We start from the raw sequence: 72,089 nt of genomic DNA, 5'->3' as shown, positions 1-72,089 counted from the left end.
TTTCTTTTTCACCAAAATTAGGGGGCTTGAGTAAGGGCTGCAACTAGGCCTGATCATACCAGCAACCAGCATTTCTTTGACAAACTTTTCAATTTCTTCCTTATGATAATATGGGTAACGGTACGGTCGGATGTTAGGAGTGTTTGCACCTTGTTTCAATAGGATTTTGTGATCACACTCCCTAGATGGTGGCAGTTATGAGGGAGGTTGGAAAACATCTTCATACTGCCGAAGCATTTCTGCAAGCCTAGGGTCTCCTTCCTTAGTCCGGTCTCCTTCCTGAGTCCGTGATAGCTCCATTGTTGAATGGTGGCAGTTGATGAGACTTGGTGAATCCCTAATAAAAGAAAAAGAACCCTTAAAAGAAACAATTATTAAGTGCATGATTGCCTCCCACCGTCGGTACAAATTGAATCCCTTCGACATGGTGGTGCTCTACAACTCAGTTGAGACCCACTATTTCGTTGGGTAAGATGAATGCTTGAAGTGTAGAGACACTTAGGATGGTGGTTTGTGCTTGACCAGGTGCATAAGTTGCAGGCTCAGCCGAGCTTATGTACTTGGGGCAATAGTGCGAGGTTGGTTGCAAGAGATGCACCACTAAGTGACAAGGAGTTGTCAACCTGATGTTAAGAGAAGGTATGAGATACTGTTGATAATGATCAACCCATCGTTTAATTTGATCTTGCGGTCTCAGACGAGGATTATAGGAAACAATCGTTCTCTTAACCCATTACGGAAATTCTTAAGAAGAATAGCCCTAGGTCAATAAGGAAAAGGGTCATTGACTTAGACAAAATAGTGGGAGGGGCCATTTATTTGAAGTCTTTAATAATATGGTCTATTTATAACAATATTAATTATTTTACTTTTACATCCTATTCAGCTTAATATGTCGGGTCATTTGTCTCTGCGTACTATTCTCGAAACGAACAAGTTGACCAGTCCTAATTTCATAGACTGGTATCGGAACGTCAGAATTATTCTGTGGGCCGAAAAATTTGCTTATGTCCTTGACGCTGCTTTACCTATTGCGCCTAAGGAAGGGGAAGATGGGTTCGCGGAATTTGATTTCGCGACCCACAAGCAACACATGGATGATAATGTGTTGGCTTGTTGCATCATGCTGGCATCCATGTCACCCGAGAATATGGATGCCCCCTCCATTATCCTTCATCTCAAGGAGTTGTATGATAAGAAGGATAAGCATGAGAGGTATGAGACCTCTAGGGAATTGTTCCTATGCAAGATGACTAAAGGCATGTCTTTTAACCGCTATGTCCTAAAGATGATAGTGCTCATTGAGAAGCTAGAGGGTCTAGGCTTCACAATGGATGCTGAATTAATTAATGACTTAGTTCTATCATCACTTCCTCTTTCTTTCAGTGGGTTCATTATGAACTATAACATGCATTCGATGAATGTTACACTGCCTGAGTTGTTAAGCATGTTAACTATTGTTGGTGTGTCTATCAAAAAGGATAAGACACAAGCTCTTCTTATTGGTGGGTCTTCCAAGACCAAGGATAAGGGTAAAAGGAAAGAGCTTGCGAAGCCCAATCCCCTCAAGCCCAAAGAAAAGTCCAATAAGAAGACGGGCAAGGCCAAAGGTAAGGGCAAGGATAAAAATGACGTTGAGTGCTTCCATTGTGGCAAGAAAGGCCATTGAAAGAGGAACTGTCCTGACTACATCAAAGGTGTAATGGAAAAGAAGCATGGTGATTCTTCCACCTCTGGTATTTACATGATTGAGGTTAATTTTTCTTGTGCTAACCCGGCTTCATGGGCATTGGATACCTGTTGTGGTTCTCACATCTGCAATATGTTGTAGGTGCTAAGGAATCCGAGGAAGCTTGACAAGAACGAGGTGGATCTTCGAGTTGGGAATGGAGCAAGAGTTGTTGCATTGGCTATTGGAGATGTTGACCTTGTTTCGTGTACGTGCCTTATACTGCATTTGAAGAATTGTCTTTATGTTCCTAACATTTCTAGAAACATTATTTCTATTTCTTGTTTAGAACGAGATGGTTTTATATTTACTATTAAGAGTAGTGAATTTTCTATCATTATGAATGATATTGGTTTTTACTACTGCTTCTTTGGTAAATGGCTTATATGTTCTAGAAATGAAAAATAAAGTCCTCAATGTGAATGTGAAACGACCTAGGATAGATAATCAATCTTACCTTTGGCATTGTGGACTAGGACACATAAACAAAACAAGACTCTCTAGGCTACATGCAAATGGACACCTATATTCCATGGATTTAGAATCCTATGGACCTTGTGAGTCTTGTCTAGCTGGGAAAATGACTCAGACCAAGCCCAAAAAGCTTTAGAGTCATAGGGCTAGTGAGTTATTAGGACTCATTCACTCTGATTTATGTGGTCCAATGTCTATCAAGGCTAGAGGTGGATACTCCTACTTTATTACCTTTACTGATGATAGATCAAGATTTGGGTATGTATACCTGATGATACATAAATCTGAAGCCTTTGTAAAGTTCAAGGAGTATAGGAGTGAAGTAGAGAAACAACGATGCAAGATGATTAAGACATTACGATCAGATCGTGGTGGCAAATATCTGAGCAACGAGTTTCAAGATTATCTAAAGGAGAATGGGATTCTCTCACAGTTTACTGTGCCTTACACGCCACACCCAAATGGTGTATCTGAAAGGAGAAACCGAACCTTATTGGATATGGTTAGGTCCATGATGAGTGAGACAAAACTCCCAAAATCATTTTAGGGTATGCCTTAAGCACTGCAGCATACCTTCTGAATAGGGTACCTTCTAAATCTGTTCAGACCACTCCATATGAGATATGGACTGGTAGGAGACCAAACTTGAGCTACCTCAAGGTTTGGGGATCTCCAGCATATGTCAAAGCGCTGACATCAGAGGATCTTCTTTCTCGAGGAGCTAGTGGGAGTAAAATTGAACTTGAAGAAGTTCAAAGCCCACAAGAACAGATTAAGGAACCCGAGTTTGCTCCGCAGGTGACGTTCTCCAATGGAGAAGTAAACACACAACTTCGTAGGTTTACTAGGTTTAGTCAAACACCTGAGACGTACGGTTATGTGATTGAGAATCAGCAAACCGTTAAGGATGACGAACGTTGTAACTATGAGGAGACAGTCAAGGATGTTGACTCCTCCAAATGGCTTGAAGCCATGAGGTCTGAAATAGACTCGATGCATCAAAACTAGGTATGGACTTTGGTTCCACATCCAGAAGGAATGGCTCCTGATGGGACATAAATTCGTTCCCATCTAAGCCCATTTTGTTGGCAAAATATCATACATTCCCTCATCTGATGAGCAACTTCAGCATGGAAATCACTTGTTTTACACATTTGTGACAAAAACACAGTGGGGGAATGGATGGTAACGTATTCCTTTAAAATATATTAAAAGGGGAACGGACTGAAACATATTTAATGCACCTTCTCCATTCATTTAATGTTTCTGTTCACTTTGCAGGTAACATAGAGTTAAAGACTTCTAAAAAGCAAGGCGGTGCACCAATTGAGCAGCTGGAAACGTGAAAAGCAGAGAATCAAGAGTTCTCATTGGCTGAAAACAGAAGCAAAACATGGGAAGGTCTGCAAACAACGGCTAATCATCACCAAACCCTGTTCCATTCAGCAATTCACGCAAGCTTCCATACTCTGCTGCCACCGTCCCGTCCCCTCATTCAAGCAACTAGCTCCAAGGGAATTACAGTCTTGCCATTCCTCTTGCAGCTATAAATAGGACCTCCCTTACACAAAAATATCATCGGATTCTGGAGGGATTAAAGTCCAGAAGGAAGAAGATCACCTAGTAGTAGTAGTAGTTAGTAACTTAGTTTAATTTTCAGTTGTAATTATAGTTAAGCGACAACCCCTCTTCCCTTCTCTGTAAACAACCATCAAGACTCCTCACGAGCAAATACCCATATTTCTCCATTTTTTGTTTCTTTTTGTAAACTGTCTTTTAAATTAATATAAATGTTTTTCTCTTTGTTCCAATCTTTATCTCTTGAGTCAATCTCGGGTCTATGTGATCTCAGTTGAGAATAATTATGTTTAAACTATCAGCGATGAGCTGAACTATCTGTGGAACAGGTAAACTGTGAAACTCTTAAAGAACTGTTTTCAAAACTCTTGACCGAAGCATTTTGTATTTCTTTGGCTAAACAAGCTATATTCATTGTGCGCCAATGGAAATTGGGTACATACTGAGAAAGGAACTTCCATAAGTAAGGGATTTCAGACAGCTTAGCCATTGGGGAAAGGTAGATGTCATGGCAAAAATGCTACTGGTCACCTTAGGAATAAGGGGCCAACTCGTCCATTTTAAGGTTCTGAACTAAGTACCTGTTGGAGTCAAGGGAGCCATAGGAATATGGAAACTTGTGAGCCATCTAGACCATGAGCTAAGGAATCAGAGTTGGCAGGCAAAGAAACTGGGACAAAGCCAAAAGGTTCTAAGTCTTGAGCAGAGAAAACAACCCCTTAAAGAGTGAAGCAGTGAATCCGTTCCTTCTGTTAAACTGTTTTAACCACCACCCTGTTGTCTCTTGATTATAGTTATTTCTGTTTTAGTAGTTTTATTTTATTTCATTTAGTACTTATAAAAACTCCAATGATTGTTATCTCACCTTCTTCTAAACTGGAAGGATCACATACATAACGCAGCGAGCAACTGTTTGCCATCAGGTTGAACCTACTGTTCCTGAGGAACGTTGTCAAGACAGTAGGGAACATTTGACCAGACAGTTCATTTACTAACTTTTCTTCTCATTTTTACTCTTTATAAACAGTGATAAAACAATAATTAGCACTCTATCCTCGTGGGAACGATAATTTGGGCATTAATACTTCCTTTATTACTTGATGCGTGCACTTGCGCACTTGAGTTGGAACTAAGGGGCGAATTTGTGTTCTGCAAGAACAGAGGAACGTCCCCTATCAGAACTTATATTTTTCCACCATCAGCAAACCACCCAACAAGTTTTTGGCGCCGTTGCCGGGGAGAGAAACACTAACTGTTGTTCTTATCATTGTTTTCTAACACATACTGTATATCTGACTTTACTTTTATATTTTTTTTTCTCTTTATCACTGAATATGTTGTGCGTATATATATACTCTGTGATATTGGTTTATGAGTGAAAAGTTTGAAACACACTCTAACCACTCCATTGAAGTACCCCAGTTTCTCTTTGATCCTGAGCCAGAACGCACACTCCATAGGAGAAGAAGGAACCTCAGGGAAAGATTTCCTGAAAACATGGCTGATCACAATAATAACAATGAAGAGGTTCCCCCTGAACAGAACTTCAGAACATTGGCTGCTTCTTTTAGGAACAGACCAGACAGGGGAGTAATCCTCCCTCCTATAGCACCCAATTTTGAACTAAAACCTATCATGTTTCACATGATTTGGGAAGCAGGGGTCTTCAATGGACTCCCTGCAGAAGATCCTCACACACACCTCACAACATTCCAAGATATTTGTGATAATTTTAAAGCTGAGGGTGTAACAGAAGAGAGCATGAGAATGAGGTTGTTCCCTCACTCCTTGGGCTTAAAAACAAAAACATGGATGAAAACTCTCACCCCTGGGTCAATCCACACATGGGAAGAACTCTCTAACAAGTTCATAGAGAGGTTTCTCCCAATGTGTCGACAAGCAGATGTTAGAGCAGAAATCTCTAACTTCAGAATGTTTTATGGAGAAAATCTCTATGAAGCATGGAAGAGATATAAGGACATCATAAGAAAATGCCCAAACCATGGGGTAGAGAGTTGGGGAGTGTTACAATCTTTCTATAAAGGACTTGACCATTCTTCTCAATCTCACCTAGATTTTGCTGCAGGAGGATATTTTTTTTACAGGAACACTTGAATCAAGATATGAAATCATAGAAGGGACTGCTGAAAGATGTCTCCAATGGCTAATAGATAGAGTGAGCCCAGTAAGGAAGCCATGCATGCTAGAACTGGATAAACAAACAGCCATGGAAGCCCAACTGGCATCACTCATGAATGAAGTGAAGAACCTAAAAGCCGACCAAGAAGCACCAAGGATGGAAGTCTTACAACTCACAGCAACTGAAACAGAACCATGCTCAACCTGTGGTGACCTTCATGACTCAACAGACTGCCCATCCACTGAATTGGTGTGTTATGCAAAAATTTTTGGCAATAGGAACTTCACCAGAGACAATCAGCAAGCAGAACGAAATACACATTCAAGCCCTGGAGGAACTATCATTAAGGATCAGAACCACAACACCCAATGGAGGCCACCCATTAACCAGAGACCATTCAACAATAATCAGCAGCAGTATCAGCAAGGTAGCAGCAGTGGAACGTCTGAACAAAGAAGAAACAACTACGTTCCGTTCCACAGAGATGACCAACACATCAACACCCTAGAAAAATATGTCAAGGAATATGTCACCAGGAATGATGCAGTGTTCAGGAACATTGAGTCCCATCTGGGACAGATTGCTGCCAACCTTCAAACCAGAACACCAGGATCACTACCAGGGGACACTGAGGTCCCCTCAACCATTTCTGAAACACCTTGACAGGTAAGTACCATGTCTAGCTAAAGACATTAAACTAAGCGCTGACTGGGAGGCAACCCAGTAGATACATTTGCTCTCTAACAAAGAGCAAAGTTTTGGGTTGGTTATCCATAACCACAAAGCTCCCAAAAAGGAGGGAACGTCTGATGTTCCTCTCCAAAAAGTCCAAATAAAGTACGTTCCGTTCCAAGAACGTAGTTTTGGGGTTGTCCCTGACCACACAATCCCAATATAAAATATATATATATATATATATATATATATACATACATATAGATATAATTAAATGTTTTGTTACATGTTCATTTAGATTTATTAAATAATAGGTGATAGGTTAGTACATCCCCTTTTCCTTACTTAGTACTCACTATTGCATGTTTTCTTATTATTTATTTCAGTTAGTTATTTATTTATTAGTTAGGAAAAGACAAAGGGAACGTTCCCTGGGTTAGGAGATAAGAGTGACTGGGACACCTGTCCCTGCTGAGTCACTTAAAAAGATACGCAATCATATCCAATTTGCACTCATTGCAATTCTTGGAAACGCGCGCAGAAAAAACAACCGTCTCCTCAACCATTAAGACAACTGCACCCTTTCCTTTTCCCTCTCTCCCACGTCTCGACCTAAACTGTTCCATCTTCTCACACTCATCCCATCAGTAACTGGTCTCCTACTGCTGACCACTCGTTCTGTAACGTCCCCATTCCACTATCTTTTCAACCTCCTCTCCTTAACCTCCACGTCCCAGAAACCTTTCATTTTCTCCCCCACAGTATATTTAAACTCGGTCTCTGATTTCTTCAAGTTCTACTACTTCCATTCAACTCAGAACCCTTTTATCCCTCCTGCATTTGTGCCCTAACTCCCTTTCTGAACAAAATGACTAAGCTTTCATTTAAAGTGACCCATGTAGCCAATCGCGGCGAAGAACCAGAGCTCACTGAACCCATCATCATTCTGTACCCAGAAAGGAACATTTCTCTGCATCAGGACAAAGTGGTTCTGCCTCCATTTGTGAAGAAATCACTGGACAAACTTCGGTGGTTGCTTTTCTCCACTGATGACCGTGAGTTAAACTTGAACTGGGTGGGGGAATTCCTATACCAGACAAGGAGTGTAACACCCTCCCTTGTATGCATCCAAGAGAGTTGTTTGCTAAGCGGATTAGAGTTCTTTAATCATATTTTAGAGACTGAAAATCACTTTTACAATGCCAATTAAAAACTTATAATTGAAATCGGGTTCGTCACAAAAATCAGAGTATACTTTCAAAATTTCTCAACTACTGAAAATATAACTTTCCTGACAGACCTTGCTGTCTTTAAAAATTCTTATAAAATTCACTTCAACGATTCAAAAAAATATTCTTTGTAATCTAGAAACTAGACATCCGGGGCTTCGCGTTCATATAAAATAATAGTAATTTGAAGGTCGTTTGCCCCTCGAAACATAACTCGTAAGGCGAGAGTTAAAATCAGTGAATTTATATCAAACGACCTGACTTGCAAAAATCATAATAAATCGAGATTTCATAATTTCGTTGAAAGGCTTATATATAATGAAACTAGACAGATGGGGCTACGCGTGCATATAAATTATAAGAAAATCAGAGGTCTGTAGCCCCGGGACGCCAACCTACAAAATGCTCGCACAAACAGTTTTAACTTAGCTTTCAAAACGTCATGAATCAGTTTTAAAAAAAAATGGTTCTGAAATCCGTTTCAAAACACTTGCTGTTCTTAAAAGTCTTAAAACAGAATGCAAACATAGTTCACTAATAATTTAAACATCCACAATTAGTACAGTCATCCATGAAAATAATACAATCACAGCAGCATGCCCAATAGAAGAAACCAACAGCAAATATCCAAGTCCTCAAAAGCTTTTACGTCCTCCTGCCATTTTATAAAAATAGCAGCCCCAAAGGGGTGAGAAAAATCCCAGTAGTGTGGAAACAAAACCAATAATGCAACAGTATTAAACTAGGCACAAAATTATAAACATTCGCTTCAAACATGAAATCCTTTTCATCATATAACCTTTTCATCATATACCCTTTTCATCATATATCATATTGCGTATATAACGCCTTCATCACGCTCATAGCACCGTCGTGCGCGTGCATACACAGTGGGAATTCCATACAACGGCACCCTCATTTATTGAATCCCACTGTGACCTATGCGGACGGATGCCAAGTGTCCCATACCCTGGTACCGAGGGATGCCTATATGATGCGTGCTCAATCACATGATCTTGTAGATAACTATTCTAAGAATCAAGACTAACATGAATTTGGTACATGCATGCCATGCTATGCTGTCACACACAAACAGAAAGACAAGTGCGGTATGATGTACGGTGCATGCATATATCATCATTTCATAACATATACTTCATGTACATTGGATGCCATACTGCCAAGCCATTCTTTCTTTTCATAACAGAATTTCCATATTCATAACATTTCCATAGGCAGAATAATTTCATCATTTATGGCAGAATAATCATAAGGCACATGTGAGCAATAATTCACAATTCATACACTAGTCAATAGTCACATCAGGTAATACCGCCTAACACATACCTCGAGTCTTTAACATTTTATTTTATCAAAGCATCACCAATCAGCCCACACTTTTAGAAGTTAGCACACCTAAACATTGGGTACCAACATTCAGAATTCACATCTACTATTCTAATAAAATGCATGTACTTTCCGGGCTTTCAATACAAGACTTCTAACCAATTTACCATGCATACCTATTATTTAATTTTCTGTTTTAACTTTAGTTTTGCCAAAGATTAACAATTAACATTAATATAAATCCCTAAGCATTTAATTCGGTTGTCTTTACCATTAATTAGGTGTCTGATGAACCCTTAGTTCATCAGGTTTTTAAGCATGAATTAATATCAATTTGTGTGATTAAATAGATGGAAAAGAGGTTAATGTCCTGGAAATCTCTCAAATACAAGTTCTGAAGCTTATGTTGAAAATTTACATTGTTTTTGTAGGGAAATGAAGCTCAAGAAGCAAAAGAAAGAAGGAAGAAGATTCTGAAGAATGAGAAAATTCTAAGTGTTGGGCGCTAAAACGCCCAAAACTGAGCGTTTTAGCGCCCTGTTGCACAAAAGATGCTGGTGCTGAACATTAAAACGCCCAAAACTGAGCGTTTTAGCGCCTGAACATTAAAACGCCCAAAACTGAGCGTTTTAGTGCCCAAGACAGTTAAAAGCAGTTGGGCATCCGTCAAGGTTGAGCACTAAAACGTCCAGAAATGAGAGTTTTCGCGCCCATGTCAGTTTTCAGTTGTAATTTGTAAATTATAAAAGGACAAGGGGTCTTCACATTCTGACAGATTCAAAATATCAAATCCAATCCTATAATCCTCTCATTCTGACTTTTCTCATCACACTAGGAGAAGGGAGATCAGATCAGGTCTTTCATAGATCTGATCTGACTCCTCATTTTCTCTGAATTTCCAAATTCTTTGGATTAGTTCTTGTAATAGTTAGTATTTCCTATGTAATTGCACTTGGAGATTGAAGACTCAACTATCATGTCAATGGAGTTTGATCTTTCTTCTCTTGTTTGTATTTCAATTATGTCTTAGGAGAGTCCTTTGTAGTCTGATTCAATGGAACTCAAGTTTGAATTTATGAATGGTTAATTAGATGTTTTGTTTATCTATTATATGATTGTATGAAGTTGTCTTGATTAATTCTTCATGTTGAGGAATAGTGTAGAACAGGCATGTTTACATTATTTCTCTATTTTTGACAACTTCATCATCAGTGTTCTAGTAATCAAGGGATTGATGCTAGGATTCTGATGTGATGTTAAGACCTTAGTAATTAATGCATGTATTAAGAAAGGAATCACCAAGGGATTGGGGTTTCTGATTAATGTGTCTATCAGGGTAGTAAGGGATTACATCTTGAGATGATAAGAAAAAGGTTGATCAACATCACATAGTAGATAATTCATAATGGAAATTGGTTCATCTATAAATTCATGTTTGAGGGAAAATGACATCTGACTACTTGTTTACATTATAATTTACATTTTATTTATTTATCAAGTTTTAATTCAATTCAGTGTAGTTTCTGGTGACAAGAAATCTATGCAATCTATGAACTTTTGTTTGATTCAACTCAAGTACATATGGTTAGTCAGTGCTTGACACAAATCCTCGTGGGAACGATCTTTACTCATCATTTTATTACTTGTACGACTAGTGCACTTGCTAGATTGCAACAGTGTCTTTGGTTTTCCATTCACATAACATCTCTACATAAATTAGGAAGGGTAATACAAGAGCTGTCCAAATAGTTCTAACACATGCAAAGCTTGATTCAACCGGATTTCATGACTTTTATGCTAATTTTATTTATTTATTTTTTTGTAAATACTTTTATGCTAATTTAATTTTTCTAACATGGGGATTGTTCCACCAATAGACAGCGAGGAGAATAATCAAAATCCACAATTCCTAATATACACAAATTCGGTTTTATTCATTACTAGATGCTTCTGAATTTATCGATTAACAAAATATACTATCAATTGCTAGCTAGTGACAACAAAATTCCAAGGCCTATGCATGAAGGTTCGGTTTTTGCCAGCAACTTGGTGGACAATTTAATTTATTTACATAACGTTTCCTACAAGGCTTATGTGTGAGTGAACAAGTCTCTAGCAAGCTGTTTATAAAGAGCAAAAACCAAAAGGATGGAATAAAAATTACAAACAGAATTTCTTGAGCACGAGGCTGCTTTACCATGAAGATCAATTTCTGACTTCCTATTTAATTTAATAATTAGTTAACGACGACGAAATCCAAATCTCCTACAAGTTCGGTTTCTTAGCATAACTAGGTGCTCATGATAAATCCAGCTACATAACCGGTTCTGCTAGGCCATAGGTGCGCTAAGGGTCTTTAATATTCTGTCCAATTAATTATTACCACATGTAATTAGGTTCATGAAGTAGTTCAAGAAAACAGTCCCATAAAATTAGCGAAAGCTATTCCCATGCTCACCAGTCAATTTTTTGTGCTAGCTTGCATTATGTCCAATGTTGTTCGCATGAGCAGAGTCAAGGGAAAATGACAAAACAAAAGAAACTTTCTTCCTAGAATATCTATGCATACCAAAACAGGGACGGTGAAAGGAGGGTTTGAGCAAGAAAACAGAAAATGCATTTTCATTATACACATGCAGTGGCTGAACCGGACAGGGAGGAAAGGGTAAAACCAACATAAAAAATATATATATATCTCTCTCTTACAAGCAGGTGGGGATCGAAACAGAAGGAGAAAGAAGACTTGGAACTCCAATTACCTTCTAGGCTGCATCCAAGGGTTATCTATGCGTGTGGAGGGCAGTACCTCACTCTCCACTTTTCCAAGGAGTTGAAACCAGTTGCATGCAAAGGGCAGCGACTCACTCAAGGGAAAACAATGCTCCAGAAAAAGGGGAAAACTTAATCAAAACCCGTCCAAGTATGAACGAACAAAAGGCAACGAAAAATCATCTCACCTCCTTGATTATAGATACACAACCGAACAGGGAAATAGGAGCAGCATGTGCTTGAAAGCTTTGGTCATCCTTCAAGGGTGCTCACGGTGTTGGGGAAAAATGGACAGAAGAAAATGTACCATCCATCTTGATGTTCCTCTTCTACGAGCTCACGGATTTGGTGCAGATTTTTGGAAGGAATTTAACATGCAGTCCATTATTCTTTCTTGATATGGTTCACGGCTGGACAAGAGGGACAAGAATTTTATTTAAGCTTCATGCTCCTTACTTTCAGCATGCAAGGCCGAACAAGGGTGAAGAGGGTACTCTCCTTCTAGGCTGTCACACGACTTGAAGAGATGGGTGAAGATGTCATCATAGCTCACGCTGGTGAGGAAGAGCTAGCTATGTGTAGTTTTGAGTTAAGAATCACCACTATGATTTCTTTGTGTAATCCTTGTTAGGCACATGGAACACAAAAGAGTAAAGTGGGGTTGAGTTCTGTTTTCTAATGAAAGTCTACATATTCAGCTGATTGGTCCCCATGTTGTGGCGCATGGAGAATGGGATGAAGGAAATTAAGACTGGTGTGGCTAGGAACTCAAGAGCAAGTGATCAGCTTGCTTGGTTTCACCTAATGCGCACGGCAAGGAAGAATAACGGTGGCTAGCGATTGGACATGTGTCTCCACTCGACCAATGAAGCTCACACATGCAGATTTCACTTTGATCTTTAATGGATTAGATAATGCTTGAGGATAAGAGATTTTGGGCTGATGGATGTTTCCACCCAAGGTAATTGGGTCGTAACGCCTAGGGCTAGATGGGTTCCACATTAACTTTCTATTAATTTACTTCTTATGTACCCTACTCATTTATTACTTCACATATCTTCTAGGTGTCATTAGGCCTTCTATAAGTTACCAATAAATTATTCCTATTCTTTTAACAAGAGTTTCAATCGCCTAAATTAAATGCTCACCCATAATTATAGTTCAAATAATTCCCTAATTTAAATCAATTCCACCCTACGAAATATTTATATAATTCGAAGACCAGTACTCTAACGCATTCTTAATTACCATTTTTCATAGACTCCTAATAATTATTATTTCATGTAGGGTTCACTTATCCCATAAAATATATATATTAATTATTAATTCATGTTTCCACTAGGTAGTAATTGAAATTCTTACCTATATTATAATTAATTGTAATCTCCCCTCTTTGCTAGTGTTATGAATCTTTTAAAATATTCATATATGCTCGCTTATGATAAACACAAAATAATTTTCCTACTTCACTTAGTTCCACTCTACACAAATTAAATTCGAAACTTAAATCATGTTCCACACCCCTATTTGCAAGTTATGTAATTTTCCTAATTTTGCGGGATGTTACAAGGAGGCTGCCCGAAGAGGAGGCACCTGATGTGGTCACAGTGAGGGGAAAACAAGTATCATTTTCCCCCGCTGATGTCCAAAAAGTACTCCACCTTCCATCCGTCACCAACTGTCCATACCAGGAGTATTTGGATAGTAGGGAGGTGAACAAATTTCAGAAGGATCTGAAGCAGACAGTAGCCCTGGACAATCCCAACTACTACAAAGGGTCCCTCTGCAAGGGGAGCATGAAGGACATAGCCAGGTTCTGGGCATTGTTTGCCAACTCCAACATCACCCCCACCTCTCATGAAGCCTCTGCTAGCTGGGGACTTCAAGTTCAAATTTACTGTATCATTAAGCACATCCCTTTTGATGCAGTAACCCTCATCTACAACAGCTTGCAGAGGGACATAAGGAAGACTACGGTCTTCCTTCCCTGCCTCATCACCAAACTCTGCAGGAGAGCTGGTGTAGAGGAACACCCAGAGGACACCACGAAGGTGGCATCTATCCTGGATGCTAAGACCTGGAACGGTCTTAAAAGCACCTACATTGACACCACCCAACCTATCCCTTCCAATCTTAGACGTTCCCCTACCAGAGATAGTGAGGAGGAAACACCTGTGGCCTAACTGAAAAAGACCACCAAGACCACTCCTACAAAATCCTCCTCCTCTGGCCACGTTCCAGCCAGAAGAACCATCCCTCCTCCTACCAAGGTGAAGAAGGATGCCCCTGTTGCTACTGATGGCAAACAAGGCAAGAAGAAATCTCCTGCCAAACCTCCCCCAAGAAAGGGGGAACGTTCAAGTCAGAGGATAAAGAGGGTCCTCAACAGCAACAGGACAGAAGGAGCATCGTCTGCAAAGCCTATTACCCTCTCTGACAATGAGGAGGAGAGTGAAGACAATGAGCCTTTGGCAAAAAGGCTGAAAGCTAGCAGAATGTCAGCACCAAAACCAACTGCAAAGGAGACGTCCCCAAGCAGCTCAGACTCTACATTTTCTGACATTCCATCCCCACCACCTGCTCACTCTCCACCACAACAAATCACCCCACAACCCTCTCCTAGGAAACAACAAAGAGAGGGACAGAAATACAAAGAAGCAGCATCTGCTGCAGAGACATCAGTGGCTGAGCAAGAGGCTCAGCCACAGAAGAAAAATGACAAAGGAAAGGGGATTATCATAGAACCCCCTAAAAAGAAGGCAAAGCCATCTGTCCCCAGGAAAATTAGTCTGGGAGGCCCTCTTCTGTACCCTATCAATCGTCCTGACACCACTGGGGATGAAGCTCTAGCTAGAGCTCTGGTAGAGGAATAAGGGATGGCAGTTCCTCCACTGATGGGGAACATATTGAAGCAATACCCTCATCATCCAGACTACCAGAGGATGAGCCCAGGCAAGCACCTGAAGCACCTTTGACTGCTGGCAGCAGCCAACAGCAAAACCAGCAGCCGTCCTCCTCCCTTGCTACAACAATCCCTCTCCCAGCTAGAAAGAAATCACAAATTGGGATTGCTGAGATTTTTGAGATGATGGGGAAGAAAATAGAAAAGTTGTTGCCAGCAAGGCAATCCGTTCCCCAACCTGATATGACAAGCACCAATGAAGAGCTGAAAGCTCTAAAGGACGGAATGAACCAACTCTCTTCATCCTTCAACCAATTCCAGGAACAGCAGAAGGAGGAGAGAGAACAACAGATCAGCACCATAAAAGTAGCCATCAAGGAAGCCAGTGCTGCATCCTATAAATCAACACTCCAAGCAGTCCAAGGAGAAATTGCTAAAGCAGCTAACTCCCTAATCCTTTCCAACTCTGCGCAACCACACAACAGAGCTCTTACTCAACAAGCTCGTCTCCAAACAAGCTGAAGAACGTAAGGAAACCAAAGAAGCCATCAAGGCCTTTGGAACGTACCTGGAGAGGAGGATTTATGAGTTGGAAATGAGACTGCTGGATGTTGAAAAACAAGTCATCCATTTTCGTACTGGCAGAACCATGATGAGATCCACCATCAACTCCCTGGTCGTAATCATCAGCGATCTACTGAAGGATCCTGAGAAATGGCTCCCTGTAAATGAAGTCCGCAGATTGCAAGATATGCTCAGGAGGAGACCATTGACACAGGAGGAGATTGATGAAGCCAAGGAAGCTGAAGCTGCAAAAAGGAACCCTTGGGACAGGAGACCTCCACAATGAAAAGGAGAAACCCTCATATTTATCTTAGCTTAGTTTGTTTTCAATTCTGTTTTTAATTTGTTTTCTGTCCGTTTCCTTTGTAATTAATCTTTTTGCAATGAAAAAGACTGTTTTTTTTATCAAACTGTTTGGTATATGCATGCATTTCAGTTATAGTATTAAGACTGCTCCAATTCTTTTGGATTAACTAACATACATGAAACACAAAGTTACTGACTAATCATGCTTGTTCTTTCTCTGAGTACTTGAAAATAGAAACAGTGCAGGGAATTTAATCCTCAGATTTTTGAAAGAAGCTGATCTGTGTGAACTCAAACTGGTAAGGAACGGAAAAATGCCAAACACCTACTTCTGAGAGCGTTCCTGAGGTGTAACCACAATGAAACTTCTCAGCTTGCCTTGATGCTGTAAGTACTGCTGAAGACAGATGAATTCTGCTGTCAAAGATCAAAACAGAACCACACACTCACCGCACCCCCATCATACACCATCTAGTCAATCAGAAAGAACAAGGAACGTACTCAACAATGAAACAAAAATGGACAGAAGAAAAACAAAGAAAAAGGGAAACAACCATTCAAAAGAATTCAAGAAAAACCACAAAACCTTCCTCCAAAAGGGGAAAAAGGTTCAAGAAAAGGTGTTCCCTCAAAATAGAAAAAGTCCAAGTTCAAAGGCACAAAAGCTAAACATTCCTTGATCCCACAAATCAGGCCACCACTTCTTCCACAGTTCCATACACTTACCCATCAAAGAAATCCTTGGAACGGAAGACAGCTGTACTTCATAGGAATACAGCAGAAAGGCAAGTTCTGAAGAATCACATCCAGGAATGGATAGAGCAAACACCAACCCATGAGTGACAGTGAGACAAGAGATCAGCAACCTTCTCTTATATGGGGACATAATACTCTTACTGTTTACTATGAAGAGTAGTTCATTTTCTGAAAAGTTCATGATTGCTCACTGGCTCAAGTTCCTTTCTGTTATGCTATTCTTTTAAATTGGGCAGACCAATACAATATTTCTGAGTTGTTTGAGAATAACCAGCAGTTTAGTTTTGGGGTGTTTGATGGGACATAAATTCGTTCCCATCTAAGCCCATTTTGATGGAAAAATACCATACGTTCCCTCATCTGATGAGCAACTTCAGCATAAAAATCACTTGTTTTACACATTTGTGACAAAAACACAGTGGGGGAACAGATGGTAACATATTCCTTTAAAATATATTAAAAGGGGAACGGACTGAGACACATTTAATGCACCTGCTCCATTCATTTAATGCTTCTGTACACTTTGCAGGTAACGTAGAGTTAAAGACTTCTAAAAAGCAAGGCGGTGCACCAACTGAGCAGCTGGAAACGTGAAGAGCAGAGAATCAAGAGTTCTCATTGGCTGAAAACAGAAGCAAAACATGGGAAGGTCTGCAAACAACGGCTAATCATCACCAAACCCTGTTCCATTCAGCAATTCACGCAAGCTTCCATACTCTGCTGCCACCGTCCCGTCCCCTCATTCAAGCAACTATCTCCAAGGGAATTACAGTCTTGCCATTCCTCTTCCAGCTATAAATAGGACCTCCCTCACACAAAAACATCATCGGATTCTGGAGGGATTAAAGTCCAGAAGGAAGAAGATCACCTAGTAGTAGTAGTAGTAGTTAGTAATTAGTTTAATTTTCAGTTGTAATTATAGTTAAGCGACAACCCCTCTTCCCTTCTTTGTATACAACCATCAAGACTCCTCACGAGCAAATACCCATATTTCTCCATTTTCTGTTTCTTTTTTAAACTGTCTTTTAAATTAATATAAGTGTTTTTCTCTTCGTTCCAATCGTTATCTCTTGACTGAATCTCGGGTCTACGTGATCTCAGTTGAGAATAATTATGTTTAAACTATCAGCCATGAGCTGAACTATCTGTGGAACAGGTAAACTGTGAAACTCTTAAAGAACTGTTTTCAAAACTCTTTACCGAAGCATTTTGTATTTCTTTGGCTAAACAAGCTATATTCATTGTGCGCCAATGAAAATTGGGTACATATTGAGAAAGGAACTTTCATTAGGAAGGGATTTCAGACAGCTTAGCCATTGGGGAAAGGTAGATGTCATGGCAAAAATGCTACTGGTCACCTTAGGAATAAGGGGCCAACTCGTCCATTTTAAGGTTCTGAACTAAGTACCTGTTGGAGTCAAGGGAGCCATAGGAATATGGAAACTTGTGAGCCATCTAGACCATGAGCTAAGGAATCAGAGTTGGCAGGAAAAGAAACTGGGACAAAGCCAAAAGGTGCTAAGTCTTGAGCAGAGAAAACAGCCCCGTTAAGAGTGAAGCAGTGAATCTGTTCCTTCTGTTAAACTGTTTTAACCACCACCCTGTTGTCTCTTGATTATAGTTATTTCTGTTTTGGTAGTTTTATTTTATTTTAGTACTTATAAAAACTCCAATGATTCTTATCTCACCTTCTTCTAAACAGGAAGGATCACATACATAACGCAGCGAGCAACTGTTTGCCATCAGGTTGAACCTACTGTTCCTGAGGAACGTTGTCAAGACAGTAGGGAACATTTGACCAGACAGTTCATTTACTAGCTTTTCTTCTCATTTTCACTCTTTATAAACAATGATAAAAAAATAATTAGCACTCTATCCTCGTGGGAACGATAATTTGGGCATTAATACTCCATTTATTACTTGACGCGTGCACTTGCGCACTTGGGTGGGAACTAAGGGACGAATTTGTGTTCTGCAAGAAAAGAGGAATGTCCCCTATCAGAACTTATATTTTCCACCATCAGCAAACCACCCAACAAGGGCCACTAGTCTCCTGGTCAACTGCTGAACGTTTTTTATTGTTTGGGGGCATCGCATCTCTATAACCGCCTTACATTTATCGGGGTTGACTTCAATGCCTCTCTCGGTCAGCATGAAACCTAGGCACTTTCCAGCTGGTACACCAAAAGTGAATTTTCAAGGATTAAGCCGCATGTTGTACTTTCTTAACTTGTTGAACACGCCCTGAAGGTGTACAAGTGTTGCTCAGGCGTTCGCGACTTGCCGATCCTGTCATCGATGTAAACTTCGATGCTGTCGCCAATCAGATCTTTGAACACTTTATTCATCATCCGTTGGTGTGTGGCACCAGCATTTTTCAACCCTAATGGCATCATGGTATAATAATAATTGGCGTTCTGGGTGATAAACACCATTTTGTTTTGGTCCTCTTCAAGTAACGGAATTTGATTGTAGCCATAATAGGCATCCATGAATGAGAGCATTTTGAACCCGGATGCATTATTGACCAATTGGTCGATGCATGGAAAGGGATAGGTATCCTTGGGGCATACCTTGTTCAGGTCAGTGTAATCGACACACATTCTCCACGCCCCGCTTGGCTTTTTAACCAACACCGGGTTGGAGACCCAGGTTGTATATTTGATTTTTGTAATGAAGTCGGCGTCGTGGAGTCTCTTCACTTCCTCATCGATAATCTTCTGGCGGTCGGGGCCAAACTTTATTTTTTCTGTGAGACGGGATTTGCATTAGGGTCCACAGACAACTGGTGGCAACACACTTCGGGGTCAATACCTGACATGTCTTATGGTTTCTAAGCGAACAGGTCCTTATTGTCTTGTAGCAGCTTAATCAATCTGCTTTTAATTTCTAGTTCGATGAACGCCCTGATGGTTGTTGTTTGGTGGTCTGCATCGCCCAAGACGATGTGTTCCAACGCTCCGTCTGGAGTGGGCCTGGAATGTTCTACATGGGGGTCGTCCCTTACATCAAATTCTACAAGAAAACACTGGTCAATCTCCTTCCCATTCCTGCTAGGACTTCCTGTTATTACTTGGGTTGTTATCTGTTGGGGTGCTGGTTGGTCTTTGAAAGTAACCTTAGTTGCTGGTTTCAGAGATATGTTGTAACAGCTCTTGGCTACAGTTTGGTCTCCTTTAGCTGTTGCGACTTTGTTGTCCCTAGCTATGAATTTCATTGCCAGACGGGGGTGAGATACGCTCGCCTCGAAAGTGGCAAACATCCTTCTACCCAGGATAGCGTTGTATGCTGACGGGGTGTCAAGCATGAAAGTTCGAAATGGGTCTAACAAGTTCCTTTCTCTTAGATAATCCTAAAACTCATGGCTCAAATATTCACCACCACGATCTGATCGTAATGTCTTAATTATCTTGCCACGCTGTTTCTCTACTTCATTCCTAAACTCTTTGAACTTTTCAAAAGCTTCGGATTTATATCTTATCAGGTACACATACCCAAATCTTGATTTGTCATCCGTAAAGGTAATGAAATAGGAGTATCCTCCTCTAGCCTCAATAGACATTGGGCCACATACATCAGAGTGAATGAGTTCTAATAACTCACTAGCCCTATGACTCTCAAGCCCTTTGGGCGTGTGACAAGTCATTTTCCCAGCTAGACAAGATTCACATTGTCCATAGGATTCCAAATCCAAGGAATCTAGGTATCCATTTGCATGCATTCAAGACACTCTTGTTTCATTTATGTGCCCTAGTCTAGAGTGCCAAAGATATGATTGATTATCCATCCTAGGTCGTTTCACATCTATTTTGAGCACTTTAGTTCCCATTTCCAGAACATACAATCTATTTATTAAGGTAGCAGTATCATAAACAATATCATTCATAATGATAGAAAATGTACCATTCTTAATACTGAAAATAAATCCATCTTGTTCTAAACAAGAAATTGAAATAATGTTTCTAGAAATACTTGGAACATAAAGACATTTATTCAAATGCAGAAAAAGGCCCGTAGGCAAAATGAGGTCGGCATCTCCTATAGAATGAGCAGTAACTCTTGCTCCATTACCAACGCGGAGGTCCACCTCGTTCCTCTCCAATCTCCTGGGGCTCCTAAGTACCTGCAACATATTGCAGATGTGAGAACCACAACCGGTATCCAATACCCATGAAGTAGGATTAGCACATGAATAATTTATCTCAATCATGAAAATACCTAAGGTAGAAGCATCACCGTGCTTCTTGTCCTTCACACTCTTCAGGTAGTCTAGACAGTTCCTCTTCCAATGGCCTTTCTTGCCACAGTGGAAGCACTCAGCTTTGCTCTTGTCATTCGAAGCCTTCTTACCCTTTCCTTTGCCTTTCTTCTTCTTGGGTTTTCCTTTGGGTTTAAGGGAGTCAGCTTTAGCAGGCTCCTTACCCTTTCCCTTGGCCTTGCTAGGCCCACCAATCAGAAGAGATTGTGTCTTATCCTTCTTGATAGACACTTCAGCAGTTGTTAACATACTTAACAACTCAGGCAAGCTCACTTGCATCCCATGCATGTGATAATTCATGATAAATTGACTAAAAGAAGGTGGAAGTGAGGTGAGGACTAAGTCATTACTTAGTTCAGCATCCATGACGAAGCCTAGATTTCCTAGCTTCTCAATCAGACCGATCATCTTAAGAACATGACTGCCAACAGACATGCTCTCAGACATCAGGCAAGAGAACAATTCTCTTGAGGCCTCATACCTCTCATGCCTGCCTTTAACGTCATACAACTCTTTTAGATGTAAGACACTAGAGGGAGTATCCATATGCTAATGCTGCTTTTGCAGTTCAGGCGACATGGATGCCAACATGATGCAGACAACCAACACATTGTCATCCATGTGCTGTTTGTGGGCCTCGAAATCATATTCCGCGAACCCATCTTCCCCTTCCTTAGGAGCTACGGGTAATGCAGCATCTAGGACGTAAGCAATCTTTTCAGCCCTTAGAACAATTCTTAGGTTCCGATACCAGTCCATAAAATTTGGACCGGTCAGTTTGTTCGTATCAAGTATGGAGCGCAGTGACAGTGTATTAGTCATACTAATTAACTGAAAATGTAAAGATAAAAATTAATTAATATTGGACATGTAGTAAAAACAAATTATTAAAGACTTTTATTAATTTTCCCCTCCCACTATTTTATCTAAGTCAATGACCCTTCCTTTTGACTTAGGGTTATTCTACTTTTAGAATTTACCTTAGTGGGATTAAGAATGCGATTATTTATTTTAACCCCCATCTGAGACCGCAAGATTAATTTGAATAATGGATTGATCTTTATCAATGGTATCTCATACCCTTTCTTAACATTAAGTTGACAACTCCTTGTCACTTAGTGATGCATCTCATGCAACCAACCTAGCACTATTACCCTAAGCACATAAGCCCGGGTGGGCCTGCAGCTTATGTCTCAGTTAAGCACTAACCAGCACCCCAAGTGTCTTACACTTCTAATACTACTCTTACTCACCGAAACAGTGGGTCCCAACTGGGTTGTAGAGCACCACTATTTAGAGGAGGTTTGAGTAATATTGGTGGTGGGAGGTAATCATGCGTTTAATAATTTTATTCCTTTTAAGGGTTCATTTTATTAAGGGTTTATCAAGTCTCATCAAACACATTAATATATTATCATGCTAGTTGTAACCTATGTCATACATCTAACGGTTTAAACTAGTCGCAATTGGACTTGCATAATAATCATACAAACACGATTTAGTCCAACTCATGCATACTAGACGTCATAAGCCATAAAGCATACATATCGCGATACTCTATCTCATGCATACTAGTCGTATAATAACATACATGCAAATAAAACAGTTTTATTTTGAGATAGTCATGGTGCTCGCTCTTTTCTCCATCTTGCTTCTCAAGCCTCGGCTTCTTGTCGTCTATACGCCACTAGCCTAATTTCTCTAATTACAATTAAAGAAACTCCAAAACATCTTGGAGGGACAAAATTTAAATTACAAAAAATGTGAAATTTAAATTACATCTCTTGTAAAAGAGCCCAAAATTACAAATTAATTTAAAACTTCAAATTTCAAATTTCGGGCACCATGACCATCCTCTTCCTCTTTTGCACCTGAAATGTTAGACAACTCACAAGTACAAAATATTATCACATAATATATATTTTTCACGTATGTCTTGATATTTAACAATTAATTATCAAAACATATTTAAAATTTAAAACTTTTCTTAATTTTTCAATTGGCCGAATTATATAACAATTAATATAATTCTAATTTTGTTGATTCTTTCTCAAAGAACACAAAATTAAATCATGCATATAGCCATCAACACTTAATGGCCGAACCATATACTCATGTATATGAGATTAATTTTCGAAAAATTTTATTGCATGCTCATGAAATAATTCATGGAGAAAAAAATAAGAAAACAATCAAGGTGTTCAAAACACCTTTCATGGTCGAACTCCACCCTTCAAAAAGGTGCTTCCTTTTAAAACTTTTATAAAGAAAAAGACAACCATGAATATAAATGGATGCATGAACATGGCATTCAAAATAACATGTTCATAAAAACGAAAACTTTAACCGTTTAAAGTATTGTAAATTAGAATCCATTCATAAAAAATTGAATCTTTAACCTTTAAAGAGATTTTAACCGTGAAAAATATGATCACAAACAAGGTACCATCACCCGTCGATGGTAAAGCAACCGGGCTTTGATACCACTTGAAAGTTCGAAATGGCCTTGAAGGCCGATGCATGCAAGAGGGAAAAACAAAATTTTTGTTTGCGGAATATACGTGCACATCAAGATCATGCTTTAGGAAAGCATGATGTTACCTTGTTCGTGAAATCACCAGATGATCAAGGCAGGTCTGAAGGGTTCAGACCCTCTAACGTTGATCCACACCACCCACTCGTCTAGGTGCAAGAACTCCTTCTTGTGAAGCCACCGGATGATCACCACAAAGAGGCTTGCTAGGCGCTCTATGTGTGAAGATGGAGGCTAGGTGAAAGTGTTTGAAAGAGTGAAGCTCTCAATGTGAAAGCTTCACAAGTGGCGCAGGAGAAAAGAGAGAATAGGCTAGGCTTTTCAGAAAAAACCCTTGGAGGAACAACTAATCACTTAGGCGCATAAGAGGAGAGTATTTAAAATAAAATACCAATCAGATTTTTCTCCCAAAAATCTGATCATTAGGCGCCAGATTGGAGAGAGAGAAGTGGAGCTGTTTAATTTCAAAAATTGCTAACAGGCTCCTGGAATATTCTCTTGAGAATTTGTTCAAAACCTATTCAAAATTCTGATCAGAAATCTTTATAAGATCAGCTATATGGTGCGCCCCATATAGCCCAAAAAGGTGACCAGATACATCTGAGTAGTTGCATTCAAATTTGAATCAACTCACTCAGATTTTCTCCCAACTAACTGAATCTTCTGGAGCTAATTTTGATGAGCAAATCTTGCTCACCAACAGCCCAAATCAGCGCCATATATAGCCTTGGATTATGTCCAAAATCTACTTGGATCTTGTCCAAAAGATTCTCTCATGATACTAGTGATTTGTTCCAACAAGATATCATCTTATCCTTTTGTTATGAAACAACCTTTCATAGGCAATTCAAATTCGAATTCAAATATTTGAATTCAAACATTCAAATTCAAATGTTCAAACATTCAAATTCAAATTTCAAATTTCAAATTTCAAAATTCAAATTTCAAAATTCGAATTCAAAATTCAAAATTCAAAATTCAAATTTCAAATTTCAAATTTCAAATTCAAAATTCGAATTTCGAAATTCAAATTCAAAATTCAAAATTTCGAAATTCAAATTTCGAATTCCAAAATTCAAAATTTAAATGTTTGATAATTAATTTAACTAATTAAATTAATTAGCAATGTCTTAGACTATCCAAGCCCATTACAATAATCCATGCGCCCTCCACCCCTTTAGGTGGAGTTCCAAACAACTTCTTGGGCTAATAACTATTATTAGGCCCAATACCTTTAATGCTAGAGCATCTAGACAATTAGGTGTTTGTGTGTGACCCATTAGATCCAACTTATCCACTGACATAAATGGGCTTGGGCCCAATAAGCCCACAACCCATCTAGTGACAACGCAGAGCACTAGGAATGCTTTGTTGCCCAAGAACTAGTTAGATTAATGATTTGATCATCCTATTAAACATATTTGGTTGCCGTATGTTTGTCCCTTCGTCTCGGTTACCTTCCCATAAAACCTAGGGTAAGAAAACGCATCAACCCTTGCGGTTTAGGGTTAGCTTTATATGAAATAAGGAGTCTTCAATTTACTGACTCTAAAGGCGGATCATCTTATGATCTCTTTTACTATGCATAGATTCCCGAGTCATTGTAAATGTCATCCTAATTTCTCCGATTTAAGGATAACCTAATCTCTCACAGAGATTTGACGAATTCCTTCAGCTTATTACCCTAGCCCTGTGCCCTATCAGGACAAGCCCAAGAGCATACCTATGAGTCTCCATGTTTCAGGCAGACGAGGTATACAATCAAGGCATGCCTTCTAGAACACAGTCTAAGTGATAACTTCTGGTCTAAGGAAAGACATACCCAAATATATAGAGACTACTCTAATGCTACTATCTGTGAGATTTCCTCATAGAGTCTCTTTGAGGGTCCGTTCAGTGCGAGCTATACCCTTATAGGTCCACCCACGACTTTAGCTAAGACATCTCCATATCTGTAGCACATAAGGTCTATACCTTGTATCCATATACAAGTAGATAAGTCGTGCTAGTCTTACCCGAGATTACTGACCCCATTCTCAGTATCTCTAGACTAGGAACATAAAATTAGGAATAAACATTTGGTATTCTTGAATCCTCATGATTGTGATCTCATCACAGATACTCAAGAGATACCTATTTTATTCCACGGGGTTTATCAAGTTATTCATAATATATTAACATTAATATCGAGACATAATTATGAAACAAGATAAAGAGTGCTTTTATTTATTTGCGACAATATTAAAAAGGTCTACATCTATGTCCTTATTTAATCATAAGATTGTCTCTAGGACACCCAAATACTAACAAAGCACTAGGAATTGGATGTCAGCTGACCTTGAAGTGGGTGGTGTTCCCATTGATAAGCATAGGTTTATCATGCCGAGGGGCTTGGTGACTGTTGCGTTGAAACCTGACAGTTCACCAACAACTGGGGTTAAGTCATTGACCGTTAACCCTAATGTTTTGAAACAATGTAAAAATAAGATGTCAGCAGAACTGCTATGGTCAACAAACACTCGATTTAAACCAAAATTTGCTATTATAGCTTGAATGACTAGGGAGTCAGCATGTCCGGGTAGGACGTCGCCTAAATCGTTGCTGTCCCAAACGATTTTAGGCTTGGCGGGGCACAAACCAACTTTTGCTTTGTTGATGACTTTGCCAGACATAGCCAAACACTACTTCAAATGTTTCTTCCTGGCGTTAGCTGTTTCTCCACCTACACTCAATCCGCCTGAGATCGTGTTTATTACACCGTGCTTGATGATAGCTGAGTCTTTGTCACCATCTTCCCGTCTTCCGCTATAGTTTAGGCTGGTCAGAACTCTGTGGTCTCGTGGAAAGTCTTTTCTTTGGTTACGTTCACGGCGACGCCTGCCAAAACTAAATTCACGCCCTGAATTATTCGTCTGTCTTTGGGCTCCTTCTTTGATAAGCTCATTAATCTCATCTTTGAGGGATCTGCATTCTTCAGTGCTATGGTCGTTGCTGCGGTGGAATTTGTAGTATACAGTGGTTTCCCTAGTCAGCTGTTGGTGTTGTGGGTTATTCTTGCGTTCTTTGTATTCAGTTTGTAGGACGATGTGTGATTGGTGTCCTGAAGTATCACGCCCCAAAAGGCGGCCGGAGAACTTGGCAGACTTGTGAGTTTTCCTGTCTTTGTCTGCGTTGTCATTATCTCTGTTAGCTTTCTTCTCTCGGTTATGAAAGTCATCAGCTTTGCTTCCCTTATACTCTTCAACTCGCATGAATTCTTGAGATTTTTTCTTGACCTCTTCAAGGTCGGTAATTTCGTGGCAAGCGAGCTCATACGGAACGCCCCTTGTCGCAAGCGGTCCAAAAAGGATCTGAGGGATTCCTCTGATTGCTGGCGAATCTTTTCAAGTGAGTGGATAGACTTAGGCATTGGGTGGCTTGTTGCGAAGTGGGTCTAAAACTTTCCTGCCAAATCATCCCATGACGCAATACTCCCGGTTGGCAAAGTGGTGTACAACGTCAATGCTCTCCCGCCTAGGAGTGTAAGGAAAATCCTGCACATGAGGAGATCTGTCTCGCCATAAAGAGTCATTGTTGCTTCGAATTTTTGGATCCACTCAAAAATATCTGTGTCACCCACATACGTCGTGATATTGGACGGTCCTTTGAAACCGAGAGGTATGGGCGTTAGGCGCAGGCTATCTGTCAAGGGTTTGTTGCGTCCCGATGTATTAGTGGGTGTCACTCGTAAGTTCGGGTTACGCGTGTGTAGGTCTGGCGGTGGGTGAGGTGCTTGAGGAGCTTCTACAGAGTAAGAAAAGGCTGGGGCTTAGTGGGCGCCATGCTGGGGTAGGCCTGGGATCACATATGACCCTTGGGGTTGTGGAACGACTTCATTATGAGGCGGTATTGCATAACCGTGGAATGGAAAACCAGTAGGGAAAGGCTGAGGGTAAGGGGCAGCAACGTTGTCGGTGTAAGGTCCAGGGGGATATGTGGCGACTACAGGGACTCGATGATCATTATATACAGCCACCGGTTGACTTCGGGCTGGTTGCCGGTAGTTGACTAGTGGGATAGTTTGCAGGCCAGTAGTGGGGAATGGCATTTCAAAACGAACTCCTGGCAGTGAGGGTTGAGTTGGGATCAAGTTCTCTCCTTGGACTTCGCGTATAGCTACGCGACGATCCAACTATGTTATTCTGGCATCTGCTGCCGGTAACTGTGCGCCAACAGATTGTAGCACCGGGGGGAAGTCCTCATCAGCTACTTGTTCAGCTGGGGCTGAATGCATGGACGGTGGGGAGCTGGAATGGACCGTTTGTGCATAACCTTCTGGGGTAATGGCTCTGGTCTGCTCCGCTCTTCTTGTCGTGAGAGCCATGTTTAGCTGTTGGGATATTGAATGCCTCCTATAGATCTTCGGTAGGAGAATAGGAATAGAAGTTTATAGTTTCCCACAGACGGCGCCAATATACCGTTGGGATCTATAAGCCCATTATGTTCCCTATAGGGGTAATGTCACTATATGAATGATACCTCTAGCGGAGGTAAAGACTAGGCTAGAAAGTACTATTCCAAGTATGATGCAAGCTGATAACAACGGAAGGATGGGTGTGTGTAAGAATGTGATTTAATACATACGGGCATAATAACGATACATAAGATGCCTTCTCTGTATGTGGAGAAGGGTATTTATAGGGGTCCAGCGTGTTGATCTAGTGCGGGTTGGTGATAGGGGGTCAACGCTCCTTGAGATTCGCTGGGGGAAGTTGACACTGCTAAGGCAGCACTGATGCAGTGCCTGTACTTGGTGATGTCAGCATGCGACAGTGGGGCGGTTACCTCTTATGGTACCTGAGGCGGTCTTTAGGGAGTTGGGATTCCAAGATGAGACATTTCGGTGTCTCATCTAGGAACGCAAGCCACCTTGGGAGCAGCGTTCCGAGTACGTTTGTAGGGCTGACGTGGACGCAAATGAGAGGTTTGGGCTTAAGTTATTGGGCTTTCTGTGGCATTACCAAGTTCTTTCCCGTCTACTAAACACTTACCATTACTAATTTACTACCCTCACGAGTCCAAATACATTTTATCGTTTGTTCATGTCATTATTTGATTTTATCGTAAATTCGTAAACATATTAGCTTTACTTTTTTTGTCAAAATATTAATTTATTTAAAAAGTAACGATATTTACTTTCATAAACTCTTTAAACAAAACCCACATAATTTGGGTAAGAATTACGCCCTAATTTCTCTATATTTACAAAAATATTTTCCAAATTTCAATCACACACCAAACACAAACTTTTAATTGAATGATTTTGTATTATAATTCTCTAACATGTTTCATACCTCTCACAAAAGAGTCTTTTGTGCTTGAAGGATAATACAATAATTTACTTAAAAAGTAATGATATTTAAGCAAATTTATATTCATAAATTATGTTTAAACATTAAACATAATTTGTGTAAGAATTCTTCCTAATTTATATAATTACGTGAATATTTTCCTATTTTAAATCAATTGTTAGTTGAATGATTTTGTGTTATATTTCTCTAATTTATCTCGTACTCTGTCACACAAGAGACTATTGAGTTTGAACGATGGATAATGCACATATCCACGTATTTACATTAAGAAACTTCATAATATTAATTCTTTTATTAATAGAATGAGAGTGATAATCGAACTTGTAACCACTTGATCAAAGTGATTCCAATACCAAGTAAAAAATTAATTTAAACCATAGTTTAAATTATTAGGTGAAGCTGAAATTAATAGTTTTTTTATATTATATTTCTATAAAAATAATTTTCTTGAAATTCGAATTGTTTTCTTGTCACGGACCATCAGAAAAAAATATACAAGTTTTAATTATTTGAGGAACTGCCCACCATGAAAGTTTATTAGGTACATCATCTATATTTAAAACTATTGATGTCTTTCCGTAACATTGCTCTCTCTTACTACTGGATAATAAGCGAAAATTCAAATACGTTTTAATCCTTGGAACCCATTCTACTTTGGTGGTCGCTTTGCTCACTAATTGTGATAGTGTAGCTCGTGAGTCTCATTTGTTGACTCGTATAGGTATACTTTTGGATTCTGATTGGCAGATCTTAGTTACACATGCTTCTAGAGAAGCAACAATTGTACTGATTGTTTAGCTAATTTTCTTATTCTGAATTATTATTTGCCAGGTTAGTCTATTTTTGTGATTTCTCTATCTCCATTAAGATTGTTGTTTCATGTAGATGCTGCTAAAATTTGTCATCCTAAAAAAGGAACGTGATAGATTTATTTCTTTTCTGTTTTTTGGCTTATGTTGGTTTTTGTTTTCTTTATTTTTTATTTTGCTGTTTTGCTTTTTCAATTTCTTGTATAAAAAAAAAATGTTTAAACATGACTCACGTGTGACGAAGAAGACTGGTCTGAATATTTCTATATAAGTCTTCAACATCTGATCATGTAAGGCACACCCAAAGCCACTGAAATCCGCCAAAAAACAAAAAACAGAAAAACAGAAGGAGATGATGAATAGCAAGTTCTGTTTGGCTTTGCTACTCTTGGGAATTATTTACTGTGACGCAGACTATTTCAATACATATGATTATTTGGAACTAGCCTCAAGGTGGCCAGACACCTATTGCTTGACACATGAAGGCACTTGCAGGGACAAAGTGCCCCAAAATTTCACTATTAGCTATATTCGTCCTAAGAAAAGGGGAGGACCTGATCTGGAAAATTGTCCCACAGCATATCCTCTGCTAAATAGCACTGTTAGTATCTCTTACATTCTCACACTATGAGATTACTACTTTTAACTCTTTACTTATGGATGATTTACAAGTTTCCTTTAGTAAAAAACTGATTTATCTATTCAAGTGTTGTTTGTAATTGTATAGAGTTGTCACAATTAAATCTTTGGATTTGATCTACTCAAAGAATAATAGTCTCAATTCTAGGAGTCGCAACTCTTGAAGAAGGTGAAGAGGTTCAAACTCAAAATTAAATTAGTCAGACCCTTAAGTTTCATAAACTAGTTAATATCTAAAACGAAACTGATTTATGCTTAGACTAAATAAAAGGGACAAAAGTAATGTATCACTCAGGATGATACCTTTTGATGTAAAGGCCTTTGATTTGGTTCCTTTTTCTGACTCTTCATAATTGAAGTCATCCATAAGCCCTCACTGGTTTGTTACACGCGACTTATAAATGAAGCAACTTGCCCTTCCACACACTCTCTTCTACCAAAAAAAGTAGTTTCTAGAAAAGTTGAGATTGTTAATTATGGAAAGGATCTCTGTTTTCAAAATTTTGTGCATATGAATGACTCCATTATCCACATATATACAGATCGAGGCAAACAAAAATGACTTGCTCAAGTTCTGGCCTGATCTGACAACTGATAACTTTCAAGAGAGCAAGGCAATGTGGAATGACCAGTGGAAAATGTACGGGTCGTGCTTTAATATGAGGCCAGATGAATTTATTCAGTACGCACTGAACAGCAGAAAGAGAAGTGATATAAAGAAAATCTTGGCAAGGGCAGGTAAATATATATATATATATATATATATATATATATATATATATGTATATATATATATTCATGTACAAACTTGGTGTTATTTTGAGCTTGAGTTGTTCTTAATATTACAGGAGTAAGTTTGGTTTTCGCTTAGACAACTCAAACTATACTCATAATACAAAAGGCTATTCATAAAATGTTCACTCCTATTTTTAAGGAACACTAAAGTGACCCTAAATATAAATGAAAAAAGTTTTTACTTGATTTACCTAAAAAAAAAAAAAGTGTAGCTTGATGTGATTGTGATTTCAGGTATTGTTCCAAATGGGCTTCAGTATCCACCGCGTAGGATACTGCAAGTTTTCAAGAAAGCTCTGGGTGTCAATGTGGACATAGTCTGTGAGGAAGATAGAAGTGGGAACATTTATCTCGCAGAGGTCCATGAATGTGTTGATTACTATGGAACAACGCCTATAGACTGTTACAATAAGGCAAGAGGATGTGACGATTACCCCATCTATCCCAATATGGGATTTGTTTCGCCAAATAAAGATCCCAAGTAGATAACTACATGCAATTGCAGTCCCCTTGTATTTGAGTCCCAAAATAAGTATATGTACAAAATAAGGGGTTCGAAATCTATGTTAAGGAAATAGTTTATAAAATCTACGAATAAGATTCAGGAAAGTGTGTCAAACGACAGATTCCAACTTTTACACACAAGCTCTCCTTCGTCACAAATTTTACCATGAAAACCATGTTTATTTTGTTAATACTTTGTGTTATTTAGAATTAAAGTTGATCACAAAAGTGAAAATGCATACAAATACACATGTGGTGTAACCACTGGGTTGGAAATTGGAGTCGCCACCAATTTTAATTTAAGTCAGAGAAAATTAAAAAACCTTATGCCTTTGTGTACTGGTCTTTGAAATCGAACAAGGTTCGGGAATCCATCATGTGGCAGGAAGGGTGGAGAATTAACTCCACAGCACCACCAACACATCCATTAAAAAACTGTCACCTTAGATTAGTTGAGTGAATTTTATTTTACCTTAAATTATACAATGACAAAATTATCAAATATAAGGCTAAGTTCAAAATTCACAAATAAATAAGTAAATAAACTAAACATCCTACAAAGAATGACAACAAAATTAATGTAAACTAACAAGATAAAGATTTGAACAAAAATAAAATAACAAATATTTAAAAAAAAGAAAAATATACATGTGAAACTGTACTGACTAAATTTTTCTATAATTTATTTTGATATTTTTTTAATCAAACAAATAAAACAAAGTAAAAAATAAATAAAACTTTTTCCCAAAAATGGAATGTGCGGATGGGTACATATATACCTCAGCATTTCCTTCATTATTGAAAGGATCCACACAGTTTGACCATCCATCAGAGGATGATATGCAGTACTTACTTTCAAGTGAGTAACGAAAGCTCTTTGCAATGCACTCTAACACAAGAAGTGAACTTTCGGTACCGATCATTGACAAGGCTCTCTTGTACCCCATGAAGTTCTTACTATCACCTCCATTTAACATTGAGCTAACAGCCCTCTAGAAAAGCTACCCTTTCTAGGCAAAAATTGGACAGACAAGTTGTTATGTCCACAATAACCAAACAGAGTCGATAGAAGTCTAACTCTTCGACAATCCGAGAATGAAATCTCACGTCAACACACATGTACATTGTAAAAACCCGCACCGTTAAATTAGGAATGTAATTAATTAATTATAAAATTAATGAGATATATCCATAATTGACCCTAATAATTATGAGAAGACTTAAATAATTGTGGTAAGTGATTAATAATGTTGAAAGTAACTTTTCTGACGAAAAGTGCAGATACCGGTTCTGCCACACGGTATAAATGCGTACTGATGAAGTATCTCAGAAAATTATGAAAAGTTTGTATATATTACTAAAATAATATATAGGACTAGTATAACAAGTTTGGAGTCAAAATAATGAGAATTGATGTCAGAACTGATACTGGCTACGTAAAAGCGCGTACTGGCAAACTGCTGCGAAAATTATAATAAAAATATGATAAAGCTTAGAAAAATGGCGAGGTTCAGAATCTAAAGTTTGGGTTTAAAATGATAAGCGGAGCTAATAGTGCTAATACAGTGTGTTTAAACTTAATGATCCTATAAATAGCCTTGTGCACATTAACCTAGATCTGTTCTCTGATTTGTCTATGTGATGCTCCTTGGGTGCCTTGGCTGCCAACTTCTCCAACAGCCTTCCTTGCATGAAAAGCCACCAAGGCTTCATCTTTTCTTGGATTTCTTCCTTTCAAATCCATTAAACACTCAAACAGAAACACCCTTCAAGTAAAAAGACTATTCTTGGAACCCCTTTGTTGTTGTTTTGTGGAGCTTTAGGACTGTTTAGTGGGTTGGGAGTGTAGGAGTCTTCTACATCACCATTGGAGCTCCAAGGAGTGAACTTGGTGAAGAAAACACCTATCTTGGAGGTGAAAATTCGTGCAACTTTGTCTACAAAAGCTTGGAGTGGGCTAGGAACCTCCAAGAGCACTTCTTTTTTTGTTTTTGAAGCTTTGGCTACATCCTACACATTTGTTCTTGAGTTTTTATTGAAAAGAATGAACATGGATGCATGTAATAGGTCAAAGTTGATAACCTAAGTGTAATAATGGCATAACACCTAAAAATACATGCTTGAAGGTCTGAAAGTGTTAAAAGTTGAACCTTGTAGGAAAAACTTTGAAAAAATGTATTTTTTGAAGACTGTCGCAAAATATCCCGATTTTAGAAAACCAATATCCGGATCTGGATATTCCTTCGAAAATATCCGGATATAGATATCTGGATATTCCTCCATAAATATCTGGATATTCCTCCATAAATATCTGGATATTGATATCCCGATATGATATCCGGATATCGATATCCCGATATTCCTTTGGCAATATCTCGATATTTTGGTCTTGACAACAACGAACCTGTTTTAGTAAAAATTCGATATCTTGAGCTAGAGAGCTCTAAATCGAGTTTCGTTTGGACCTATGTGAAGCTAACACATAGGGATATAACTCTATGAAATTTCGTAACCATTGGATAAGTGGTTTGATCGAAGTGTCATGTTGAAGTCGCGTTTTGGTTGCTGGAAATTTCGGTTGCAGCAGTCACTTTACGTAAAACATAGTCGGAGTTATACAACTCCGATTGAGACATAAAATATGTCGTTGTAAAGCTGGAGATGTCTAGTTTAACATATTAAAATCTCAGAATTTTCGGTAAAAAGTTGCAATTAAATTTTTAAAAAGAGTAAACATGGTTTAATGCTTGAGGCTTTGAGGAAAGCCTGCAATAAGCGAAAATGAAAAAGAAAACGTATTCCTTTTGTTTTGTGATCCTGCTATTTTGTGACTTGTGGAGTGCTGTTTGGATTTTAAGTTTAAGCATACTACTTGACAGGTAAGTTCCATGTTCTCGGGGTTAATCCCCATTTGTTCCACATACTCCAAGAGAGGGATGGTAGTTTTAAGTGGTATATGTGCTTATCTATTATTCTGATATGATGAAATGATGCATTCTTATATATGTATGTTATGTGGTGTATTACACACAAGATGGTAACCCCTGAGTGTAGTGTGGAGCTGCACAAGATGGTAATCCCTGAGTGTGGGTATAAGGTAGATGCCTTATGCTTCTTATGTATGTAGCAGACGTGTGTAAATCATACTTTTCTCTGGCCAGTAGACTTGTTAGCACACATGCATGATATATATGTTGTTACATCATGTGATTCTGTTATTACTGTTAAACTGTTATCTTTGAACTGCTATACCGAAGTGAGCGTGGGCGGAGGAACTCTTCGAGAACCCTTGTCTTACGGAGATTTCTGTTTAGAGATCTCACCCCACGTTTAGGGCACATTTTCAGGTTTAGGTAACTCGGGGGTTGAGACCTCGGGCGGCAGGAGGCCGGAGCTAATGTGATATGCTTGTTGTTTATACTGTTATGCTTGGATGCTGACATGTTATATCCTTATGATTATATTTGTTATTGTTAAGACTCTGTTGGGCTTTGTTGCCTTATTTGGTGAGCACGGGGGTTGTCCATGCCATATTGATTGACTATGTCTTATCTTAGCCAATGTGATACTCACAGTTATTTATATATTGAGGTATTCCAGTTAGTTGTTTTATTGTAATTTACATACAGACAATGTTTTATGAAAAAAGGATTAAGTAATCAACTTGGTAATATTAATGACGTCATAATTGAAAAGAAAAAGTTATTCCGCACTTTAATTAAGCGTTGCTTAATACGATCACATGATAACAAACCGGGTATACACGGGGTGTTACATACAGATTACTCCCTTGAGGTAATTCCTCCAATTTGTCAAGACAATACGCTCTTTGCTCCGTGCTAGTTCATATACTCGCTTGCACATGCTTCAATACTCTCGTCTTGAAATCGTAGCAACATCAATGAACAATTCTTTAACTCAACTTTTCATAACCTTGTGTCAAAATCGATCCAACATCCCTTCACGAAACATTGCAACATTTCCCATCTCGCCTTCCGGGTCTTAAGTGATCAACATCAAATCGTCATTCATTTCTCTAGGATAATCAGTCATTTTATCAGTAGAGGTGACCTGACCCTCCATACTCTATTATTCACAATAACTTGAGTGAGTTTAGGTCCTATTTCATGACTCTAGTCGTGTCTCGACTTACAATTTTCATAAATCCTCAATCTTTAGAATAAAGCAATAATTTCTTTCATAGTACAGAATCATACCCATGTTCCTTTCAATCTATACATGTTAATTAATATACCAATTCACATAGTAGCATACCTTAGTTAACGTACACCTGCAAAATTTAACAATTCAAACAACAAATAAATAAAATACACTACATAACGGTATACCTCAATCTCCATGGCATCTGCAAAATCAAAAGTCAATAAAAGGTGGTATAACACTGATATATTAACACAACTCATAATATTTATGTCATGCTTAGCACTATCCATGGTGTTCACATGCAATCAACATATGTAACAAATCAACAATTTACATATTGAACTAGAATCATGGAGACCACTCAACCCACAAAACTAACTGTACATGCACTTGCCTCGCATATACACGATCGCGCGTGGCCTTGCCACAAAGTCTAAGTGTTACGCACTTAATTCCTTAAAGAGAATTTCACATTCTCAAACAAACCTGACTAGAGAGTGTTTCTCACTCACACGTAATAAGATATCATCTCTTACGTTTTTAAAATAGAGCACCATCACAATTACATAATGGCGTAAGGCATATTACCTTTCATGCCAAACTTTGGCATATCACTCTTCGTGTATTTTACTCACTCCACCACTTGGTGGTTATTGAGTATAAATTCATATTTCAAGTCTCTTACTACATTGTTATACCACGAGGCAAACTAAAATTGATTGATTTGTGCACCTCGTGCACCCGGACCACCCGATGAGTCAAACTAAAATTGATGCCCTCATGGGACTTCCAAGAGTCAACACTTTTAGGATCCAATCCCCAAGGAAAGCCCATGACATAGATTATCGACCAAGGAACTAGTAGGCATACCAGTCTCCCGTGTACCTCGTACAAAAGGACCACTCAATAAATCACACATCAACTGAGCGTCCAATCAAACTCCTCAGAGACAACCTCTTCGGGTGCATCCCCTCCAGGGATAGTCCACAATACGCTATGGCCAATAACCCACTCAATCAACCTAGTTCCTCAGGTTACATTATCAAACACTTCAATACAACATTTAATGTATAAACATAATTTAGACATCATATTATGCAATCACAATAATTTAACACACAATTTCTCAACAGCCAGTGCGTACCCAAAATGATCTCAAGGTTGACCATGGGTAGACAAATGAGATCTGCTATGCAGTCTCTACCATCCAACTAAAATACCACATCCCAATAAATAGATGAAGTATCGTATTTCTCCCCCGTAGTGGTAGTAACCCTCGTAAATGGAGAAAGCTTAGACATGGGAAAATTTAGCCCCACAACAATCAGACTCGCAATAAATAAGTGCGTCGTCCTTAAGTCAAACAATACATCACTGAAGTATCCTCATCGTGAATTATACCTCTCATAAGGTTCGGAGTTCGGTCCGACTGCTGACAGTCAGGGGTATAAACTCGATCGGTCCCTGATGGTGCAAGAATCATCTAGAGTACCAGCAACAGGGTCCCATATGTTTTTTCCCATAACCAGCACACTTCAGAATAGTTGAAGGTCTAGCAAAGTTGCCTGCCTGAGTAATAGTCCTCTTGAACGGTTGATATGATTTCTTAACATGAAGACCTTTGCCTTTGCTCTTGCCATCAAATCTCCCATCTCTATCATGAGTAGAAGTGCTTGCTCCTCTCTCCTCAGACACCTTGGCCTTCTTTGCCTTACTAACCACACAAGCATCCTCAATGTCACGACACTGCTGAATCAAGGTGTCGAAGTCTCTGGATGTTGCACCAGCAATCCTATCTTTTATCTCCTCACTGAGACCTCTACGAAATTTAGAAGCAAGAAACAAAGGTGTCAGCATCGCCATCCGAAAATGAGCAAACTTGGCTAATTCATTCAATTTAGCCAAATACTCATCCACAGTCATCGAGCCCTGTACCAGACGCTCGCACTCTCCCTGCTTGCGCTCCATCGCATCATATGGGAAATACTTCCCCAAAATTAGCTCCTCGAAAAATGGCCATGTCATGATCTGGCCCTGCATCTCGTATGCTTGAGAGGTGTTCATCCACCACTCATGTGCGTCTCCCTCGAGCATGTAGGTAGCGAACAGTAACTTCTGTGGATCAGAGCAATCCCCGACAACGGCGCCAAAATCTTGATGCTCTCCGGCAAGTATACCGATCGCACAAGTAACATAGAAAGTAAGTAGAGTATCATCTCCACGGGGATTGGGTCGAATATCAATTAATATTCCTTTTATGAATGGAAGGGTTCAAATGGTTTTTGACAAATATTGTCGATTTGTGTAAAATTAAGAACTGAAATAAAGACTTGTTTTTGTAATTTTTCTGAGATGAAGAATAAAAATAAGAACAAGAATGATTTGATTTATAAAAATGAGAAAAGCATTGTAGCCAGAGCGCACTCACCATATGATCCCCACTTATTACTTTGGATTGATTTAAAAATACTTATTTATATAAATACTCAGATAATTATCATCTAGAATAATTAGTTAAATCCCAATCCCTTGGAAATTTAACCCTCTAATCACAATTGAAATCATAATCCCTCATGAGAATCAAGCAATGAACACGATAATTCAAACATCTGCAATTCAATACACATATATTCCTAGCATGCATACGAACCGTTATCCTACCCCTTTCAGGATGAAAACCCCAATATTCCTATCTAGGGTTCTTACCCTCAAACTATCCTCAACTATCAGATTGATCAATTCTATTACAGAGAATATAAATTTCGCATAAGGTAAAGATAAAGAACTTTATATAAACGAGTAGAAATAAACCAATCCGTCGTAACAAGGGTTCACATAGGGTTTGTGACCCTAACTATAATAAAAAATAAACTAGTCAAACATAATCATGGCTAAAAATCCAATATTCATAAAAACATAAAGTAAAAGAGAAAGAAGAACAAGAACAAGAGTTTCTCTCCAGAGCTCTCCTTCTGACGCACGACGGTCTCCTTAGGTCCAGAATACCTAATTCTGTGCTGAGCCTTCTTTTTATAATCTTCATTTTCATCTTCCAAAATTGCCTTCTTGAAAAGCACAGGCTGTGATTTCCGCAAACTGGCGCTCTTAGCGCCAGTTCCACGCCAAGAGCGTGGTTGCCTCTGAATCTTCACGCCATCAGCGTGAAATACACACTATGAGCGTGAGAGAAAGAATGGTTTCACGCCATCAGCGTGAACTCCACGCTATGAGCGTGGGAGTTTCTAGTTCTTCATGCCATCAGCGTGAAATCCACGCTATGAGCGCGGATCTTCATTTTGGCAAGTCTCCATTTGGCTCCAGTTTTGTCTGCTTTTCCCATATGCTGAAGGCATATCACTGCACCTGTCTGGAATTGCGTTAAGAGGCTTTTATAATTTTTATTTCTTTTTTCCTGTAAAAACACAATCAATAGGTGAGAAATATCATTTACATAAAAGAATCAAGATAATAAGCAAATATGTATTTAAATTGCTCTTTTATTACTTAATTATTATAATTTCCAGCTTGGAAAACTGCATTTGCCAGAGGCACATCAAACCATTACCAGATTTAAACGTTGTTGTCCCCAGCAATGTACAAGACTAAATCAGGGAACAGTCAATTATTCCAACATAACATCACACGGACAATCAATAGCTCACTATGCTAAGCATGACTGAATCAATGCAAAGAACTCCTAACAATGCCTTCTATTCTCATGAAGATGTCAGAATCTAGCTTGAACACCCCTCACCAAGATAAACATATAACGCTCAACACTCAAGTGCTTGGGAGAATAACAATCACTCAATCCATCACAACAATAACACTACCATAAGCTTGATCATATTCTCAAGTTCCTAAAAATGAGGAACATTAACACATGCACAATTGATCAAAAGGACTTCTCAGGTTGTAACTTGGCCAGTTTAAAGGGTAGGAATATATGAAAAGTAGATCAAACAACAATGAGATTGAAAATCTGATATTATTTTATTTTAACACATTCAACTGAATGATTTTGCTCCACTAACATTCCCACATAATTTCGGGAATTAATTCTTTTTAGCCACCTTTTTTTTTTTTTACATTCACCTTTTTTTTTCTTTTTTTTTAAGGGAACATATGAAATTTTTCCTCTTCTAATTACTTGACCTCTGTGGAGCTGACCTCAATTTCTTTATTTTATTTTCAACACAATAATAATTCAATCTTAATTAAGGTAAGTCACTTGGAATAAGCTAAGCAATCAGCAAGAATTATGAACAAAAATGCTCAGGCTCAAAGGGGTTAGCAATGGAAAAATTCATACAGGTGGGTTATTTTTGGCCAATAGCTAACAAGAATAAAATGTCTTTATCATATCAACCAAGGCATGCATAACAGAGAAACAAAGCAAGTTCTAGAATGCTATCACAGTGAGGTCTCTCAAAATAAAATAAGTGTTTAAGCACAAAACCTCACCAGCTATGATGTCAAGCTAGACTTCCAAAAGAAACATCAGGCATCATTAATCATTCAAGCACAAAATTCAGACAAACGAGCAATCATGAAATCTACTCATGCCCATACAACATCATGCCAGAAGTTCATACAAAACATGTTTTCTATGATGAATCAATCAAGTTAACTAGGGAAAGCATATCTAAACCTGGGACTTGCTCAGAAACATTTTATTTCAATTTTTTTATATATAGCACACAAAATAACTACAAAAATAACTAAGAAAATTAAAAGAGTTTAGAATATCTACCCTGATAGAAGAATTGCAGTTCTAAAGTGCAAGCCTACCATTCCCAGATTTAGAGAATTGCTATCCTCTGCAATAATTAAACCACAAGAAGGAAGAAAAACCTGCACAATGGAACAAACAGCAGGATATAGGATGGACTATAATGCACACATGAAAACATCAGAGAGAAATATACTAACACAAAGTAACTAAAAATACGAAATAATATACACAATCTCCGTCAACAAGGAGATATAATCAACCCTCCATGTCATCCCCTTCAGCAGCGTGGGATGACTCAGCAAATGGAAGATCTGGTGGTACTGGATGCCTTGGTGTATGAGACCACCATTCCCATATTTGATTCAGACCATGAATCCATGTGAGGAATGATAACACATATTTTGTTACACTTATTTATTACTCTTGGTTGGTATTTTTAGGTTTTATTTGAATTAAATAAAGGTCTTTTGGGTCAAATCAGAATTGTAGATTTTAATTAGGTTTAATTGATTTTCGTCATAATTTTCCAGATTTACACTACTTTTGTATTTTGGCCATATCTCACTCTACAGATGTCTGATTAACTCCGTTCTTGTTGCGCTTTGAAGCTAACCGGAAGGGCTACAATTTCTATGTCAGATACTAAAGCCCAATTCGGACAGAAAGATGGTCGTAACCTGAGCCCAAGATGGACGTGTTTTGCTGAAAATTTATTTTTACGTTTGAACTTAAGTTATAATTTTGAACCCAATGTACACGAGGCCCAGAGCAAATATTTCTTTTTGTTTTCTTTTATTTTGGGTTGGAATTGTAGATCCCGAAGCCCATCTTGATTAGGGGTTAAAAGGGCGAGAGTAGGGACCTTGTGGATCATCTTTCATTTGAGTTTGAATTATACAGTTTTGAAATTAATATAATTTTCGTCTCTTTTCTCTCCTCTTTTCTTTAATCAACCCAAGGGTTGAGGACTCCATGGTTGAATCTTGAGGACCTGCGCCTCATTTTGAACCAAATACGTTTCTCTTTCCAACTCGGTTTGGCATCGCGCGATTGTGGGTGTTCAATCTGAGATACACGATTGCGTTCTTAGGAAAGAGATTAACCATTATATTTAATGGTTAGGTTGATTAACCCAATGAACTCAAGTCGAACGGGTTGATACTCCGCGATTGCTCGAGTAGACGCGCCGTATTCGACCAAACGCTAAGTGATCTCTTAGAGAGGGTTCTCAATTGGAAATAAGGATTCTGATTCAATTGAGATCAATCACGATTTGGTAATTATTTGTCCAATGATGGATATCCTTGGAATCCTAATTCTTGGGTTGGTTGCTTTTAATTTGATTATTCTCTTTCGTTATTTTTTTTATTTCCGTTTAAATTGACAATCATATTAAGTCCCCCTCTTTTTAGTTTCCAATTTTCTTTAGTTTTCGTTTCTCCTTAGTTTCTCTTTTATTTAGTTCCCATTTTTATTTGGTTTTCGTTTTATTTGATTCCCATTTTATTTAGTTCTTGTTTCATTTAGTTTCCGTTTTCATCTGGTTTCCATTTTATTTTTATTTTCATAACTGAGCGATTAAGATCCTTGCAAACTTCTTGAGAGACGACTCAGGTTGACGCTTGACTACAAAATTCTAATAAACCTGATTTAATTAATTTGCACGAGTTCGACAGCTCGTGTCAAATTTGGCGCCGTTGCCGGGGAGTTTGCATCGTTCTCTATCGTTCTTTACCTTTTTCCTCCTTTTGTTTCTATTATGCAGAAAATTAGTCATAGGGAGTGGTGTGATAAGTAGATTGAGAGGATCTTCACATGTGGATGGACATTGCTTCAAGGCTTTTTATGAGGGACTCCAGCAACAGCTTGTGGAGGCACAAATCAGGCTCACTGATGCCACTTACCTTCCCTAAGGAGGATAGTGAGTCTTCTTTTCCTTTTTCTTTATTTCCTTTTTCTTTGCATTTTTTTTTTATTTCAACTTTAATTGTCAATAAGTAGATTTTCTTTTTCTTTCTCATAATTGTTGAGTTATACATGGAATGATTTGGACATATTTATTTTGATAGATTATTCAGATCATGCATAATTCTTGACTCTTGGATTATACTACTTGTTGACTGATCTTGTTATGCTGATTGCGTAATTTGGTTTTACCGTTGTGAGATTTTGGGCCTGTATGAATGGATTACATCTTTTGTCATTCTCTCTTTCTTGTGTGTTTCTGCTCATGATCTTTATTCTCTAGAACTTGATCTTGTTCTTTTTGAAACTACATTTTTCATTTACATGCATGAATATGATAGAGGCATTTTTTCTTTTATTTTTCCCTTTATCCAGGTAGCCATCCCTTACATTATTATCCCTTGGTGATCCCCTTTGAGCCTTTATATCCTTTATTTCTTAAGCCACATTACTAGCCTAAGTGAAAAACCAATTAATTCCACACCCTGGAGATTTACTGAGCATTGGTTTTCACTGTGATGTTGTGTTTAAGTGTGGGGTTTGCCCGAGACGTGCAAAAATTTAAGTGTGAGGGGTGACCATCTGATTCTTTTTTTTACTGTATTGATTAAAAAAAAGCAAAAAACAAAAAGAAAAAACAAAAAAAAGTAAAAAAAAAGCAAAAAAAAAAAAAGCAAAAAAAAAGAGAAAAAGCAAAAAATAAAAAAAAAAAAATTTTCATTATCTTTGTTTTATTTTCATAGTGTCGTTCTTAACTTTTGCTCTTGTAGATTTCTGGGGTGTTTAACCTTCTTTTCCATATTTTATACATACCTTCACCTCAGCCCCATTACAACCCTGCATAAAGCCCTCTTAATTTGTGCATGCATGTGTTAGTAGCAGTGGAGAAGTAGAATTTGAGTAAGCCTATGGTAGATGATTTTCTTGAGTAGATTTGAGTGATACACTGATTACTTGATACACTTGAGAGAAAAATATTGAGAGCATCCTATAAGGAACCATTTTCGATAATTGGCATGTACAGTTGAAATTAGCAGGTCTTGTGATTTGAGATTAGAGAATTTCTGTCCTGATTGGTTAATCCGTTGAAGACTTGTGATCTATGTATATTTTCTGTATACTTGGTAATTGTTAGAAGGGATTGTTGATCTTAGTCTTTGCTTTCTATTTTAGTTTTTGCCCAGGAGTGCAAAAAGATAAGTGTGGAGGAATTTGATAACACATATTTTGTTACACTTATTTATTACTCTTGGTTGGTATTTTTAGGTTTTATTTGAATTAAATAAAGGTCTTTTGGGTCAAATCAGAATTCTAGATTTTAATTAGGTTTAATTGATTTTCGTCATAATTTTCCAAATTTACACTACTTTTGTATTTTGGCCATATCTCATTCTACAGATGTCCGATTAACTCTGTTCTTGTTGCGTTTTGCAGCTAACAGGAAGGGCTACAATTGCTATTTCAGCTACTAAAGCCCAATTCGGACAGAAAGATGGTCGAAACCTGAGCCCAATATGGACGTGTTTTGCTGGAAATTTATTTTTACGTTTGAACTTAAGTTATAATTTTGAACCCAATGTACACGAGGCCCAGAGCCAATATTTCTTTTTTGTTTCCTTTTATTTTAGGTTGGATTTGTAGAGCCCGAAGTCCATCTTGATTAGGGGTTAAAAGGGCGAGAGTAGGGACCTTGTGGATCATCTTTCATTTGAGTTTGAATTATACAGTTTTGAAATTAATATAATTTTCGTCTCTTTTCTCTCCTCTTTTGTTTAATCAACCCAAGGGTTGAGGATTCCATGGTTGAATCTAGAGGACCTGCGCCTCATTTTGAACCAAATACGTTTCTCTTTCCAACTCAGTTTGGCATTGCGCGATTGTGGGTGTTCAATATGAGATACACGATTGCGTTCTTAGGAAAGAGATTAACCATTAGATTTAATGGTTAGGTTGATTAACCCAATGAACTCAAGTCGAACGGGTTGATACTCCGCGATTGCTCGAGTAGATGCGCTGTATTCGACCAAACGCTTAGTGATCGCTTAAAGAGGGTTCTCCATTGAAAATAAGGATTCTGAATCAATTGAGATCAATCACGATTTGGTAATTATTTGTCCAATGATGGATATCCTTGGAATCCTAATTCTTGGGTTGGTTGCTTTTAATTTGATTATTCTCTTTTGTTATTTTTTTTATTTCCGTTTAAATTAACAATCATATTAAGTCCCCCTCTTTTTAGTTTCCAATTTTCTTTAGTTTTCGTTTCTCCTTAGTTTCTCTTTTATTTAGTTCCCATTTTTATTTGGTTTTCCTTTTATTTGATTCCCATTTTTATTTAGTTCTTGTTTCATTTAGTTTCCGTTTTCATCTGGTTTCCATTTTATTTTTATTTTCATAACTGAGCGATTAAGATCCTTGCAAACTTCTTGAGAGACGACTCAGGTTGACGCTTTACTACAAGATTCTAATAAACCTGATTTAATTAATTTGCGTGAGTTCGACAGCTCGTGTCAAGGAACTCTTTGAAGCATTGATTTTTCCGAGAGATACTGTCTCGGTGTCTCTTGTCAAACTTCAGCTCTCGGTGTCTCTTCCAACTAGTATCAAAGAGTTTCACCACTTCCTTTCTCAGTGCATTCTTCTTTGTAGGATTACTCCTCCTTTGAAGCGTCCTCACCTCTTTGACATCATCTTTTAGAGTTTGAGAAAGATCCTTCAATTTCACTTTTGAGGTACCGCCTTCTTTGTAATCATCTGCATTTTCAGGAACTTCAAACACTACATTCTTTTTTCCTTAGCAGGAACAACCTTATGCGCCTCAAGTTCTTCATCAAGCTCTTGACTAGAAGATTTTTTTTCCTTCCCCACTTGCTCGAGTCTAAAACAATCGCCTTTCCCAGAAGATTGTTTCATAGAGTCAAAGACATTGATGGTAATGGACTCATCATTCATCTTTAACTCTAGCTTCCCATTCTCAACGTCAATCATGACACGAGATGTAGCTAAGAAAGGTCTACCCAGCAAAAGAGGCTTCTCAGCTCCCCCTTCCATGTCCATCACCACAAAATCAGCCGGGAAGATGAACTTGTCCACCTTCACAAGAACATCTTCTATTATTCCACTAGGCTTCCTTACAGACTTATCAGCAAGTTGAAGAGATGCCAAAGTAGGCTTCAACTCGGTGATCCACAAGGAATTACAAACAGAAAAGGGGCATCAAATTAATGCTAGCCCCTAGATCACATAATGCCCTGCCAATTTTTGTGTTACCAATTTCAACAGAAATATTGAAGCTCCCCTGGATCATGATGCTTAGGAGGAAACTTCTTCGTAATGATAGCGCTACACTCCTTAGTGAGTGTCACCGTTTGGCATTCCTGCAGCTTGTGTTTTCTTGACAATAGGTCCTTCATAAACTTGGCATAATTGGGCATATTAGCCAAGGCTTCAGCAAATGGAAGATTGATATACAACATCTTGAATATATCAAGAAACCTTCCATATTGTTGCTTCTGATCATCCTTATTGAATCTTTCAGGATAAGGTGCCATGGCTCTCACGTATTTGGGATTCAGCTCAAATTTCTTCTTTTCAGCAACAATAAGTGGCTATTTTTCTTCACCTTTCTGAAGAGGTGTCTTAACATAAGAAGGAATCACCTCCTCTTTTTCTGGCTCCTCAACCGCCTTAAGCTTCTCATTAGCTTTCACCTTTGTGCTCAGCTTTTCTGGAGCTGCTACCACCTTACCACTTCTAGTTATGACAAACATACAATCCTCCTTGGGATTTGGAACTGTGTTACTAGGGAAAGTACCTGAAGTTCTATCAGCAACTTGCTTAGCCAGCTGGCCAATTTGATTCTCCAAATTCCTGATAGAAGCACTTATGTTTTTAGTATTGGCCCTAGTATCTTCCATGAAGGCATTGGAGTGTTGAGCCATTTGTCCAACTAACCTCTCCAAATCAGAAGGTTCCTTAGCTTGGACTGGTGGAGGCTGCAAGTAGTTGTTGGAATTGTAATCAAGACCTGTGCCTTGAATCTTTCGTTGATAATTATTACCTCCGGGAGTAAAATTCTGACCTCTTTGAACATTTTGCAATTGAGGTCTTTGATCATACCAAATGCCATTCACTTGCATTTTCTTAGGTGAATCAGAAGGCATCTCAGGACATTCATTAGACTCATGATTGTCCTGGCGATATTCACACACAACAGCGGAAGCTTTAGTCTAAACATCAGCAAGCTGCATCTTGTCAAGCCTTGATGTCAAGTTTGCTACTTGCTGAGATAACAAACTGTTTTCAGCCAGCACAACATTATTACCTTCCAGTTGAAGGATACCTCTCTTAGGCTTTGCTGACAACCCTTGGTTTTCGTTGGCAGCCATCCTCTCAATCAACTCAAGAGTCTCGTTTGCTCTCAGAGTTTTAATAGTGCCTCCTGCTGCCCCATTCAACCCCATCCGAACCTCAGGTTTGCACCCATTGAAGAAAATTCTAACCTGATTACCAGCAGTCAGGTTATACTGAGGACACCTTCTCATCAAATCCTTGAACCGGTTCCATGACTCACACATTGATTCACCCTCAGATTGAGTGAAATTGGTGATATCATTCACCATCTAGTTGTACTTCTCCATTGAGAAGAACTGAGCAAAGAACTTCTGTGATAAATCATCCCAGGTTTCAATGCTTGCTGCAGGCTGCCTCTCCAACCAACTAAGAGCCTTTCCCTTAAGAGAAAAAGGGAACAGCCTCAACCATATCGCATCGTTCAACACCTGAGGGTGCTTGGTTGAGTCACAGATCCTCAAGAATCTGTCAACGAATCGGTTAGGATCTTCACTCTCCTCTCCTCCAAACTGAGCTCTCTCCACCAATTGAATATGAGAGGACTTGAGCTCCCAATTGTTGCAACATTTGGCTGAACAATGCTCGAATTGGGCCTGTTGAATAATGGAGTTAAGATAGTATCCATGAGCTGTTAGTATATAGGTGTCCTAGAGACAATCTGTTACATCAGATGAACACCTTTTACTACTTATATTTCATGATTTATTTAATATATGAGCACATTTTATCTTTTTCATATTTTGTCTCGCCTTAATATTTGGTTAATATGCGATTAAAGATAAAAGCCCCAGGAATAGAACAGGTGTTCATGTGAGGATCTATAATAGGGATCATGATTATGACGACTCGAGGACACCACATGTCTATTGCCTAAAGTATGTTCCTAGTCTTGAATCACCAAGAGAGGGCATTGGTGATCTCAATAAGACTAGTACGACATCTTCTACTAGTATGGAGATACAAGGTAGACCTCATGGTATGCAGGTATGGTGATACCTTAGCTGATGTCGTAGGTGGATCTGTTCAGGAACAGATAGCACTGAACTGACCCGCCGAGAGACTCCACAAGGATTTCACTAAGTATCATTGGATTTGTTTAGTCTCTCATCGTTTGGTAGTGTGGATCGTCCTAGACTTAAGGATGTCATCGAACACTATGTCCTAGGGTTATACTTTGACTGTACAACTCTATCCGCCTGAAACATGGGGAGAACAGTGTACTCTTGGTTATAACTTGAATACATGAGTCTAGATGGACATGCTGAGAGGACTCATAGTCTCCCCTATAAGGGATTAGTCGTTCACAAGACCGGTGGGACTTGGATGACTTCTGATTGACTCGGGAATCTATGCATAGTAAGTGATCATGAGGAGTCATAATCAATCTTAGAGTCAATAGAAAAAGATTCCTAATTCTGTGAAAAGCTATATTTAGTCAACAAGAGAGATGATACTATTTCCTTGCTCTCGACTAAATGTGAATGACGATATGAGGGATGATTCCGACACGGTATCCAAATTAGAAAGGTAGATCACTTGGTCAACTCAGTTAGTTCTGGGGCCGCAGAGCATTGCTAGTGTCTTATGTGGTCATTAAATGAATTGGGCCTGTTAAAAGAGTTTAATTGGTCCAAGTTCATTTATGTCAGTGACTAATTGGGCCTAATGGGTCACACACAAAGGTTATTCCTTGTTGCAAGCAGGTTTGTGCCAAAAATAAGTTATTGGATTTTATCAAGACTATGAGTTGAATTGGGTTGGAATTGGATTCCAAGCCCAATTAAAAACATGCGCCACATTTGGCCCTTTAGAGCAAAATTGTTTCTTGCTAATGGGATCAAATATTTAGTTAGGCCCAGCAGGGTCTTTGGGCCATGGATCCTAGAAAGTCAAAAGTTGACCAAAATAAGTTTTGGACAAATTCGAAATTTGAATTTTGAAATTTTGAATTTTGAAATTCGAATTCATATTTAAATTACGAAATTCGAAATTTAAATTTTGAAATTTTGAATTTCAAATTTGAATTCAAAATTTGAATTACGAACTAGGATAACAATGAAGTTTAAATTTTGAATTTAAAGTTTGAAAAGTTTAAAATTTGAATTTGAAATTTGAACTCATGAGATTGGGTTGTTGATTGATATCTAATGGAGATTGGATATAGATTTTCTGAACAGTTTTGTTTGAATTTAGAATTGAAACAATACTGTTGGAGCTACAAAATGGAGAAGATCATGGTGATGAATTTCGAAATTTTGAAGATGGTTCTTCTAGAATCTAATTCAAAATTTCAACACTTGAATTTCATATTTTCAGCTCTTGGAATTTTTCGAAATTTTGGAGCCTCTGGAGAGATGTTGATTTCAAATTTTTAGCAAAATTGGTGGAAGAAATATTCTCTCAAACTACTCAATCTTTCAATATCTTTGAAGATTTGTTTTTAAATTTAATATTCTGATTTTTTAAATTAAGAATCTTTAAAGATCACTTGTGAAGATATAAGAAAGCAAGCATCTTTTCAAAGGGCTCAAGAGACTGAAAAATTCGCCCCTTTCTACAAGAGAAGCTCCTGTGTGTTTTTTTGAAAACAGATCATCACCTATTCTTCTCCATTTTCGCCCCACACCTAATCTCAAGACAACAATCATAATCTTGAGAAAATTAATCAAACACTTGTAAATCCACTAGCCTTCATTTGCCTAGCAAGCAATTAAGGACAAGGAGGATCAAGGAGAAGAGTTCTCTGCTGCGACATTGAAGATAGCTGTGTGGACTATCATTAGAGGGCATCATCCTTTTGAAGCCTACAAGAGATCGGAATAAGGTAATTCTAAATCCTCTCGTGTTTCAATGAGCGTTTTCTTTCTAAATCACATGAGGGCATAGATTGTCTATGCATTCCGCTTTCAGAAATTTTTTTTATTTTGCCCTCATGTAGGCATATCATTGTGCGACAATGATGGTGCTAAAGTTTCGAACTTACATGAGCGGATTGTCCTCTTCATTGTTCGCTGCCATCTTGTGTGCTTCTTCAGACAGAATTCCTAGCTCGTTGAATGCAAGCTTCTTCTGAGCAAGTTTTCTGTATTTCTTTTCATTCTTGGTAATCTCCAAATCAAGTGGAAATTCTGGCTCTTTACATCGCATACAACTCAGAAAAGAGATTAGTAGCACTGTTCAAAAATATAAAAAATATAAAAAAAATAAAAAAAAAAATCCAATCTTAAAAATCAAAATTAATTGATATAAGAAACGCCAATCCCCGGCAACGGCTCCACAAACTTGATGCTCTCCGACAAGTATACCGATCGCACAAGTAATATAGAAAGTAAGTAGAGTAACGTCTCCACAAGGATTGGGTCGAATTTCAATTAATATTCCTTTTAAGAATAGAAGGGTTCAAATGGTTTTTGACAAATATTGTTGATTTGTGTAAATTTGAGAACTGAAATAAAGACTTGTTTTTGTAATTTTTCTGAGATGAAGAATAAAAATAAGAACAAGAATGATTTGATTTGTAAAAATGAGAAAATAATTGTAGCCAGAGCGCACTCACCATGTAATCCCCACTTATTACTTTGGATTGATTTAAAAATACTTATTTATATAAATACTCAGATAATTATCATCTAGAATAATTAGTTAAATCCCAATCCCTTGGCAATTTAACCCTTTAATCTCAATTGGAATCCTAATCCCTTAGCAACCCCTCATGAGAATCAAGCAATGAACACGATAATTCAAACATCTGCAATTCAATACACATCTATTCCTAGCATGCATACGAACCGTTATCCTACCCCCTTTCAGGATGAAAACCCCAATATTCCTATCGAGGGTTCTAACCCTTAAACTATCCTCAACTATCAGATTGATCAATTCTAATAAAGAGAATATAAATTTTGCATTAGGTAAAGATAAAGAACTTTATATAAACGAGTATAAATAAACCAATCCGTCGTAACAAGGGTTTACATAGGGTTTGTGACCCTAACTACAATAAAAAGTAAACTAGCCAAACATAATCATGGCTACAAATCCAATATTCATAAAAACATAAAGTAAAAGAGAAAGAAGAAGAAGAAGAAGAACAAGAATTTCTCTCCGGAGCTCTCCTTCTGATGCACGACAGTCTCCTTAGGTCCAGAATACCTAATTCTGTGGTGAGCCTCCTTTTTATAATCTTCTTTTTGATCTTCCAAAATTGGCCTCTTGAAAAGCACGGGCTGTGATTTCTGCAAACTGGCGCTCTCAGCGCCAGTTCCACGCCAAGAGCGTGGTTGCCTCTGAATCTTCACGCTAATAGCGTGAAATCCACACTATGAGCGTGGGAGTTTCTGGTTCATCACGCCATCAGCGTGAAATCCACGCTATGAGCGTGGATCTTCATTTTGGCAAGTCTTTATTTGGCTCCAGTTTTGTCTGCTTTTCCCATATGTTGAAGGCATATCACTGCACCCGTCTGGAATTGCGTTAAGAGGCTTTTATAATTTTTATTTCCTTTTTCCTGTAAAAACACAATCAATAGGTGAGAAATATCATTTACATAAAAGAATCAAGATAATAAGCAAATATGTATTTAAATTACTCTTTTATTACTTAATTATAATTTCGAGCTTGGAAAACCGCATTTTCCAGAGGCATATCAAACAATTCCCAGATTTAAACGTTGTTGTGCCCAGCAATGTACAAGACTAAATTCAGGAAACAATCAATTATTCCAACATAACATCATACAGACAATCAATAGCTCACTATGCTAAGCATGACTGAATCAATGCAAAGAACTCCTAACAATGCCTTCTATTCTTATGAAAATGTCAGAATCTAGCTTGAACACCCCTCACCAAGATAAACATATAACGCTCAGCACTCAAGAGTTTGGGGGAATAACAATCACTTAATCCATCGCAGCAATAACACTACCATAAGCTTGATCATATTCTCAAGTTCCTAAAGATGAGGAACATTAACACATGCACAATTGATCAAAAGGACTTCTCAGGTTGTAACTTGGCCGGTTTGAAGGGGAGGAATATATGGAAAGTAGCTCAAACAACAATGAGATTGAAAATCTGATATTATTTTATTTTTAACACATTCAACTCAATGATTTTGCTCCACTAACATTCCCACATAATTTCGGGAATTAATTCTTTTCAGCCACCTTTTTTTTTTACATTCACCTTTTTTTTCCTTTGTTTTAAGGGAACAGATGAAATTTTTCCTCTTCTAATTACTTGACCTCTGTGGAGCTGACCTCAATTTCTTTATTTTATTTTCAACACAACAGTAATTCAATCTTAATTAAGGTAAGTCACTTGGAAATAAGTTAAGCAATCAGCAAGAATTATGAACAAAAAGGCTCAGGCTCAAAGGGGTTAGCAATGGAAAAATTCATACAGGTGGGTTATTTTTGGCCAATAGCTAACAAGAATAAAATGCCTTTATCATATCAACCAATGCATGCATAACAGAGAAACAGAGCAAGTTCTAGAATGCTATCACAGTGAGGTCTCTCAAAATAAAATAAGTGTTTAAGCACAAAACCTCACTAGCTATGATGTCAAGCTAGACTTCTAAAAGAAACATCAGGCATAATTAATCATTCAAGCACAAAATTCAGACAAACGAGCAATCATGAAATCTACTCATGCTAATACAACATCATGCGAGAAGTTCATACAAAATATGTTTTCTATGATGAATCAGTCAAGTTAACTAGGGAAAACATATCTAAACCTGGGACTTGCTCAGAAACATTTTTTTTCAAATATTTTTTTTATATATAGCAAACAAAATAACTACAAAAATAACTAAGAAAATTAAAAGAGTTTAGAATACCTCCCTTGATAGAAGAATTGTAGTTCTAAGGTGCAAGCCTATCATTCCCAGATTTAGAGAATTGTTGTCCTCAGGAATAATTAAACCACAAGAAGGATGAACTATAATGCACACATTAAAACATCAGAGAGAAATATACCAACACAAAGTAACTAAAAATACGAAACAGAAAAATATACTAATATATAAAATCTCCGTCAGCAAGGAGATATAATCAACCCTCCATGTCATCCCCTTCAGCAACGTGGGATGACTCAGCAAATGGAAGATCCGGTGGTACTGGATGCCTTGGTGTATGAGACCACCATTCCCAGATTTGATTCAGACCATGAATCCATGTGAGGAACTCTTTGAAGCATTGATTTTCCGAGAGATAGAGTCTCGGTGTCTCTTGTCAAACTTCAGCTCCTGGAGTCTCTTCCAACTCGTATCAAATAGTTTCACCACTTCCTTTCTCATTTCCTTCTTCTTTGTAGGATTACGCCTCCTTTGAAACGTCCTCACCTCTTTGACATCATCTTTTAGAGTTTGAGGAAGATCCTTCAATTTCACTTTTGAGGTACCATCTTCTTTGTAATCATATGCTTTTTTAGGAACTTCAAACACTACATTTTTTTTCCATAGCAGGAACAATCTTATGCGCCTCAAGTTCTTCATCAAGCTCTTGTCTAGAAGATTTTTCTTCCTTCCCCACTTGCTCGAGTCTAAAACAATCGCGTTTGCCAGAAGATTATTTCATAGAGTCAAAGACATTGATGGTAATGGACTCATCATTCATCCTTAACTCTAGCTTCCCATTCTCAACGTCAATCATGGCACGAGATGTAGCTAAGAAAGGTCTACCCAGCAAAAGAGGCATCTCAGCTCCCCCTTCCATGTCTAGCACCACACAGTAGGGAAGTTGAACTTGTCCACCTTCACAAGAACATCTTATATTATTCCACTAGGCTTCCTTACAGACTTATCAGCAAGTTGAAGAGATGCCAAAGAAGGCTTCAACTCGGTGATGCACAAGGAATTACAAACAGAAAAGGGGCATCAAATTAATGCTAGCCCCTAGATCACATAATGCCCTGCCAATTTTTGAGTTACCAATTTCAACAGAAATATTGAAGCTCCCTCGATCAAGACGCTTAGGAGGAAACTTCTTCGTAATGATAGCGCTACACTCCTCGGTGAGTGTCACCGTTTGGCATTCCTACAGCTTGTGTTTTCTTGACAACAGGTCCTTCATAAACTTGGCATAATTGGGCATATAAGCCAAGGCTTTAGCAAATGGAAGATTGATATGCAACTTCTTGAATATATCAAGAAACCTTCCATACTGTTGCTTCTGATCATCCTTCTTGAATCTTTCAGGATAAGGTGCCATGGCTCTCACATATTCGGGATTCAGCTCAAATTTCTTCTTTTCAGCAACAATAGGTGGCTCATTTTCTTCACCTTTCTGAAGAGGTGTCTTAACATCAGAAGGAATCACCTCCTCTTTTTCTGGCTCCTCAACCGCCTTAAGCTTCTCATTAGCTTTCACCTTTTTGCTCAGCTTTTCTAGAGCTTCTACCACCTTACCACTTCTAGTTGTGACAAGCATACAATTCTCCTTGGGATTTGTATCGTGTTACTAGGGAAAGTGCCTGAAGTTCTATCAGCAACTTGTTTAGCCAGCTGGCCTATTTGATTCTCCAAATTCTTGATAGAAGCACTTATGTTTTTAGTATTGGCCCTAGTCTCTTCCATGAAGGCATTGGAGTGTTGAGTCATTTGTCCAACTAACCTCTCCAAATCAGAAGGTTCCTTAGCTTGGACTGGTGGAGGCTGCAAGTAGTTGTTGGAATTGTAATCAAGACCTGTGCCTTGAATCTTCCGTTGATAATTATTACCTCCGGGAGTAAAATTCTTACCTCTTTGAACATTTTGCTGTTGAGGTCTTTGATCATACCAAATGCCATTCACTTGCATTTGCTTAGGTGAATCAGAAGGCATCTCAGGACATTCATTAGACTCATGATTGTCCTGGCAATATTCACACACAACAGCGGCAGCTTTAGTCTAAACACCAGCAAGCTGCATCTTGTCAAGCCTTGATGTCAAGTTTACTACTTGCTGAGATAACAAACTGTTTTTAGCCAGCACAACATTATTACCTTCCAGTTGAAGGATACCTCTCTTAGGCTTTGCTAACAATCCTTGGTTTTCATTGTAGCCAGAGCGTACTCACCATATGATCCCCACTTATTACTTTGGATTGATTTAAAAATACTTATTTATATAAATATTCAGATAAATATCATCTAGAATAATTAGTTAAATCTCAATCCCGTGTCAATTTAACCCTTTAATCTCAATTGGAATCCTAATCCCTTAGCAACCCCTCATGAGAATCAAGCAATGAACACGATAATTCAAACATCTGCAATTCAATACACATCTATTCCTAGCATGCATACGAACCGTTATCCTACCCCCTTTCTGGATGAAAACCCCAATATTCCTATCTAGGGTTCTAACCCTCAAACTATCCTCAACTATCAGATTGATCAATTCTAATAAAGAGAATATAAATTTCGCATAAGGTAAAGATAAAGAACTTTATGTAAACGAGTAGAAATAAACCAATCTGTCGTAACAAGGGTTCACATAGGGTTTGTGACCCTAACTACAATAAAAAGTAAACTAGCCAAACATAATCATGGCTAAAAATTCAATATTCATAAAAACATAAAGTAAAAGAGAAAAAAGAAGAAGAAGAAGAACAAGAATTTCTCTCCGAAGATCTCCTTCTGACGCACGACGGTCTGCTTAGGTCCAGAATACCGAAGATCTCCTTCTTTTCATCTTCCAAAATTGGCCTCTTGAAAAGCACGAGCTGTGATTTCTGCAAACTGGCGCTCTCAGCGCCAGTTCCACGCCAAGAGCGTGGTTGCCTCTGAATCTTCACGCCATTACCGTGAAATCCACGCTATGAGCGTGGGAGTTTCTGGTTCCTCACACCATCAACGTGAAATCCACGCTATGAGCGTGGATCTTCATTTTGGTAAGTCTCCATTTGGCTCCAGTTTTGTCTGCTTTTCCCATATGCTGAAGGCATATCACTGCACCTGTTTGGAATTGCGTCAAGAGGCTTTTACAATTTTTATTTCTTTTTTCCTGTAAAAACACAATCAATAGGTGAGAAATATCATTTACATAAAAGAATAAAGATAATAGGCAAATATGTATTTAAATTACTCTTTTATTACTTAATTTTTAAAATTTCCAGCTTGGAAAACTGCATTTGCCAGAGGCAAATCATGCATCACCCTAAAAATCGTGTCTAGGGCCTGCAACCATTTGCCTGCGACAATCGGGTCATATGATCCGTCAAAAGATGGTGATTTATGCTTGCAAAAAGTATTCAGTCGACAGTCTCTCGTCTCCTGGTCTTCGATAGGTTCGTAGTATGGCTGCATCATGCCAGTAAGATGACTAACACCTTCCAAGTCACGCTAACTCATGCCTTCCTGAAAAAGATTTCCTCCACTCTCATTCTCATCTTGGCGACAAGGTAAAGGTGGTGGCGGCGGCAATGGAGGCAATGGTGGAGGATGCTGGCCAACATTTCGACCAGTCCTCACCTCCTCCAACATGACTCTCATCATAGTCATGTTCGCCAATCAATTTGCCTCAAGTACATCCTCAGTGGCTTTCTGGTTTGCCTATCTAATGGCATCCATCATAGCCTGGTTGGCCGCTCTAGTGGCCTCCTGATCGGCTTGTCTAGCCGCGTGCATCTCAGCTAATGCAGTCAGGATAGGATCAGGCTGACCCTCATTCGTCTTTTGAGTTCTACTAGAAGGCAACATAACTCTGCACATGTTACACAAAGGATGAGTTGATCAAGCCCATACAATGTGGTCACACAAGCATTATCATAGCAAGACCTAAAAGAAACTCACAAGACAACTTAGACTAACAAGGTATCTTAGGTTATTGCAATACATAAGGATATTTCCCTAGAAAGTTTGCTCTGATACCATAAAATGTAATGATAAACCTTTGGTTTACCATGTTTTTAGGCTAAATTATAAGAGAAATATGTTGCATGGAATTCAAGGTTTTACAACATATAAATCATAAGATAGGAATTAGAGCTGCTGTTTTGATTTTCTTTGCATTTTGAAGGTAAAACCACACTTATTAGTGCTAAGAAGTAAGGCAAAAATCATGATAAAGAGTGCAGCTCAATATGGATCAAAGGAAGCCAAACACTACAAGTCAAGGGCCAGAACAGCACGCTCGAGCGCACAGAATGGACGCTCGAGCGCGTCAAGGAAGGGAAAATATCTAAATTGAGCAATCAAGGACGCTCAAGCGCCCATTAGCACGCTCAAGCGCTCAAACCTGCAAGATTTCACCTTCGAGGAGCACGCTCGAGCGCACAGTTGGCCGCTAGAGCGCGTATGGGCAGGAAGAAGTCCTGAATTGATGCACAAAAGGACGCTCAAGCGCCCTGTAGCATGCTTGAGCACCCAAATATGAATCCAATCAGCCCAAGATTTGATTTGATTTGCTTGTTGATACAGATTTGTAATATTCGGAGTGAAAGGGGAAACAAATCGATCTCGATTTATTAATTGATAGAAGATTCATGGGGAGATTGGACGGAGGATTAAAAAAGATATGGCTTTAATGATTATAAATAGGGAGCTTGGGATCAATGAAATTAATTCATTCGACACCAATCCAGAGAATTACATAGAGACTTGAAAGAGGAATCATGTTGCAGAGCGTTGGAGCACTGAGGAACCAAGTCAACATCACACCAATGGAGGCTTGGGGTTCTCTTTTCTTTATTATTGTTTTTGAATTCAGTATGCTAGGCTAGACTTTTATGTAGTTAAGGGTAGATGGAACCCAATTGAATCGTTTATGTTTATGGATTAAATTGTCTTGAATTCTTTTCTTTTTATATATGAATAAATTTATCCGTCTTTAATGCTTTCTATGAGTTTGGTCTTTATAGATTGATTTAGGGGAATTGTATGACAATAGGGATGTTGGTGCATGAACCCTAACTTGATAAATTTATCACAATCCTTGTGATATAGGGATAGACATAGGGTAATTATGAAATCTTGGAATTCTTGATCTTAATGCATGTTTTCTTGGGGAATAACCGAGGAACTAGGGTTCTTCTGAGATCACGTAGATTTAGGGTAACAAGGAATTAAGCCCTAATTAACTTAGAAAGAATTGATTGGCATTATATTAAGAACGAATTCTTGACAATTTAATTCACTGCATATAGAGGAGATTGGGGGAAGTCGAAACCTTAACTACGCTTGTTTTTAAATTCTTAATCAATCATCTTTTTCAATTGTCTTCTTAATTCTGAATTTTTAAATTGCATGTTATTGATTGTTTTTCTTTCAATTTCAATTCTCTCAAATCCAATTTTTGATTGTCCAACTAAATAGTGATTAGCGAACTAGTGTTTGAAAATCTGATCCTCGTGAGATCGATCTCGTACTCCGGTACACTTTTATTACCAAACGATTGGTGCACTTGCCGAGTCGCAACAATTGGACGTTTTAATTTTCTGCAATTTAAAATTCTGCAAAAACAGTTTCTGCATAATTTTCTGCATATTCTGCATTCTTTTTTTGTTTTATTTTCTATTTTCTATTTTCTACATTCTTTTGTTTTTCTGCACGTCTTTTAAATCTTAGTTTATGCGAGGTACTGTTAACCCACGATTCTTGCATTTTGATCCTGAGATAGAAAAGACAGAAAGAAAACTTAGAAAAAGCGCAAAAGAAAAAAGCAAAAGAAACAAAAGAAGCATCAAGTTCAACGGAACCAAAGGAGGAACCGATGGTAGAGAACAATCAACTTCTTCCGCGGACGTTGGGATACTACATGACTCCAGCCCGAATTCCACAGACGGCAAGCATTGTTAGACCAACCGTGGATGATAACAACTTTAAACTTAAGCCAGTGTTGTTACAATTGATTCAAAAAGATCAGTTCACTAGAGGAAGCACGAAAGACCCTTACATTCATCTTGATAACTTCCTGCTCTACTGTGATACATTAAAGAGGAATGGAGTCTCACTTGACGCCATCTTGCTTAGGCTCTTTCCATGCTCACTGAAGGATAACGAAAGAGCTTGGCTGCAGTCAGTACCTGAAGGAAGCATCACCAACTGGGACGACTTAGCAATGAAGTTCTTGGCCAGATTCTTTTCTACTTCAAAGATGGCAAGGCTCAAATCAGAGATCACTACTTTTGAACAAAAAGAAAGTGAATCCTTGTACAAGGCATGGGAAAGTTTTAAAGGACTACTCTGAAAGTGTCCTCAATATGGCATCGAAGCTTGGGAGAAAGGACGAATTTTCTTCCAAGGAATGACGCCAAGTACAAGAATCTTGGTGAATGCCGCAGCAGGAGGATCGTTGAAAACAAAAACTCCAGAGGAGGCATTGGAATTGTTGGAATCTTTAGCTTCTCAGGAGTATGATAATGCTCCAGCACCACAAAGGAGAGCGGGAATCATGAAGCTTGAAGGCTATGATGCAATATTGGCTCAGAATGAACAAATACTGCAAATTAATAATAAACAACAAGCACAATTAGATGCTCTTACAAAGAAATTTTCTAATTCTCAAGTTTCTTCTGTTAGTAACTCTCAAGTTACTTGTGGTATTTGTGCAGGTACTCATGCAACCGAAGATTGCGATTACATGAGGACAACTGAAAAGGCTAAAGTCAACGGACTCTGGTACGATCAAAAGAACCAGAATAATTCGGCGAGGAACAAATATGGTAATAACTATAATCAAGGGTGGAAAAATCAAAATCAACACCTAGGGTTGAGTTACAAATCAAACCATCAGCTGAATCCTCCTTTGCCACTACAACAACAGCCCCCACCTCAAGGCATCACTTCAGAGTGGGAGAAAGCTTATGCACAGCTGTCCAAGACCACCTCGGACTACATTCAGAATGCAAATGCTTTCAGAGATGAAACAAGAGCTTCATTCTGAAATCAAGAAGCTTCTATCCGAAACCTGGAAACTCAAATTGGCCAGCTGTCAAGACAGTTCACTGAAAGAACCCAGGGCACCTTCCCAAGTAACACAGACACAAACCCAAATGCACAATGAAATTGTATAGTTACCAGAAGCGGGATCACGATCCAACCTGTGGAAAAACTGCCAGTTGAAAAGAAGTAAGAAGCTGAACCTGTAGCTGAAATGGAGAAAGAAAAAGACGCAAGAGAAGCAGAAAAGAGCAGTCCAGAAAAAAAGCTATTCAAATGGGAGAAAAAGAAAGCTCTGGACCGGCAACCATAACCGGCGGATTCGTCTCCTTATGCACGAGTTCCATATCCCCAGCGGTTGAAACAAGAAATCCAGAAACAACAATACACAAAATTTATGGACATCTTCAAGAAGTTGCAAGTGAACATTCCTTTCGCAGAAGCCCTGGAAAGCATGCCGAATTATGCAAAATTCATGAAAGACCTTCTGTCAAAGAAGCGCAAGTTGAAGGAGTATGAAACAGTGGCCCTGACGGAGGAATGTAGTGCCATCATCCAGAAGAAACTTCCTCCCAAGCTGAAAGATCCGGGCAGCTTTAGTATTCCTATAGCCATAGGAAATATTGAAGTAGGAAATACATTATGTAATCTGGGAGCAAGTATAAATCTGATGCCACTTTCCATGTGCAGAGCTCTTGGAATCAAAGAGCTGAAGCCAACTACAGTTTCTCTCCAACTAGCTGACAGATCGATCAAATGACCAGATGGGGTAATTAGGGATTTTTTAGTTAAAATTGACAAATTTATCTTCCCTGCAGATTTTGTAATTCTAAATATGGAAGAAGATGCTGAGATCCCCATACTTCTTGGGAGGCTATTCCTAGCCACCGCAAGAGCAATGATCGATGTGGAGCAAGGGAAACTGATGCTAAGGATGAACGAAGAGACAGTCACCATGGATGTCTTCGAGTCAATGAAACATCCAACTGATGGAGGAGACTGTTTCATGGTTGATATAATTCAAGAAGCAGTTGATGACACCATGAAAGAGGATAGTTCCCCACTCGAGTTAGAGCAAATCAACGAAGAAGCAGAACTTGCTGATAAAGGAAAAGAACCAGTGGTGGAAGAACTTGAAAGAAAGAAAGATGACATCCTATTAATTATAAAAGTAGTCTAAATAAATATTCCGCAAAGAGTTTACAGTTACGGTCACAGCTTTTAATTATTACGCTTTTTATTGTTTTAAATACTCGCGTAATAACGGAAAAAGTTTACTCGCATTTTTAGAAATGAGTTGCTGTGATTGTAACTGCGCTTAATATCATAATTAATGTTAACAATACCGATGTACAACGGGCTGTTACAACTAGCCTTTTTTAGTGTACCTACTTGGTTAGAACCTGTGCCAGTTTCAAGCTCACCAATAGCCTGCAAATGTTCAAATTCAAAAATTTGCGCAGCTTAGAATTAATCATGACGCTTAGAAGAAGCAATGATAATATTAAGAGTAAATACCCTTTTTGGTCCTCAGCAAATTTCACGATGCCCGTTTTAGTCCCTAGCAAATAAAAAGGCTCATCGTGGTCCCTAAGAAATTCAAAGTGGACCCATTTAGTTGAAATCGTGGTCCCTCACAAATTCAAAAAAGACTCATATTAGTCCCTAAAAGGACTAAAATGGTTCCATTTTGAATTTCTTAGGGACCATGATGGGTCTTTTTATTTGCTATGGACTAAATCAGGCATCGTAAAATTTGCTGAGGATCAAAAAAGATATTTACTCTTATATTAATGATGAAATTCAAATTCTGAAAGAATTGATAAATAGAAGAAACTTCTTTAGAGGAGGCAAGCAATGCTAATTGTAATCGATGAGCAAAACAATGCACATAATAAGCACAAGGACATTCATTAAGAAATAATGCTTGCAATCCATTCCATTCACCATGCATGTTACTAGCACCATCATATCCTTGGCCACAAATATTTTTTATATCAAGGAAATGATGTGAGAGTTTTTCACTAATAGCATTTTTAAGTGTCAAAGATGATGTATCTTGAACGTGATAAAGATAAAAAAATCTCTCTTTTATTAAACCATCTTTGTCAACAAATCTCAAGACAAGAGCTATTTGTTCCCTTTTCGATTCATCACGTGCTTCATCCACAATAATACAAAACTTAGAGTCTCCAATATCTTTGCGAATCTGTTTCCGCACTTTGTTTGCTAGAACATATAAAATCTCCCTTTGTATTTGAGGTGATGTATACTTGGCGGTCAAAGGAGCATTCTTTAGAACAACATCTGCAACTTTTTCATTGTAAGATGCCAAAAGTTTGATCATTTCAATAAAATTACCATTATTTCTTGAATTAATAGTCTCATCATGCCCTCTAAAAGCACATCCTTGAAAAGTAAGCCAATGAGCAACATCAATTGAAGTCTTAACATGAAGCCTATTTTTTTTAATTTGTTGGGAGCTTTGAGCATGCATAACTTTATCAATATGGCAAGACTGATTCATTAAGTCTACACATGAGATGAGTGCATTAGTATGTTGTGAACAAGGATCATCTCCCACGTGACTTAGAAAAGCACAATTTTTTTCGCTATGAACTCTTTTCTAAGTATTAAAACCTTTGATTGTGAATGCATCCCAACCATGTCGCCCACCAGCCTTTGTAGTGAAAAGATAGCACGGTAAACAAAATGCAGCATCTATAGAAGGTAAATACTCAAGCCACAAAGAAAATTCTTTGAACCAAGAAGCTTGAAAACGTCGAGGATGTTTTTCCTTTGAAAATGGATAGGAGCATTGAGGTTGATATGGCCCAACCATTAAATAAGCTCTCCGTATCTCATCGACTTCATTAGCTGAATATTCCCAAATTGGCTTACGTTTGCCTGGATCACGTTCAAAAATTTTATTTCTGACTATAATAATGTCATCAATATATTCAATTCTGTGACACTTGGAAGAAGGTTGCTCATGAGAAGATGCATCACTTTCAGAAATCATGTTTGTAGGAGTATCACTTTCAGAAATTGTACTTGTAGGAGCATCATTTGATTTACTTTCAGAGACCACTCTCTTTTTAAAGAACAAATCTATACTTTTTTGTTTATCTTTGCCCATACTTTTTCAACCTACATGTCAATTTGTAAGTATTAAAAAAGATGATCTCAACTGATGGACATATTGAAAACCAATGCAATCATCAAAAAAACCTACAGCATATGATCTCAACTGATAATCTACAAGCAGCATCGTCCTCTCCAATTCCTTCAGCAATCAACCTCATCAAATTATGCGTCAGCTTAATATTTACAGAATCTCCATAATGCTCGAAAACTTCATTCATGGTCTGCATAATCAAATTCAAAGTACTAGATACTATTAGTCATCAATGAATGTATGTTAAAATAAAAAATGTAAAATCAATAATAGTAAAGCAACAATTTTACTCGATGCAAATTGCTCAGCTAGTTTTACACATCGAGATGCTATATAGGTTCTATAATGTTCATCACTTATGCTAATCGAGTAATCAATCATACGATCAACAGTCACTACAACATTAAGCCCTATGTCTATGCCAACAAAAATATTAAGCTTACAAAATTGAATAGCTCAAAAGTATGCCTCATTCTAAAGCAATTGAGATCAATTACTGATCCTAGAAAATCAGTTCTAACGGCAAATGTTCAGAAACTTGACACGACAAAATCTGGTTGGGTTTCGCACGCACAGAGACAGAGTGATCCATAAGACCAAAGCTAAATGATTAATCTCTTATTAAATAGTCATAACATATGCATCTTAAAGTATTAAGCATTTTTTCGAAGAATATCCTCACCTCTAACTCTAAAGTATTATGCAGTAAATATATAGAAACAAATAGATTTAGTTAAAAAAAATCACAAAATAAGATAAGTGCACATTACCTAAGCACCTCTCTGATGGAAAATACAACCTTTAATTGCTTTAGTAACCTGCATTTAAGATGGGTGTAGGTAGTTATTTTCAGCATTCATTTCTTAAGCAACTCTTTTGTATGCAACTCTTTTGTATGCAACATTGCAACTCTGTTTTTTTTTTAATAAAAAAAAATGAAAAACCCCATCTTCACAAAAAAATCGATCACAGTATCACACCAAAAGCTAAGTAAAGAACTTTAAGAATAAAAAGGAATCAACTTCAAAGCAAACACCGTAAAAAGGAATTAATTAGTACTACATGTACTAACAAGATACATATACTTTTTGGTAACCCGCAACGGAAGAACTCCATAGTTAAGTGTGCTTGACTTGCAGTAATTTTGGGATGGGTGACCTCTTGAGAAGTTTTCCCAGAAAGTGTGCGAGTGAGGAAAACGCACATTAAAAAGTCTCGTGTTAGTATGTGGAGATAGTCGTTGATTCTTGAAGCGGCCGGGCATTACATTTGTATGTTTAATACACCGGGTGGGCACGAGGTGTTATATTTTATGGTATCAGAGCAGGCCTCTCTTACAGTACGGTATGGTTCGAGGACAAACCAGACGGGAGCTGGTGGGCATGTAACATCCTGAGCGCTGACGAGGGCGGGGAGTGATCGCTGGTGCAAAGAGGTACGGACAAGGAGCGGCTCCTGACAGGCTTCTAGCGGGGGTTATATGAATGAATTGAATAATGCTTAAAGTCACTTTTCGGATGAAAAGTGTAGATATCGATTCTGCTTCGTGGTATAGAAGTGTACCAGTGAAGTATCCCGAAAAATTATAATAAAAATTTAAATATTCCTAGAAAAATATCTAGGTCAAGGATATCAAGTTTGGAGTAAGAATAATGAGTGTTGATGTCAGAACTAATACCGGCTACGTGTAAAATGCGTACCGGCAAAGTGCTGCGAAAATTATAATAAAAATATTATAATACCTAGAAAAATGTCTAGGTTCAGAATATTAAGTTTGGGAGCTAAATAATTAGTGGAGCTATTAGAACTAATACTGATGAGTTAAGTGAGGTAACTTTATATAAGTGAAGTTTAGACACTTGTCCCATTGTATTCCAAAAACCTACGCAGCTCTTCCCAAACTCCAGACCACATTCTTCTTCATTCCTAAGGAAGATCACACCTTTCTTCATGGGAGTTAGCAAAGAACCCTCTTTTATACATTTTTCTCTCTCTTGATCCATCTTGTGAGATGAAAGTAACCATCTTGAGGCAGAAAAGACTTTTCTTGAACACTCTTGTTGCTGTCTTGGAAGGGTGAGTGTGAGTCTTGTCAGTTTTGGAGTATGAGCCTATATCAAGCTTGCTTGGAGGCTCTTAGTGGTGAGAGGAGTGATTTGTATCACTCCATTTTCATGTACAGTGCTTGGTGGAAGCAAAGAGTGGATTTTCCTACCTCAAAGGCCTTTCATTTATGCTTACAAGGCTTTGGAGTACATTCCTTACCTTTGTGCATGAGTTTCTATGTTAAAGATCACGTCTTGGCATGTTAAATGAAGTGATTAAGTAACTAACATGAACACTGGCCTAAATGGGTTTAAATATGCATGTTTGAATGTCTAGTAACACAAAAAAAAAATGGAGTCTTTGAAGGATATCTTCGAGAAAATGCATAACTCCATTCTTTTGCGGAATATCTGGATAAGATATCCCGGATATGAATATCCGGATATTGGGTCTGTGATATCCGGATATTGACCCTGTGATATCCGAATATTGATATCCGGATATGCCCCCGAGGCATATCCTAATTGTAACACCCTACCCTCCCTTGTATGCATCCAAGAGAGTTGTTTCCTAAGCGGATTAGAGTTCTTTAATCATATTTTAGAGACTGTAAATCATTTTGATGTTGCTAATTAAAAATTATAATTGAAATCGGGTTTGTCACAAAAATCAGAGTATACTTTCAAAACTTCTCAACTACTGAAAATATAACTTTCCTGGCAGACCTTGCTGTCTTTAAAAATTCGTATAAAATTCATTTCAACGATTAAAAAACATATTCTTTGTAATCTAGAAACTAGACATCCGGGGCTTCGCGTTCATATAAAATAATAGTAATTTGAAGGTCGTTTGCCCCTCGAAACATAACTCGTAAGGCGAGAGTTAAAATCAGTGAATTTATATCAAACGACCTGACTTGCAAAAATCATAATAAATCGAGATTTCAGAATTTCGTTGAAAGACTTATATATAATGAAACTAGACAGCTGGGGCTACGCGTGCATATAAATTATAAGAAAATCAGAGGTTCGTAGCCCCGGGACGCCAACCTACAAAATGCTCGCACAAACAGTTTTAACTTAGCTTTCAAAACGTCATGAATCAGTTTTAAAAAAAAATGGTTCTGAAATCCGTTTCAAAACACTTGCTGTTCTTAAAAGTCTTAAAACAGAATGCAAACATAGTTCACTAATAATTTAAACATCCACAATTAGTACAGTCATCCATGAAAATAATACAATCACAACAGCATGCCCAATAGTAGAAACCAACAACAAATATCCAAGTCCTCAAAAGCTTTTACGTCCTCCTGGCATTTTATAAAAATAGCAGCCCCAAAGGGGTGAGAAAAATCCCAGTAGTGTGGCAATAAAAAAACCAATAATGCAATATTATTAAACTAGGCACAAAATTATAAACAGTCGCTTCAAACATGAAATCCTTTTCATCATATAACCTTTTCATCATATATCCTTTTCATCATATATCATATTGCGTATATAACGCCTTCATCACGCTCATAGCACCGTCGGGCGCGTGCCATCACAGTGGAAATTCCATGCACGACACCATCATTTGGGGAATTCCACTGTGGCCTATGCGGACTGACGCCAACTGTCCCAGTACCCTGATATCAAGGGATGCCTATATGATGCGTGCTCAATCACATGGTCCTATATATATAACTATTCTAAGACTCAAGACTAACATGAATTTGGTACATGCATGCCATGCTATGATGTCACACACAAACAGAAAGACAAGTGCGGTATGATGTACGGTGCATGCATATATCATCATTTCATAACATATACTTCATGTACATTGGATGCCATACTGCCAAGCCATTCTTTCTTTTCATAACAGAATTTCCATAATCATAACATTTCCATAGGCTGAATAATTTCATCATTTATGGCAGAATAATCATAAGGCACATGTGAGCAACAATTCGCAATTCACACACTAGTCAATAGTCACATCAGGTAATATCGCCTAACACATACCTTGAGTCTTTAATACTTTTAATCAACACATCATCGAATAATCCATTTAGCTAGAACTTTGTGCACCTAATCAAGTACATAATTATCAAGTCAGAATTGATTACACATTTTTCCTATTCATTACATAAAATTTCCCATGCTTCCTAACTCTTGGATTTAGTCGGATTTAATGACTATATTACAAAGTATAATTGCTTCAGACTTAATTTCTATTTATCAAGGTTGTCATTAGACCAAGCCAAAAGTTTATAGCGCATGATGGTCCGGTTCTTTAACCATAAACAAAAGCTTCCAACTTTTTACTTACATAATTGCCAAAACCCAAATCTACTTATGCATCTGTGTTTGGTTTTCATTAACTTTACATGATTATCCATTTATTATATACACAGCACGTCCTACACGGCTTAAGTACACTAGTGGAGCTTACAGTATGCTGCCTACATAATTTAACACATGCAAGACCAAGTAAATAATTTTAGTCCAAAGGACCAATCCAACTATTGATGGGTGTCATTTTCCAATCCCCAATTCGGTTTTCTTGTGCTAAAATAGCACTATGTTCCAAGGTTGAGTAAATGGGCAGAAACAAGAGAGAGATGACAAAATTGCATCTCGCCTTGAACGCATAAGGTAGCCGAACATAGAGAGGGAGAAGAAGAGCTTGGAACTCAGATTCATCTACTTACAAGTCCTAAGCTTCAAACTGAGTTATCATGTTTCAATGTTATTAATTTTCTGCCTTACATTTCATTCCATTAATCGACAGCAATTGACAAAGCCCCAATATCCATATATGCATACAAATTCAGTCATATGACTATTACTTAAGAAGTTCAATTTCTTTTTCTTAATATACATTACCTACATACATCATGTACCGTTAGGTTCTGTGAGCCCACTATGTACCCTATAGGGTAATGTTGTTATATGGATTATACCACTAGGCGAGGTAAAGACCAGACTAGTGGGTATAGTTCCAAGAGGCAAGCAAGCTAATAGTAATGGCAGATTAATAACAAGAGAATGACTTGGAAGTAAATGGGCATAACAACAGTACATAAAAGATACCTCTAAGGTGTGCCCAGGAGGGCTATTTATAAGGGAAATGGAGCGGGTTGGTGAGGGAGAGGTCAACTCTCCTTGGGATTTACTCCCATGGTGCAGTGTTAGGCGTGCTGGCGCTGTCATTGTGGCAGTGCTGCGCCCTCTGCACTCTGGCGGTGTTAGCGCCGGGCAAAGGGGGAGTTTCCCTTTGTGGTTTCTGCCGTAGTCGCCTTCAACGGTTAGCGTTCCAAGATGGGACATTTTGGTGTATGCCTTGGGCCTGCTGCTACGTTGGGGGTTGAGGGGGTCCATGTCAGCCCTAAGGGCTGACGTGGGGCAAGGCTGAGGCTGGGCTTGAGTGATTGGGCCAGCTGAGGGTCGGGCCTGTGTAGTTGGGCCGCCCCAGTATTTGGGCCATCCAGAACAGGAGCCCCCCAGCTTGATAGCAGTCGTGGGGTGGTGCCAAGTTAAAGACTCCGGACGTTCTTGTCGGGGCGGTGTGCGTCCTTAAAGGGGGAGTTACTGGCGCTTTATGGGTATAAGTTGGCGCCTTGGTAGATAGGATTTGGCGACCCATCGTTTGGCGATGCGAAATGCTTGGTGACCCATCGCTTGGCGAAGTGAAATGCTTGAGCACGGGCGATTGCTCTTGGTGATAACTGTCCTACGGTCATTGATGACGGGGATTGGTAGGTGATGGAAACGGAAAGCTGCCTCTTAAAGGTACTTTAAGAGGCTTTCGATTTTCGAGGAGCCGTAATGATGAGTTATCCCATCATTACTATTTACTGCAGGCATCCAAGCGTCATAGGGTTCGGCGCATTAATGCGACGCGACTGGTGATTTGTCCCTTTGAAGTGACCGTTTTGCCCCCTCTCCTTAACCGTTCATCACACGATGAGCATGCCATCGTACGGTTAAGTGAGGGTTACTTACACGTGTCTGTGTGAGTCTAGTGTGATTTGCGTAACCGCACGATGAGCATGCCATCGTACGGTTAAGTGAGGTCTCTCTCTTTCCCCCCCTTTTTTTTTTATAAAAAGGGAGGGGGAGCCCCTTTGTTAGGGCTCTTCCTTACGCGAAACCTACACTCTTGCGCATTGCTCAGAGCCTTTGTTCCCTATCCTCAGTTGGGTGTGATAGTGTCGGTCTTCTTTCTCTTCTTTCCTGCGATTCTCAGGTATAGTCCTTCTTCTCTTGTCGTTTCTATTCTCCTTTCTGGTTGTCTTCTTCTCTATTTTCTGTTGTACCGATGGTTAGGTTTACAGAACCTATTCCAGGCCTTATACTCCCTGAACTGGAAGTAGAAATTAAGGAAGAGGAGTTTGACGGGGCCTTTGAGGCACTGGGGGATAGTACTGTGGGGCCAGCTACGCGATCGGTGTCTTGCTAGTTACGCCCCAAGTCGTCCCTTAGTTCCTGGGGTTGAGAGGTTTCCCCACGGGAAGGTGTCCGAACTTCTGTTTTAGCGAAGAGGAGATTCAAAATCTTCTTCCCGGGAGAGTATCGGGTCCTATCCTACCGTATGCTGGTGAGGCGTCGTGTTCAATTCCCCGTAGTGGGCGCCGCAGAGGGCGCCACGATTTGGTTGGTGAGAAGAGCTCCAGATCTGGTGGGGGTTTGCGTGCCGCCTCTAGGAGGCAGATGCTCCCTTCACGCCATCGCGTTTCTCGGCGTTCTGATTTTGGAGTTGGGCGATTAATTCGACCTGTATCCAACATCAACCGCCTGCGTCAAAACCGTCCCTTAGAATATTATTTCCACCCTCTCCATTCTCCAGTCGCCCGTCGTTCCTCTCATGGTCTAATTCCCCCTATTCCCCAATCTTTCCATCGTCGCATGTATGATGAGTCCACAGAAAATCGTTTGGGTAGATATCACCCGGAGGATGGTCGCCTTACAAGGTATGGCATGTGGGACGCCATTTTTGAGGATATATGGCTTTATAAGATACCGCCTGCTTGGTGGCCTTCTAACCTGAGCTATTCAGATTTTTATTCAAGTTCATCAGATACCTCGGATTCTGATGGTGAGTTAACTGTATAACTCATTTTTTTTTCTTTTTTTTTGGCGCGGGGGGTGTTGAAGGTGACAAGGATGTTGATAGGGTGGGTTGGAGTATCTCGTTTCCTTTTGCAATGGTCTTCCTGGCGTCAGTGAAGTTTAGAAGATTGACTGTGTGTTTGTCGCTCCTAGGTAGGACTCTCAAGGATTTTCCAGAATTATGGCGACTGTTCCGTCAGACGATGGTCTCGGGGCGCGGGATTGGGTTGACTCAGTGGTGGCCTCAACCTCTTCAAGCTATTCTGACAAGAGCATCTTACGCAGTCACTATAAAGGTGAGCCTAGCTTTAGTATAACTGAAAATGGCGCCATGGAGGCGAAGTGGCAACCGATCGCGGTCGGCGTTGATCGTCGAGTTTGTGACGCGCCTCTTGTGGAGCAGCAATTACGATGGTGATTTATGGTGTACAAAATGCACTTTACTGATCAGAAGGTGAGGTTTCTGTTATCCGAGTTCGAGATGGGGGTGTTATCTCACTTACAGGTTGCGCCTTCACAACTGCATCCCAACGCTTGGGCGTTTGTCCGAGTTTTTGAGAGTATATGCAAGTATTTTGACATGGTCTATTCTGTACGATCATTTTTCTACTGCTTTCAAGTGTCACCATCCAAGAAGACGAAGCTTGGTTGGGTTTCTTTGAAGGCGGGCAACTCGATTGGATCAATATTTGCCCAGTACGCCAACTCTTACAAAAATTGGACGCGTACCTTCTTTTGGATTGAACCAGTGCTAAGCGAGGGCGAGCTCCCTTTCTTTGTTGATCCGTCGAGTGGGGAGTGCCGGTTTTTCCTGTACTGGACTAAGGCTCATTATGAAACGCCGGCCGGTCAGTACTCGTTTGCTCTAAGGGTCTTGTCTCCTGGGGAGGTAAGGGGATCGGTTGGTTTTTGGAGGTAAAGGGGGGTCTTGACAGGTGGCCCACAAAGCAAGTGTTGTGTCATGGAGGTGTGGTGGCGTTCAAAGTTTTCCTTTTTCTTTAACTTTGTGGCGATTTATTCTGAGACTTCTTGTGTTTACCCTTTCTTGTGTTTATATCGACTCATATCTTATTGTTTGTAGTTGGAAACATGGCAACCGATGCGTTGAAACTGGCGCGTAATGCCGCCGCTAAAGTGAGGGCCAAGCAGGGCGTAGCGCCTCAGACTCAGACCATGCTTCCCTCAAAACGAAAAAGCTTGGACAAGGGTAAAGCCGTAGAGGTCCGCCAGAAAAAGAAGAAAGTTCGGTCTGCTGCTGACATCCCTGCTAGTGAACTTGAGAAGCGGGCTAACCGCCCTATTATTAGAGAGCCCACTGGCGTGACTGGCCACTCTTCTGCGAGTGAATCAACACTTGGTTCTAGGTTACAAGGCGCGACAGCGAGCTTAACACCACCAAGGTCTTCCCAGGCAGGGCGCTCTGAGTGTTCTGGGGGTGGTCTGACCCGGGATGGTGCCTCTGAAGGTGATCTGGCTGGGGGAGGTGACCACCCTGTTGAGCCATCTGAGGCTGTAGGTTCACCCCCTCTTCGAGAAATCCTTGTGAGCAGGGCGCTCAGGTTGTCAGAGAGGGACCTCGCCGAAGGCTTCCCCAACATCAGGCGTCCCAAGATGGTAATGCCCTCGCGTTTTGACCGCCAGCAATACATGGACTGCACCCAAGTAATAATTGGCCGCCTCCTGGGCCAACAGGAGATTACCTTGGATTTTGAGGAACGATGCACCCGACAAGAGGATCTTATTGTTGACTTGGGGGGGGCAGGTGAATAGCTTGACTGCTGACGTAGGGCGCCTTGGCAAAGAAGTTGCTGACGGGAAAGCTTCGTCAAAATCGTTGATGGCGCAACTAAAAACGGCAGAGGATGCGGTGAAACAATTGACCGCCGATAAAAACGACCTGAGTCTGTCAGTGGAGAATTTGAAGAAGGAAAAGGAGGCTCTTTCAGCAGAGCGAGATCAACTCTCTTCAGATTTATTTTCCGCGCACGGGAGCCTTCACGCCAGGGATGACGACTATAAGAAGGCTATTGCGCAAGTGGGGAAGCTGGAAGAGGCTCTGGCAGATCTGATGTATGATTCTTTCAACAACGCCCTCAAGCAGGTTGCCGTGAGGTATCCTGGTGTCAATTTGACTGGCCTGGATCCGTCTTATGATGTAAAGGATGGCCAGATTGTAGAGCGCCTTGAAGGTGGTGGGGTGAAGGTGATTGAAACGTCGCCAGAGACTGATGACGATGAAGGAGCTCGCGGCGTGCTTCCCATGACTGATACAGACAGTGATCATACGCGAGATGGAGCTGAGCGTGTAACGTCAGGCGATCCTGTTGG

At 38.9% G+C, this 72,089-nt stretch overlaps 3 protein-coding genes, 1 long non-coding RNA gene and 2 other non-coding genes across 6 annotated transcripts; 2 read left to right on the top strand and 4 right to left on the bottom strand.

Annotated features, from left to right (window-relative positions):
* Nucleotides 1–5,683: 5,683 nt before the first annotated feature.
* Nucleotides 5,684–5,790, bottom strand: LOC133292805 (small nucleolar RNA R71). The gene has a single exon (XR_009748975.1). It is a non-coding gene; the product is annotated as a small nucleolar RNA R71 (small nucleolar RNA).
* A 2,550-nt stretch (nucleotides 5,791–8,340) lies between these two features.
* On the bottom strand, nucleotides 8,341–12,719 carry LOC133292803 (uncharacterized). The gene is made up of 3 exons (XR_009748973.1): nucleotides 11,932–12,719; nucleotides 9,173–9,241; nucleotides 8,341–8,480 (listed from the first exon to the last, which is right to left on the bottom strand). It is a non-coding gene; the product is annotated as an uncharacterized LOC133292803 (long non-coding RNA).
* A 17,024-nt stretch (nucleotides 12,720–29,743) lies between these two features.
* On the top strand, nucleotides 29,744–31,437 carry LOC133292800 (ribonuclease S-2-like). The gene is made up of 3 exons (XM_061491252.1): nucleotides 29,744–30,021; nucleotides 30,602–30,797; nucleotides 31,089–31,437. The coding sequence occupies exons 1-3, from the start codon at nucleotides 29,773–29,775 to the stop codon at nucleotides 31,337–31,339; spliced, it is 696 nt and encodes a 231-aa protein (XP_061347236.1). The 5' UTR covers nucleotides 29,744–29,772; the 3' UTR covers nucleotides 31,340–31,437.
* Nucleotides 31,438–58,662: 27,225 nt separating this feature from the next.
* On the bottom strand, nucleotides 58,663–58,769 carry LOC133292804 (small nucleolar RNA R71). Its single transcript, XR_009748974.1, has one exon. It is a non-coding gene; the product is annotated as a small nucleolar RNA R71 (small nucleolar RNA).
* A 1,069-nt stretch (nucleotides 58,770–59,838) lies between these two features.
* Nucleotides 59,839–60,747, top strand: LOC133292799 (uncharacterized). Its single transcript, XM_061491251.1, has 3 exons — nucleotides 59,839–60,100; nucleotides 60,260–60,564; nucleotides 60,715–60,747. Exons 1-3 carry the CDS (start codon nucleotides 59,839–59,841, stop codon nucleotides 60,745–60,747), a joined length of 600 nt encoding a protein of 199 aa, XP_061347235.1.
* Nucleotides 60,748–60,861: 114 nt separating this feature from the next.
* LOC133292798 (uncharacterized) lies at nucleotides 60,862–62,580 on the bottom strand. The gene is made up of 3 exons (XM_061491250.1): nucleotides 62,082–62,580; nucleotides 61,542–61,973; nucleotides 60,862–60,872 (listed from the first exon to the last, which is right to left on the bottom strand). The coding sequence occupies exons 1-3, from the start codon at nucleotides 62,578–62,580 to the stop codon at nucleotides 60,862–60,864; spliced, it is 942 nt and encodes a 313-aa protein (XP_061347234.1).
* Nucleotides 62,581–72,089: the final 9,509 nt, after the last annotated feature.

Source organism: Gastrolobium bilobum, unplaced genomic scaffold (genome assembly GCF_033153095.1).
Source record: "Gastrolobium bilobum isolate Gb01-03AN ecotype WA unplaced genomic scaffold, APGP_CSIRO_Gbil_v1 utg76343, whole genome shotgun sequence".
In the NCBI taxonomy this organism is placed as follows: domain Eukaryota; kingdom Viridiplantae; phylum Streptophyta; class Magnoliopsida; order Fabales; family Fabaceae; genus Gastrolobium; species Gastrolobium bilobum.
The sequence above is the reverse complement of the archived record's forward strand: the minus strand, read 5'-3'. Positions and strand labels throughout refer to the sequence as shown.

Excerpts from the sequence above, each read along its gene's own strand:
- LOC133292800 (XM_061491252.1), top strand. The coding sequence starts at position 29,773 with ATGATGAATAGCAAGTTCTGTTTGGCTTTGCTACTCTTGGGAATTATT. Across the intron at positions 30,022-30,601 it reads ATCCTCTGCTAAATAGCACT|ATCGAGGCAAACAAAAATGA; the intron begins GTTAGTATCTCT and ends ACATATATACAG. Across the intron at positions 30,798-31,088 it reads GAAAATCTTGGCAAGGGCAG|GTATTGTTCCAAATGGGCTT; the intron begins GTAAATATATAT and ends TTGTGATTTCAG.
- LOC133292798 (XM_061491250.1), bottom strand. The coding sequence starts at position 62,580 with ATGGGCAAAGATAAACAAAAAAGTATAGATTTGTTCTTTAAAAAGAGA. Across the intron at positions 61,974-62,081 it reads GGATGCATTCACAATCAAAG|ACTTAATGAATCAGTCTTGC; the intron begins GTTTTAATACTT and ends TCTCATGTGTAG.
- LOC133292799 (XM_061491251.1), top strand. The coding sequence starts at position 59,839 with ATGGACATCTTCAAGAAGTTGCAAGTGAACATTCCTTTCGCAGAAGCC. Across the intron at positions 60,101-60,259 it reads ATTATGTAATCTGGGAGCAA|ATTTTGTAATTCTAAATATG; the intron begins GTATAAATCTGA and ends TCTTCCCTGCAG. Across the intron at positions 60,565-60,714 it reads ATAAAGGAAAAGAACCAGTG|TTTACTCGCATTTTTAGAAA; the intron begins GTGGAAGAACTT and ends TAACGGAAAAAG.